Source organism: Nicotiana attenuata, chromosome 10 (assembly GCF_001879085.1).
Source record: "Nicotiana attenuata strain UT chromosome 10, NIATTr2, whole genome shotgun sequence".
Taxonomy (NCBI): domain Eukaryota; kingdom Viridiplantae; phylum Streptophyta; class Magnoliopsida; order Solanales; family Solanaceae; genus Nicotiana; species Nicotiana attenuata.
In genome coordinates, this window is record NC_031998.1 from 25,548,236 (window position 1) to 25,607,987 (window position 59,752).

Genomic DNA, 59,752 nt, shown 5'->3' on the forward strand with positions numbered 1-59,752 from the left:
TTAGCATTTTCTAAATTCAGTTCCATGATCAGACCTAATGGATGCAAGTTGATTTCCTAATTGTTTCTGAGTTTTTCTAACAAAGGCAGCAAACATGTCAAATGTTTCATCTTTAGATGTTAGAAATAGTACCCAGGTAAATCTAGAATAATCATCAACAAGTACCATTACATATTTCTTTCCACCTCTGCTCATGGTTCTCATTGAACCACAGAGATCCATATGGACCAGTTCCAACGACTTGGTTTTGCTTACCATTTTCCTGCTTTTGAAGGATGATCTTACCTGCTTCCCCCTTGCACAGGCCTCACAAACTTTGTCTTCTTTGAACTTGATGTTAGGTAACCCTATCACCAAGTCCTTAGAGACTAATTTATTTAGCTGATTCAAACTAGCATGACCAAGTCTTTTGTGCCACAGGAGGGGATCATTATCCATCACACTTAGGCAGGTTAGTTCATTTTCTGAGAGAATAGACAAATCTACAATGTAAATATTATTTACTCTTTTTACCTGCAAAACAATCTTGTCAGTGGTAAGGTTAATCACAATGCATTTTGTAGAGGTGAATGCTACAAGGTTACCTCTGTCACACGGATGTGACACACTGATCAGGCTGTATTTCAAGCCATCTATCAAGTAGACATTGTCAATGGAGTGAGAGTCTGTCTTACCTACCTTTCCAACCCCAATAATCTCACCTTTCTTCCCATTTCCAAAGGAGACATTACCTCCCTTTAGGTCCCTAAGTAAAAGGAACTGGTTCTTTCTTCCAGTCATATGTTTTGAACAGCCACTATCCATGTACCATATTTGGCTACTTCCCTTCACTTGGACCTGCAAAAAGAAATCAGGGGTTAGTCTTAGGAACCCAAACTAGTTTGGGTCCCTTTCTATAGGCAAAGGGATAAATCAGATTCCTTCTAGCCTACCCAGGCAGCCTATTTTTTTCTTAACAAAAGCTTTGCTCTTTTGACTGGCCTTTTCTTTTGCATTACATTCATTTTTGTAATGGCCAGTCTTGCCACAGTGTGTGCAGATGTGCAGATTTTGTTCTCAGGAAGAGTGAGGTACTTGCTTTTAGAATCCCACTTAGGTTCTTGAGTCCCATAGCCAAGTCCTATTTTGTTGCTACTGTGATGTTCTTGTAGCCAGGAGAGTGCATCAGAAGCCTTGTTCCATTTGCAAGTTCTGTCTAGTTCATATTTTACCTTCCCTAGATCTTCTTTTAATACTCTTATCTGCTCATCCTTCTTGTACAGCTCATCCTTCATTTTTCCTAAGTTTTCTTCTAGGGTGAGATGTGTGTGATCGGCTTTCTTCTTTCCTGTTCCTAATTTCAGTTTTAAGTTTTCAGACCTAAGTTCTAGGACACTAGTGTAAAATTCAAAAACCTGGTTCTTCAAATCAGCATTTTTACTTTCACTCTCATTAGCCCTAGACTCTAGATTTTTGCACTTGGCTTTTAGTATCACACATTCCCTAGACAGTTCTTCCTTCTCATTGTTAATTATCTCAAACTCATCAATGAAGTCTAGCAGTAGCTCAGACAACCTTTCTTTAGACAGGAATTTAATCTTGTCTTTGAGATGAAGAATGCTTACCTCTTGTTCATCATCTGATTCTTCGATGGCCATAAGTGCTTGTTCATCTCCAGCTTCATCTTCTGAGTCCTCATGTGATGTTTCTCCCCAAGCAGCAACCATAGCCTATGTTGATCCTTTGTTCCTTTTTGGTTGAACCTGTTCCTTCTTCCTGTTCCTTCATTCAGCCCTGTCCTTCTTCCACTCAATTTCCCATTGAGGATAATTCTTGATCATGTTATCAGTCTTACCACATTTGTAGCAACCCTCATTGGTCTGTTTCTCAGGAGCCCTTGGTTTGTTGAAGGTTGTACCTCTTGAAGATCCCTTTCCTCTCATCAGGTACTTTTTGAAATCTCTTGTGATCATAGCCATTTCATCATCCTCCAGATCTGAACCTTCAGCAATTCTGAGAGCCAGACTCCTTTCCTTCTTGGGTGCATCCATTTTCATGGTTTGCCTTCTCAGTTCATAGGCAGTAAGGTTTCCAATTAGTTCATCCAGCTTGAGAGTAGCAATATTCTTTGATTCCTGGATAGCAGTAATTTTGCTTTCCCAAGAGACAGGCAGAACCCTTGTTAAAATCTTCTCAACTTTGTCTTCTTCAAGGATAATCCTTCCAAGAGACTTAAGTTCATTTGTTAGTGTGGTGAACCTTCTATACATCTCTTGGATGGTTTCTCCTTCCTTCATGGTGAAATTCTCATATTGAGAATACAGCAGTGTTCCTCTAGAATCTCTTCACTTGAGGTGTTCCTTCATGAGCCACTTGCAAAGTATCCCAGATTTCCTTAGCAGTGGTACAACTTTGAATTCTACTGTACTCATCTGGACCTTGTCCACACACAAGCCATTTCTTAGCCTTGGCATTTTTTCCCACCTTTTCAGGTCTTCAGCAGTGCAATCAGCTCTTGTCTTTGGCACATCAACTCCTTCAGCATTCTTCTTCGTGGTTGCTAGGGGACCATCAGTGACTATGTCCCAGAGTTCATAGTCTTCCCCTATGATGTGATCCCTCATCCTGTTCTTCCACCAAGAATAGTACTGACCATTGAAGAGTGGAGGCCTAGCAGTGGATTGCCCTTCCCAGTTCCCAGGTGGTGCACTCATGTTGATTTTTTCCTAAGGTGTTAGCCTCTTCAAGGATAACCCGCTCTGATACCAATTGATGTTTTATACGTTAATACCACACAAGAGGGGGGTTGATTTGTGTGGTACCCAATTTTGCGCTCTAGAAGAACCTGGTTCTTTTAGGTATACTAACTCTACTGTTTGCGGAATAATAAGTACATAAAATAAAGAACATAAAGATTTTTACGTGGAAAACACCTGGCTCAAAAGGTGAAAAAACCACGACCTACTACTCAGTAGGATTTTTCCAAACTTCCACTAAAATCACTGAGCCAAAACAGCATTTACAAAACTCTTTGTAAACCTAAGGATTAACTCTAATCCCGTTGTAGCACACAGCCTCAACTGTTGCGACAACTTCAAGTTAGCATATAACTTGAACACTCTAAGTACCTAATACAATTGCTTCTATGAAAGCTGAAAGGTACAAGTTTAAATCACCTACTACAATTGAACTAGAAATAAAGAAAGATGCAATGTAATTGGTTCTTCTATCTCGTTCAAGTAGCTTAAAAAATGCACACTTAAATCTTCACATAAATTGCTTGCAAAATTTCCTTGCTCTTTTGCTCTCAATTTAGTGTTACTTCTGCGTTTGTGCAATGCCTGTAAAAGAGAACAAACACTGTTATTTAATGAGTTAGTAATTAGAGTTTGATTAAGACTCAATTGCTAATCTTTCATCGAGGTTGAGTCCTTAAACAACACAAACTCCAACACTATCTTTTATCCGGCTTGTGTTCTCTTCACATAAGGAGACTTTCTCCCCTTATCCAATATGCAACATTTTCGATCAGATTCAGGAGATATTGTTGCTTGATCAATGAGACTATCTCCTTCACGTGCATCTCACATGCGTAGATTGATCATCATTGTGCTTTACATGATGGACCTGGTCCATGACTGAGTTCCTTTGTCATTCTTCAAAACTTCACCTGTTCTTGGGCCAACAGCGGGTCTTGGGCCCGGACAAAGAATTTGTTTATCTGTTCCTCTTCTAAGGCAGGTCTGACCTTTGCAGCTTCCGACCTCCAGCGAGTAGCATACTCGCGAAATGTTTCTGTAGGCTTCTTCTTTAGATTCTGAATGTAGAATACATCCGGCGCATTTTCTGTGTTGAATCTGAACCTGTCTATGAAATCAGAGGCCATTCCTACCCAATTTGACCACTTCTTAGGATCCTGGCTGATGTATGATAACTAGAGATTTTGACGCATTTTATACTCCTTCTTGCTTATGCTTTGATCAAATATTCATACAAAATAGTCCCAAAAGGCTCACAAGTTGTGCCTGCTTGCAGGTTTGATCAACAAAGTGACAAAATGTCAAAGATCGGCTCAGAAAGGAGTGAAACTTGCAAAAGTGCCAAAGACAAGTCAAGTTCAGTCAAAACAGGCCCAGTGCGGCCGCACTACACTTTGTGCGGTCCGCACTGAGAGAGTCAGAGAGGTGGTATTTCAGGCATTAAGGCAGTGTAGCCGCACTAGGTTTTGTGCGGTCCGCACTAAAGGCAATGTGGCCGTACTACCATTCTGTGCGGTCCACAGAGCCAAGGTTCAGAGAAGCTGCAGAATGGAGCTTTGAAGCCTGCGCGGTCCGCAGCCTATTCTGTGCGGACCGCACTAAAAGCCTCCGTGGCCGCAGTCCATTCTGTGCGGTCCGCGGAGCCCAAGTTCAGAGAGTGAAATTTTTGAAGTCAAGAGCCCAGTGCGGACCGCGGTCCATTTTGTGCGGTCCGCACTAACCCCGCAGGGGCAATTTTGTCTAGATTTTTCAGTTTAATATAAATAGATTCTTTTTCCAATTTTAGGGATTAGATATTATATTACATCAGCTGCGCTCGTGGGTCGACTTTTCTTAGCCATATTGGGCATTTTTGCTTACTTTTCATCATTGAATCTTTGTATTTAGCTTAGCAATTAATTAATATATTTTTATCTTCTTCTATTTCTTGTTTTTCTTCTTTGAATATGAGTAGCTAGACCCCATATCTAGGGTTGTGGCTCAACCCTAGTGTGGGTAATTGATGGGTCTCGTATTTTAGGGCTAATTTTGACTATGGGTGTTTGTTATTTGGGCCAATTTCATGGTTAATTTCTGAATTAGTGGTTGCAAACACTAATTTGTGTTGAGTTGACTTGAGCTCTTCTTGAGAAAGAGAGCCTAAGTCTCCGAAGTTGGTCCAACAATGAAATGGGGCGTACTAAAGAGATTGATAGCCTCAATTAAAGGGTTAAACCTCGAGAGAGTAATACCCGAATTGAACCCTAATTGCTTGTGCAAATTTGCATACCCAATTGGTCTTGAGAAAGCCAATTCGGGCAAAATCACTCGAACCACCGAGAGGTGTAGAGTGGGTAAAGTCGTGCAACGATTATAACATACTCCCCAAACATGTCAAACGTGCCTTAGTTTCAAGAACCCGTCAATTGACCACCTAGGCGGTAGTCACTACCCTAGTGCCTTTTAAACCTATTTGAACAACTTGTAGCATTTTAACTCTCAGCTAAATTTACAATTTGTAGTTTGATACAAGTAGAATTATAAAGAAAATCCCAAAAAATGTTGAGAAGTGTAACTAAGAACACATACGCAATTCTACACTAGATAGATACTCGATTCCAACTTTTAGCTCTCTGAGGATTCGATCCCGATCCAAAATCGGGTAAAAGCTATTGCGACCCTCTCTTGCTACTTTTTAATAGTGCGAAGTTGGCAGCGATCAATGTACCAGGATAGTGTATCTCCCTTTAGACTCCTCATGAATAGTTTCATGCGGATCCTTTCTTCCTTTCCTACTCCGACCATCTTGTCGCAGTATGTTGTTAGATGGACCATTGGTAAACATCTCGAACTTGGGAGGTTTGTACCCTTCTGGCAATTCAACATCTGGTTGTATGCAGAGATCTTCATAGTTCAACCCTTCAATACCTTTACTTCCCTCGACACATTGGATTCGGCTAGTTAATTTCTTAAGCTCTTCAGGAAAATTCCTGATGAGTGAATCCTTTTCCTCAGACTCAGGGGTGCAAGATACAGGTTGGGTAGAGTGTGGCATAGTCTCCACGTAGATGGGAATATTATGGTGGGTGTGGAAGTGGTCATTTGGGGAGTTTAGGGGTTCTGGGATGAGCAGTGGGGTATTGTTTAAGGTATGGCAGGTGTTGCAGTGATGGTGAGGAGCGGGATGGTTCTGTTGCTTTGGGATATTTTGTGGGGGTGTAGGGTTTTGAGCATTTGGGAAATTGATATCTGGAGTAGTGAGGGAAAATGACAGACTTGCCAGATTCTGAACCTGGTCAAGTTCTTCTTGGAATTTCAACAGCTTTTGCTCGAGTTGGGATGCATTTTCCTTAGGAACCTGAGTACCATGACCATGAGTGACCTCTACCCGTTCAGTTGAATTCTCCTTTCTGGCGTTGTTCAAATCTTCCATCTTTCCTTTGTTCTTATTTTCGACAGGTATAAGAGGAGGAGTGGGTGGAGGGCCCTTGGATCTTGTGGAATAGGATGATGTTGTCAGAGTGCTCGAACTAACCTTTTGGGGAGGGGAATAACAAGACAAAAATAAAACAAAAAGGTAACCAAGTTAGCGCGGATCATAAGAAAAATGTTGCAATATTTAAACACATAGTGCGGATATTTAAAGCATGTCCTAATTTGGGAGCCTCGTTGTGCCCGAGGTAGGCCTAACGACATGTTGATTTGGAGAACTTAGGATGCTAAATGCCTCATTTTATTGATAAAAAATATACGAATCCCAAAACGACACTAAATAAAACTCACTAATGGCCATTGGCCTTATTACATTTTTATAAAGCGAAAAGGCAAACTCCTATCTATTTGGTCCTAGAAGGACTTTCCCCAGATTCGGCATCCCTGGCTCCATCGAACAGCTTTCCCAATTCGTGAAGTCCCAGTAATAGGTAGGCCCTGGCTAGGTGTCCGCCTTCAGTTCCTTCAGCATTTTGGCAATCTTCGACCCTCTTGAGAAACTTCTTCTCCAACTCCACTATGTCTCGCTCCAAGTATCCCAGTCGGTTGTTGGCACTGACAGCCATGTCCTTCCACTCCTCAATTAACTTCTAATTGGCTTCTTGTATCTCGCGGTGCTTGCTTTCGCACTCCCAGATCCTCTTGCGTAGTTGGTTGTATTTGACCTGTGCCTCGGCTTTTTCATCTATGATCCTGTGACCTCGAACAAACCCAGGCTGGCCCAGACCATCATGATTATCCTCCAACCAGCCTGAATAGTAGGGAGCACAACCAGCGTGGTATCTATCTGGCTCGATGGTATCCCTCCCCATGACAATCTTGCAGTGCCACATATGCTGAGCTTGGCACTTGTAAGGACTATCATCATCCTGGAAGTCAGCCCGGAAGTGACTCATCTTTTCGACTCTGGGTACAACCTGCTTCCTACCAGCTTGCCTCATAACCCGGAGAGGGACGTAAGGGTATGTTCCTCTCAAGCCGATCAATATCAGGAAAGTTGCATCTCTGGACCGGGCGACGAACTCCTCGGTCGGAAACCACTCGAACATCCATTGTACCTGGTCCTCAGTCAGATTTTCGAAAAGTTCGACCCATTCTCTAGCATTCTCTGGTTGGGCGAACATATTGGGCATGTAATTCATTCGCTTTGGATGATGGAAAGCGATATTATCATCCCAGTCCCTTCACTGAATCTCTTGTCGGTATTCACCTTTTTGGAGATGCTCTATGAGCCAAAGTTGAAGTAGCAAATTGCAGTCTTCGAAGTGTTTGGCTCCTTGTTGACACTTCTCTAGGGCTCGGCATATTTCCGCAATGATCATGGGCACAATGTTGAATGGTTGCCCGCCAATTCCTTCCATTAAGGTCTTAGTTACCATAGCCAGTCTGGTGTGTATTCTGGCCTTCTTCATCGGAAACACGATCAACCCCAGGAAACAAAACATGAATACAAAGACCCTTCGATGAATGTGCCCTAATGATGTGGTGGCGAACTCGTCAGGATAGGTACGGTAGGATTTGTTGTGACCGTACCTCTCATACAAATAGTCAAAGGGGATATAGGATTCTTTCAGACATGTCAGTTCTGGATTCTTCTTCAGGCCCATCATTTTGAGGAAGTCCCTGCCTTTGCGATTCTCAGGCATCAACAAACCCGGAGTTTCCCACACTATACTGGCCAACCCTCCTATCTCTTCTAGTAAGGGTGTCATTTCAATGTCTCCGAAGCGGAATACAACCCTCTCACAATCCCAGAACAAAGTAGCAGCTTCTATGATCTTGTCGTTGGGTTGGATTTCCAGGAGAGAAGGTAGGTTTCCCACATATTTCCGGACAAGATTTTGATCACTAGAGTGAAGATCTTTCCACCAGCTTAGCAGTTTTGGGTGGATGTTGGTGACCATGCCGAATCTAGGGATTTCGTGCCTCATATTTCTGCAAGACAAGTAAGGTTAGGCCCTTCCCCCACCGGACTCGGCTATTTAATACCAATAATTAGCATGAAACATCTAGTTCTCCAAATAAATGCACAGAACATGGTAGTGTCCGTTTGGGTTTAGGGAAACCCAGTGGACTTTTGGACAAGGCTATCTTGAAGGATCACTATGTGGACAACATAACTGATCCAACTAGGTTTGACCATGATGCATGCACAATTTAAACGGAGTAAGGTTTCTATGGGGTTTTAGACTGGTACCCTTGAGCGAACAACTCAAGGGGGAAAGACACGGAACCGTCGACTACACCGTTGATCGACTGGTTTTACCGCAAATATGCCCTTTCCATATTTAGGGGTAATAATATAGGAAGAGCGCAACCACTCATTATAAGCGTTGCTATGGGATTTGTTTAGCACGAGTGGAATATGATTTTGAGCATGATTATGCAACAATTAAAGCATGTTGTCACGTATTTGCACGTTAAGAAAGCAATAAATACAACAATTTCATAATTTAAAGCAGTAGTAAAGGAAAAAAAAACAAAAAGACAAATCAGTTTTGCAATTGAAAAGGGAATTGAATGCTTAAAGGAATCAAACAAGTAATTGTATGTAAAGAGATATAAATTCACAATAACAGTCTGAAATGGTAAAAGCCTAGATCATCCCCAGCAGAGTTGCCATGCTGTCGCGCCTCCTTTTTCTCGCGAAATCGGGTTTATGACATTTGGTATAAGACAACTCGTTCCTTTTGGGAACTGGGTTTAGCATTTGAAGAGTCGCCACCTAATGATATATGGTGCATTAGGACACCTTCAAGGTTCATTTCTAAGTTCATTTGATAACCAGAGATAGGGTAAGGACTTGAAATTATCCTAAAGGGAAGGTGTTAGGCACCCCTCAAGATCCACTAGTGTGGGATTTTAATAAACAATCGTTTGAAAGAGCAATTAAGACTGATTTTAAACAAAGAGTTGCAATGCTTTTAAAGGAAAAAGGAAATAAAAGAAGGGGGTCCTAGGTTTATAAAAATATGGATCACATCAATGCAATACCCGGTAATCACTCCTCAGAAGAGGGGCTACACGTGGTATTAGCGCACCGGTCATCATATCCATATCTACCCTTTCCCACCCCGTTTAAGGTACTAAAGCTCGGATTGGTCTCGACCAATATTGCATGCTATTACCCGCCCCATTCCTATCAGTCCCGGAGGCACTTAGGACTAATAATCCTAAAAGGGAAGGATATTAGGCTGACTTGAGGTTTCAAAGGAGAAAAATCTAGGGCGACATACAAAACATAGAGAAGACTGTGCATTTAAGGGGAAGCACATAAACACATAAGGCTCAAGTATACCTCCTCAAACAAAACAATCTAATAGCATGACTTAAACAAACGAGTAAGGCCTGATTCTAAAAATACTTGAGGGAAGAGGAGATTGTTGTTGCAGCAAGCTTGGCCTATTACATGACTCAGTTAGGAAACACGAATCAAGCCTGCCTGCTGGTTGTAACACTTAAACAAATAACATAGGCGAGTTCAGTTTTATTTATTATTGCCTAAGGTTTGCCTAAGTGTTTAAGTGAGACCTTAGAATACATGGTATCTATTTCTGATTTTGAGTGTAGTCACAGCTTAAAACGAATAGTTGAAGGCATGCTTGCTAAATCGTGTTAACACGGAGAAATTAAGTTACTTAAGCACTGGTTCAGAAAAGGATGATTTGAATTAGACTAGTTGCAGGTGACAGGATCCATTATCGCTGGTTTTAACTCTTATGAACATGATATCTAATGTACCCCTAAGGGGAAGGTGTTAGGCATCCCTCAGGATCCACTAGTGTGGTTCCTGGCCAGACAGTTCTTTGCGAATTTGGTTCAATTAACATATATACAGATAAGGCTCAAATAAGAGGGGATTTTAATAAACAATCGTTTGAAAGAGCAATTAAGGCTGATTTTAAACAAAGAGTTGCAATGCTTTTAAAGGAAAAGGGAAATAAAAGAAGGGGGTCCTAGGTTTATTAAAAATATGGATCACATCAATGCAATACCCGGTAATCACTCCTCAGAAGAGGGGCTACACGTGGTATTAGCGCACCGGTCATCATATCCATATTAACCCTTTCCCACCCCGTTTAAGGTACTAAAGCGCGGATTGGTCTCGGACAATATTGCATGCTATTACCCGCCCCATTCCTATCAGTCCCGGAGGCACTTAGGACTACTAATCCTAAAAGGGAAGGATATTAGGCTGACTAGAGGTTTTAAAGGAGAAAAATCTAGGGCGACATACAAAACATAGAGAAGACTGCGCATTTAAGGGGAAGCACATAAACACATAAGGCTCAAGTATACCTCATTAAACAAAATAATCCAATAGCATGGCTTAAACAAACGAGTAAGGCCTGATTCTAAAAATACTTGAGGGAAGAGGAGATTGTTGTTGCAGCAAGCTTGGCCTATTACATGACTCAGTTAGGAAACACAAATCAAGCCTGCCTGCTGGTTGTAACACTTAAACAAATAACATAGGCGAGTTCAGTTTTATTTATTATTGCCTAAGGTTTGCCTAAGTGTTTAAGTGAGACCTTAGAACACATGGTATCTATTGCTGATTTTGAGTGTAGTCACAGCTTAAAACGAATAGTTGAAATCCTATAGGCATGCTTGCTAAATCGTGTTAACACGGAGAAATTAAGTTACTTAAGCACTGGTTCAGAAAAGGATGATTTGAATTAGACTAGTTGCAGGTGACAGGATCCATTATTTCTGGTTTTAACTCTTATGAACATGATATCTAATGTACTGACTTTAATTCCGGGACATTGTACTAATTTATAGCCATTTAAATCCTAGAGCATGATGTCTAAGTGGTAACAAGCGTGCAGAACTTAAAGTGGAGTCCTATAGGCAGGTTATCTAGGCGTGAAGTTGAACATGCAGAATTTAAAATACCCTATAGGCATGGTTTCTAAATGCAGTTTGAATATGCAGGATTTAAAACAGTCCTAAAAGCATATTTTCTAAATGGAGTTTGGATATGCAGAATCAAACACCCTATAGGCATGGTTTCTAAATGCAGTTTGAATATGCAGGATTTAAAACAGTCCTATAGGCATATTTTCTAAGCGTAATCTGAATATGCAGAATTTAGAAGTAATCATATAGGCATATTTTCCACATGTAGTTTGAATATGCAGAATCAAGATATCCTATAGGCATATTTTCTACCCCTGACATGCATAATTACCCACCCCTTTTCACTAGCCATCCCCGCTGTTTATTACAAATTATTACAAGCAAGAAGTACTGAATTACATCAGAAAAATACATAAAAAATACAAGCAGAGGAAGCCTGATTCTTGGTTCCTCCCTGAGCTATGGAATAAACTGCCTTAAGATGCCATTGCTTCAAAGCTTTTCTCAGACTTGAGTGTGTTAAAGTTCCCTAAGGCTCTCAAAAGGACCCCGGGCAATGCTCACACCCAAGTTGCATTAATCAGAATAGAGATGAGTGCAGTGTGGAAAGGTCAGCCCTTATGTGTCCAAGTTCAGAGGGAAGTCATGGGTCCTAAGGCAAGGCTCACACAAGAGGGGCTGAACTTAAATCTAAGAGTAGAGTGGAAGTGCAGGAAGAGAGATTTAAAACTGAACGAAATATAGAGAGGGATAAGGGTGATTGGGAAATAATACTTATTAAAAAAATTCAGAGTTGATGACTTCATACAAGGGGGTCAGGGGGTTGGGGATTCATTGCAAAGAGCCTGTGTACTTGAGCAGAGGCCAGCTTTGGACATGCACAGCAATAGAAGATGCTGGCATGCCTATGAGCCAACCAGAATACATAACAAACAGAGGAAACATGGGGTTATGATCCCAGGAGGATCAACTTTGGGCCACAGACAACAATGATTAATGTTGCCATGCCCCATAGTTATCAAACATATTGGGGGTGGGGATTTAAGGTGCACAAGCTATGATAAGTAAGTAACAAACTATTAATTCAGAACAGAAAAGGCAGAATGCAGCATGCTTAATAATGGAAATTAGTTAAATATAAACAGGAGACGAACAAGAATGATAGAAACAGTAAAGAAACATGTTGTTGTTGATGCTGAAAACTTAGTTAGAACATACCAGTCAGAGAAGCAAAGTGCAGTAAAGAAAAGTAAGCAGGGCTTCGAAGTCTAGCCTTGGCTTTCAGCCGGCTAAACAGGCAGTAGCACAAGTATCAGTAAAGCAAGAGAGAGTTTTTTGAGTGTAAGTGTGTGTTCAGAACTAAAGTGTTCGTCTTGTTTGAAAGAAAAGAAGTACAAGGTATTTATAGCTTTTTGAAAACGAGTAAAAGAGAGGTAATAAGCCACAAACATGGAAACAATCACTATTCAGAATCAATTACACACATGATTGCCATTAGTTAAGGGATCACCTTCTTAACGGGCAGTGACAGACTCAAAAATAAGGAAAGAAATCAATTTATAGGCATACTGGTTATTGCCATAAAAGAAGTAGTAAAACCATCGAGTAAGTAATTAAGTCTAAGTATAAGAATGTACTAATTTTGGGAAGGGATCAGTAAGGCGAAACAAGGAAAAGAATCAATTACTTAACATACGAGTGCAATCAGAATTCCACAAAGAAAGGTTTGAAATCAGTCCAAAATTGAAGATCATTCAAGAGGGGAATTCAACATATAAATAGAGTGCATAAACATTAGGCATGCGAGGCCAAGCTATGGCAATGAGAAACAACATGCAATAACAATCACAAAGTCAGTAGACAGCGAACCATCGAAACATGGTAGTCACATAGGTCAATTTTATTGTCTTAGTAGTAGAGAAAAGAGAGAGTATCAGAAGCATTCAAAGGGTCAAGTAAAAGACCCTTCTGAAAAAGTATAGTCGAGTTTCAATGATAGCAAGAAACCAGAATCACATAAAGAAACAGATGCCGAAACAAAAGGATTTCAAATCAAGTCGAGCAACTTCAAACAGATGAATTGCACAAGCATTTTCAGAAACTCAAATAGTCCCCAAGGAAATTAGGGTTTTGAAACCAATCAAGTCCAGAGATGATGAACAAGTAAATCAAACAAATAAATAGTCCCAGGAACTCGAATAAACCCAAAAAATTAGGGTTTTCAACACCAATCGAGCCTAGAGACAATAAACAAGTAAATCAAACAAATAAATACAAATGGACTAGGAAAACTCAGGAGACATTAGGGTTTTTTATCATGCAAACTCAGAGAGGGGAACAATACGAGCAAACATAGCAGAACATGTCAAAAAAAAAATTAGAGAAAGTTTCGAAATAACTTAACAAGAAAAAAAAAACCTAAAAGATAAAGAGTTTTGGAAGCAGAGCAGTAAAAGAAACTTCGAGAAGAACATTTAGAAGTTCAAAACAAACATAGACCTGAAGTATATCTAAAGGAAATCGAAAGAACCTTAGAGCTTAGGGTTTCAGAAGAACCCAAAAACAACGGGAAGGTCTTGAAAGCTATCAATCTAACCAAGAGAGTCAAAAATCTGACTCGAACAGTCATAGCTGGCCGGAGAAACGCCACAGTTGACTGGAGAACAACCATGAACTAAAATCGACCAAAGGCTGGACCAGAGTTCTTCATGGTCTGGCCTTGAAATCATAAGAATAAACACAAAGGAGCCATGGAAGGCCGGTGTAAGTCTCCGATGTCCTTGGAAGGCCATAGGTTAGGGCGGAGTGGGGTGGCGGCGGCAAGGGTTTGAGGGTGGTGTAGAGAGGATTTGAGAGACGAGGGGAATTCAAGGGCGGCGGAATGTGGAGAATGAAAAGGGTTTGGGGGAGGGGGGGGGTCTTTGGGTTTAATTAGGAAAGGAGTAATGGTGGCCATTGATCATTTTGATCAACGGCCTGGATTGAACGGGTAAGTAGGGCGGGTTAATAGAATAGGGTTTGGGTCGATTCAAATTGCAATTGGGTCGGGATAATTGGGGTTCAATTTAGGCTATTATTGAAATGTAATTGGGCTAGATTTCAAATAGCCAATTTTCCCCTTTCATTTTATAAAAAATAGTAAATTAATTCCTGGAAGCAAATTAAGAGTACTAAAATAATTTATAACACATAATTATCAATTTAAAAATACTGGACTTAATCTTTATAGATATAAACGCAATTAAATCTAAAAGAGGCTAATATTGCAATTATATGCATTTAGCCTTAAAAAAATACTAAATAAATTTGTAAAAAATGTACAAAAATTATTTTAGCTATACTTTGATATAAATATGAGAATCCAATAAATGAATCGCCAAAATGATAATTTTGGGAATTATTATTGGGTTTTTTATGAATAAAATAGGGAGATAAATTGGTTAAAAATTCTTTAGAAAATTAAGGAGAAATAATATAGCTTGAGACATACTTGTATATGCATATGCATGCTATTTTGAAAGTATTTTGCGTATTAAAAATATATAGGGAAAAATTGGGTATCAACACTTGAGTACATAAATTTTTAGGCAAATCTATTTTCGACGTCATTTAGAACACTTGAATCAAGGTTCATTTCATAATCTTTCTCACATCGATTATTTCATTTCATAGGTATTGTTGGCCACAAGTATAACTTTCTTTCTTGGCACATTGGCCATACATTATATCCCCAATTCAATTATTTCACTTCCAAACATCTTTATATTTTATCAACAATAAGACATTTTCAATCAACACTTTTGGGTACACATATGAGCAATTAAGAGTGTAACGACCCGATCATTCGTTCTGAGAGTTATAGCCCTATTTCCCCCATCTATGCTTATTTATGTATTTTCCAGCTGTCTTGAGTTGTATCGAGTTGGTAGGTTTAGGTACGAAGTAGTTTTGGAGTGAAATAAATACTTAGTCTCTTAGTTAGAAAAGTCAACCGGAAGTTGACTTATGAGTAAACGAATTCGGATTTGGATTTTTATGGTTCGACTAGCTTCGTTGGGTGATTTTAGACTTAGGAATGTGTCCGGAATATAATTTGGATGTCCGTGGTAGAATTAGGCTTGAATTGGCGAAATTTGAAAGTTTAGAAGGTCTTAGGCTTGAATTCGAGGTTGATTTGGTGTTGCTTTGGGTGTTCCGAAGGTTCGACTAAGTTCGGGTAGTGATATATGACTTGTTGGAATTATTGGTTAAGGTCCCGAGGGCCTCGGGTGAGTTTTGAATAGGTTTTGGTTGTGTTGCGCTCGTTTTTCTTATGTTTCGACGTCGTTTCTTCAAGCATAAATGATATCATATTGAACAAATGAGCTCCGATTTTTTTTGATTGAAGCATTAGATTCGTATCATAATTACGGACCCGTAGCAAAAAGAATCGTCGAATTTGGACATCGTATGAAGATTTTATGGTCATTTTACTAAGAATTAGGTTGCCAGATTTTTCAGATTAATTAAGAAATTGCCATTGACCGCGTATTTAAAAATCTGCACTATTTGCAAATATTAAAACCTACATATCTCATTCATTATAAGGTCAAATTGAGTGATTCAAAAGCCTAACTTGACTAGAATTGCACAAAGAATCTATTGGAGGCATAAAATATGACTTTCGGGGGCCGTTTGTCACGAGAAACGAGGTAGAATAGCGGGCAGAAAAATATATAAAACTAGGGTTTTTTCATTCGGTCATATTTTGAGTTGGGGAGCTCGGATTTGGGAGATTTTGGAGGCTATTTTCACCATATGGATTGGGGTAAGTGTTCCCTACTCGATTTTAATTATATTTCATGAATCCATCTTCGTTTTTGGGATTTGATTGATGATTTCAAAGTGAAATTGAGGGAGTTAGGGTTTGAGTTTTGGAGAGTTTTAAGTGATGATTTGAGGGACCAAACGGAGTCCGATTTTGACGAATTTTATGTGGTTACACTCGGGAGAGGACGAGGTTTATTATTCTGCCATTTTTGACTGGTTTCGAGACGTGGGCTCGGGGTCGGGTTTTGGCCGATTTCGGATTTTTTGCATATTTTGTAGTTTTTATTGTGGAATTTGATTATTTAGCACATGGTGATGGTATTAATCTGATTATGGTTAGATTCGGAGCTTTTGGAGATCGAGTCCAGAGACGAGGGCATCCCGGAGTAGGATTTTACGTTGTTGAGGTAAGTAACAATTTTAACTCTGGCTTTGAGGGTATAAACCCGGAGAATTTGATATCGTGTGACTGTTTGGAGGTGATACCCATGCTAGGTGACGGGCGTGTGGGTGTATACCTCGAGGGAGGGAGACCTGGTCCGTCCCGTGAGGCCCCATGGGCATCATCTGTGTTTACGTAGTTACTTGTTGTTGAACTTGTCTGCCTTCATGTTAGAGATCATGCTTAGGCTTTATTCAGGCTCACATTATTTGTACTCAGTCATAGAATTTATTGTACACGTTTACCTCAGTCTCTATTATTTGCTAATATGTTGTGATACTTGATGTGGGTTGTGTCCCCTTATTTGTTGATGATGGTGAAGCTAGCGAGGTACATGATTGAGTAAGGCCGAGGGCCGGGTTGTGAGGATATTAATACCATAGCGCGTGAGTTGTCCGCGTAGCACGTGAGTTGACCGTGCGGGTCCAGGTATTGATACCATAGTGCGTGAGTTGTCCGCGTAGCACGTGAGTTGACCGTGCGGATCCAGGTATTGATATGGTAGCACGTGAGTTGTCCGTGCTTAGCGCTTGGGCTTTGGAAGCCCCTCCGGAGTCCGTACACACCCCCAGTGAGCGCAGAGTGTTGAGTGCGAGTGCTGAGGATGGAGTGACATTGCTGTGAGGTTGCATTTACTTTTGTTGTTGTTGCATTTTTCTGTTAAATTTGTTTGTGGCATTTGTTGGTTTTATGGAATTTACCTGTTTATTCATGGTTATTGTAAATTGTGAAAATAAATAATTGGACTGTTTTGCTTAGCTCGTCACTACTACTCATTTCCTTAGTTATTTCTGTTACTACTGAGGTGGTTGTACTCATACTACACTCTGCACTTTATGTGCAGATCTAGGTGAGTTAGAGCGCGGCGATCGTTGAGTTCAGGCCGGCTATCTGTGGAGATTTTAAGGTAGCTGCTAATTCCGCACGACCTTTTAACTCCTTTTGTCATTTCTTCTTTTGGACAGTTAGACAGTTTATATATCTTAGTTTATTGTTTTAGACGTTCATGACTTAGTAACACCCTGATGTTTGAGACTCGTTTCCGTATTTTATATTATTTATATTTAGAGTTGGTTTAGTTTATCAGGAATTAAATTATTGGAAATGTTTTATTAAATTCTTATAATAAAATTAGTAGTAATATTTGGGAATAGGCTTGCCTTGTAACACGATAGGCGCCATCACACCAAGGTTAGATTTTGGGTCATGACAAAGAGTCTTAAGCATATTGAGATTTTCTCACACAATTCTGCATCATAACCTTCATTTGAAACACGACTCAAAGACATAGCATTCTAATACACATATCATTCTTGAACACATTCCCATAAGATAACATAATGTGATAGGAACATTTGGAATACGTTTTGAATACATAATTCTTGACACTTTGCTTATTCGGGACAATCGAATTTATTGGGAACAACCCGGAACATAGGATAAGGAACTAGAGACAACCATACTTGAAACTTACGGGAACATCATGGAATTCAATTCTAAGAGAGTAGTTTAGCCAACATACCTCGCTTTGAGCTTTCCTTAAATTACGACAACGTTCCGAAAATTCTAGCAATCCCAATCTATTTTGAGACATAACAAAACTGAACACAAATTAGGAAGAAATTCATGGTTTCAACTCATTTGAGCATTTATCAAACACTAAGTGTGCATTAAGGTTTCAAGGCTCTTTTATGGAGGATTCTATCATCCCGCAATCCATTTTTTACCATTTTTTTAGCTCAACAATCTTCCTACACCCTTTGATAACCCCATGCATGCAAAATAAACAACTCTCATACCCAAGAATTGTCCTGCTAATTACCCATCTTTAGTTAAATTCGAAATTAAGGGCTAGGGTATGAAACCTTACCTCTTAGATGAAGACCTAGTGAGTTTTCTTTGTTAATCTTCCAAGATTTGGCCAAAGATTGATAACAATGGCTTAGAATCCTACTTCTCACACTAGAACACCTTTCTCTCTCTCTAAAATATAGTTTTATCTTTCTAGAATGACCCCTAATAGTGTTTTATTAAAGGGGTCGGGTTATAAAAATCCAAAAATGAACCTCTGAATCTTTAGTTAAAATTCGAAATTAAGGGCTAGGGTATGGAACCTTACCTCTTCTTGTGATTGGCTTCCTTGATTCTTGAAGATTGGTGCAAGATTGGATGATTAGAATGTTAGGTTTCCTCCTCGCTCTAAAATGTTCTTACCTCTCTCTAAATCATCAGATAACTGCCCCAAAATAACCCCTAAAGCCTATTTATCAAAATGGGATCGGGTTATGAAAATAGGAAAATTGACCCTCCGAACTCAGGTTTGTGGTCGGACAATGGACCGCACAATTGACCGCAAAATTGATGCCTAGAACTGGGCTGCACTGGTCAGGTCTGCGACCATTTTGCGGTTCGCAGACCACTTTTGCGGCTCGCACAATTATTCTGCGGTCGCACAATTGGCCGCAGAATCACATTCTGCTAGCTTTTGGTAATTTGGTCATAACTTCTTGAATGAGTGTCCAAATGACGAACGGTTTGAAGCGTTAAAAAATAGACTCGAAGATCTTTCATTGGATAGGTTTTGAATCACATATCACCTTTTATATATGTATATATTCTCGTCCAAAGTTTTGTCTTATGCGTACTCATTTGGAATTTTAGTCTATCATGTAAGTTTCCAACTCGACTAAGACTTAGGCCTCTCCTTAGACCCCACATCACTTATAATATTCCTCGTGCACTTATTATCATATCCAATTGATATCTATCATATTAATAGTTATCGTCTGCACACAAAACAATATAAGTAGCACACATCAACTTTCTTAATAGCGCTTACGAACTTTGAATTTTTTTCCGGGGTGCTACATACAACCAAAAAAGCTTGCACCGTGGCTCGTTTTCTATTATTTTCAAACACATGAGCGTACCTTGGCACCACGAAACCTTAAATTCTCGAGCAAAATTTTCCGGGGCCTTACAACTAGGATCTTCAAACGGCGAAATATCTCCTTTGAACAACTTAGCATTAGTGGCCATAGGAGTGCTAAAAGGCTTGCAATGGAGTATTCCAGCTTTAGTGAGAATATTATGAATATACTGATGCTGAGATAGCCAAATGCCACGACTTGATCTTGTCACTTGGATTCCAAGGTGTCACGACCCAAAATCCAACTACTCGTGATGGCACCTAACCCAGACCGCTGGGTAAGCCCAATAGCACCAATCCTATTCAATTGAGATTTAATTGAGAAAATAAATGATGAAATAACCGAGCTTTTATACAAAATCCCAAGTACTGGTAGTACAAATCATGAGCTTCTAGGATTTAGAGTTTACAAAGTTGGTATGAAATAAATACACCACATGTTTGAAATATACATGAACAAATTAATAATTCTAAAGCTACCAAGAATAAGAGGCAGCTATGACGGGAATGCAGGTACGTCTTCAATGCCAGCTCCCGCCATTCACAGCAACATCAACATCCAAAAACGGCACGCAAGGTACATAAGTGTAGTATGAGTACAACCGACCTCATGTACTCAATAAGTAACAGACCTAACCTTAGGTTGAAAGCAGTGATGAGCTTGGACAACGGCCAAAGTCCGACACCAATAGCCAACAATAACTCATAAAAATATAATAAAAGTAGTACAAGAAACAACTCAAAGATATGATGCTCAGCTCGTCCACAATTACGGGAAAATAGGCATGTTTTTCAATTATAATAGTACAACCCAAATCTTTCACCGAAATCCCCAAAATATAAGTATAGTAGAAAACTGTGATTTTTTTCCAAAGACTTTTAACAACAGATAAAATATTTCAATCTCATATAGCATGAGGAAAGTACATCTCTATGCCTACATGTTAATGTGCATGTGAAGTCATGAATGTCACAATACCGTGTAGCATGAGGAAATGCATTTTTATGCATGTATGTCAAATAGACATGTCAATATAATGCATCATAGTGATGAACTCATGTACTCAGACTCTCAGAGTACTCAATCTCACCGTCTCGCACTCCCACTCATCATGCTCAATCCCTCAGTGTTCTCGGTCACTCAGCATTGCACGGTACCTGCTGCGGCACGGAGCTCGATCCCATCATGAATCAATAAAACATGCGCTCACTGCTGGTATGTCAGACTCCAGAGGGGCGGATCCTGCCCAAGCGCTAAATAAACATGTTGCAGCGTGCATCCCGATCTATCATGAATCAATAATACCTATTTCGGTGTGCAACCCGTTACCAAGCTCTCGGGCTCACAAATCTCATGCCAATCAGCCCAAACAATGATAACATGATGTGACAACAAATGATAATAGAGACTGAGATATGATATGCAAATGAATGAATATGACTAAGCCTGTGATTGCAATTTAAGCAAGTGACTCAATAGCAGAAATGACGTCAGTGGGTCACAATAGGATAAGTACATGGCCTAAACATGATTTCTAATATGGATCCCAGCTCAATTACTCTAACACGTAGGAATTTCATGGATAAAAGAAGATTAGGGAACTACATAGTACCACATAAGTAATGGAGTCACAATTCACACGGTGCACGCCCACACGCCCGTCACCTAACATGTGCGCCACCTCAACCCAAACACATAACACGTATATTCAGGGGTTCATACCCTTAGCACCAAGTTTAGAAGTGTTACTTACCTCGAACAAGCCAAATCCAGTACCGAGCAAGCCAAACAATACTATAGAAATGCCATCCTGCGCGTATCGACCTCTGAACGGCTCAAAACTAGCCAAAAGGAACTCAAGAACATCAAAAAATGCCAAAGGAAACAAACTCAATCAATAAAGGTCAAATTTTTAATCAAAAGCCCAAAGTCAATCAAAAATTCAAACTCGAGCCCGCACCTCGAAACCCGACAAAACTCACTGTCGCGCCCCCTTTTTCCTCCTCGCGGAGAACGTCCGGTTTTGACATTTCATGGGGGAACAACTCTTTTCCTTTTGGGAATTGTGTATTTGAAGAGTCGCCACCTAACGGATTACGGTGCGTTAGGACACCTTGAGCAATTAACTCATGGACTAGTTTGCATCACTAGAGATTTAGGGTAAGGGCTCGAAATAACCTCGAGGGGAAGGTTTTAGGCACCCCTCGTGGTCCACAATGGTGGGTCCCGACCGAACTTATATGAATCAGTCATTTGAACAAGTATACAATTTCACCACGTATTTGCAAATAAGGGGAGGGGGGATATTTTCATAAACACAGGTACGATTCAGGCAAGAGATAAATTTGCATATGTATATATAAAGAGAAGAAAGTTTATTAAAACACATCAAGTGGGAAAAGGGGGGTCCTAGATTGGTTAGCCTACAGGATCATACCCACACAATGCCCGGTAATCACTCTTCAATGAGAGGCTACATGTGACATTAGCGCGTAGTCATCATATCCTTACTACCCAATTCCCTCCCCTTGGTCATAGCCTAAAGCGGTCTAACAACCTTGAAAGATATCCTATGCGTGCTCTACCCATCCCTTTCTTGTGGCCCTAGAGGTGTTTAGGACCTCTAATTTAGGTAGTTCTAGACCATCCTGAGGTGTTTAAAGGAGAAAAGTCTAAGCGTCAACCAAAACAATTAGGACTGCATTTAAAGGGGGGAGGGGAACAATTAAAGGCTCACATTTTACCTCCACAAGCACAACAAATAAGTGCACGTCTCAAACGACTGTTTCAGGTATTTAAGAGAGAAACCTTGGAACATGATATCTAGGTGAGCAGAGAGTATACATTATTGAATTAGGACCAACGTGTCAAAGACCTATTCATCTTGCCTACTGATTTTAGACCTGTTGAATATGAGCAATCACAGATAACAAAACATGGTTTTACAGTTGCAGAATTTTAATCGCCCTACAGGCTTGCCTAGGCGTATAATAATAATGTCCTATGAGCATGGTATCTATTATTGATCAGGAATTCAGTAAAACCGTAAACGATTTTAAACAGACAACTTGAGATCCTATAAGGATGCTTTCTAGCAATATTAATTAACACGAAAAGAGTAGGTTATTTACTTAAACTGATTCAAAACTTACCAGCATGAGCGTAGAGTTGAACTTAGGTCTAACTATATGCATGATTTCTATTTGAACATAAGGTGATGCAGACAGGATTTATTTGATCAAGGCAAAATCCCTATAGGCATGGTTTTTATTAAAACTGATTTTAGTCCTATAGACATGTTTATTAAGGAGACGGGTTTGAATACATGCTGTAATGGAAACTGAACTTCAATTACTTTACACCCTATAGGCATGATATCTAATCATAGAGCTGATTTAGATCCTATAGGCATGGCTTCTAATTGTGTGAAAGTAAAGGATGCGGAATTCATTTAAACCAAAGCAGATCATATAGGCATATTATCTAACAAACACACTTTGAATCGAAATAGACCCTATAGGCATGTTATCTACCCGATTTTACCCACAATATGCAACTACCCACCCCTTTTTCACTAATCACCCCAATGTTCATTTACAATAACTATTTCAGACCAAGAACTGAATATAAATTACATAAATAAAATAGAAGGCAAGCTATAGGGAGCCTGAAGCAGGCCCAAAATGGTCATGGTGTACCAAGCCTTTACTGATCTCAAATGCCCAAAGTTCCATGGCCCAATTCATGTCTAGGTGTGTCAGAGTTCCCTAAGGATCTCAAGGATACCGAAAAGTTCTCACACCCAGACTTTCCTCAAACAAAGACTGATTATGTGCAGTGTGGAAGTGCCAGCCCAGATATGCCAGAGTTCAAAGAGATCTCAAGGGTCTCAAGGCAGTACACATATCAGAGGGGCAAAACCTAGTAATCTAAGAGTAATGTGAGAGTGCATAATGATTTGAACGAGTTTGGTAAGCAGTAGCAAGAGGGCCTTAGGAATGAAAAAGGATTCTCTGAAACCAGTACACAAGTAAGGTGGAAAACAGTTTGAGAAAACATGAAGAACATTTTTTCAGAGAGCAAGTCACATAACACACAATTTCAGAACAGACTTCACACAAGGAGAAAGGGGTAGGGTACACTCAGAATGCACATTGGTGATGTTAAACAAATACACAGATTTTTTATGGAATTGACAAGTTAGTTACAAAGTCATGTTGAGAACACACAGGTCCAAGACACAAATAGGATCTCATTAGTGAAGTAGAGCGAGTTAGACTTAGATGAACAAACTAGACAAACACTTCATGAAGCAATCAAGGTTTTAGAAACATTAATCATATACAGAACAAGCAGAATTTAGTCATGCTGGGTGAGACAGTAAACACACAATGCAGCTCGGACATACTAGTGAGCAAATTATCTAAAGCAAGATTGGCATGCTAAACAGTATAATAGCTATAGCTTTTAACAGAATAAACTTAAACCTGCTGAGTGATACAGTAATCTAGGCATGCTGATTGCTCATTGAATAGAATAGCAAATAGAATTGGAGATCACACCTAATGAACCGCAGTTATCAAAGAATAAACACATAGTTTTGGAATGGGAATTGAATCAGGACATACTAGTTAAGGAGAGAATACAGAGTATAGAGCAGAGATGGTGCAAGTAGCCAGCCTTGGCTTACAGCCGGCTGGATTAGTGAGTATTACAAATAACAAAAGCGAGGAGAGCTTTTGAGAGTGTGAGATTGTAGATGAGCTAGCATTCGTGTCCAGAAGTGAGGAGTAAATGAGGGTATATATAGCAGTTAAGAGCAAGGAAAATAATGTAAAGGGAATTAACCCTTCTTCAATTAAGGAAACCACAGAATCAATTATACATCAATTAGTATAATTTTCCCTCAATTAAGGATAATTAACCAACGGTAAAGGCAGAACATATTTAAGGAAAAAAAATCAATCGAGCAATTAGGGGTAAAATAGACAGAGGTTTAATTAAGGAAATGATCAGTAAAGAATCAGTGAATATCACGGTTAAATTAAATAAGTTAAGAAAGCTAGTCAAGATTGTAAATAAAGGGAATAGTCAGGAATTAGCACATAGGTCTTTTAACAAATTGATAAATCAAGAATCCGAATTAATCACTGATTTAAGGAGAAAAGTGGAGGTTTACCATGAATAGGCAAAGAATGAACATGGACATATAGAACCAGTAGAAAAGTTGAACCAAGAACATCAATAAAGGCACATTAGGAGAAGAATCACAGAAACCAAAGCATAGGGCAAAGTTAGTACACAGGTAATCTAGACAAACTCAGAATCCAAACAATAATGTCGAAAAAATTAGGGCTTTCAGCATAAACGAGTTAGGGTTAAAGCAAACCTTAGAAATCGGTTAAAAGCGCACAAGAAACAGGAGATTAAACACTCAAAAATTATCGAACGTTTTGGAGAAAGAAAATTTCGAGAAAACCTAGTCATAGAAGTCAAAAACCTGAAGTATGGTAATGTTTTAAATCAGTCAGTGGTAGAGGAATAAGAGAAGCTTGAATAAAAATTACAGAAACTTGAAGAACATTTCAAACATGTAGAGATTCAAACAAAGAACCCAAAACATAGTGCTAAATCGGTTGACAGTAAAGAAACAAGAACTTTTCAAAGAAAAGTTGCTGACAAACTCGGAATCCTTCCAGATCTACAAAGATCGGGACGGATTCATGGCCAAAGATTAGGGTTTTGAGGAGAAAGGGGAGGAGTAAAGAGAACCTGATTTTGAACCAGAGATTTGAACCATGGAACTTCAATAGAGATTAATCGCAAACCATGGACGAACCCTTGAAAAGCTTTGAACTTCGAGGTTCTTCCACAAAAACCACATAATCGAACAACCAAGGGGATAAGAGACAAGTAGAGGCTTCGTACAGCCATATGACGCCATAGATTAGACAGGGATTTAGAGGTTTGGGGTCGATTTTGGGTGACGACGATTAGGGTTAGGGGTTGTTTCAGAGAGAACTCGAGAGGAAGGGATTCAAAGGCAACTGTTGGTGAAAAATGATTAGGGTTTAGGGGTCGTTTGATATTAAAAAGGAAAGGGTGGATTGTGGCTGTTGATCTCTGTGATCAACGGCCGAGATTGAAAGGGTTTGGGGCCGGATCGGGTATTAGGGTTTGGGCTAGGTAGGTTTAGGTTAAAATTGGGTCGGGTATTGGGTTAGATTAGGACCAAAAATTGAAATATAAATAGGGCCAGATTTTAAATAGCCACTTTTAATAACTAAATAATTTATAAAAAATAATAAATGAGTTCCAAAAATATCTTTGTGTACTGAAATGATTTAAAATAGTTATTTAACATTTTTTTAAAAATATAAAAGACCATTTTATACATAAATAATGTAATTATACATTAGTATGAGCTATTATTGCAAAGATATGCTATTTAGCCTAAAAAAATGTAAATGCAATTATAAAAACTGCACTAGAAATATTTAAACACTATGTGGGCATGAATAATGAATTTAGATGGCTAAATCACCACAAAAGTAATATGAAGGATAATTATTGGATATTTATATAATAAAAAGAGAAGAAATAAATTGATTGGAGCTTTTAAAACTGTAGAAAAATTATAAAAAATGCTTATGCATGCTTATAACTGCGTATGTGCTATTTTGAAAGTATATATATGTATTAAAAATATGTGAGGAAAAATTGGGTATCAACACTCACGAAATCCGACAATCCATTAAATTACTAGTCCAACCATAGTAGTTTCACTCAAATCCGACTCTAAATCGATGCTCAAAACTTGAAAATTCACTTTATGAAATTTTAGACAAAACCACTCAATTTCTCTTTAAAATTCATAATCCAAATGCCAATATCGAAGATAGATTCATGAAATATAATCAAAACCGAGTAGAGAACACTTACCCCAATCCATGTGGTGAAAATCGCCTAAAAATTGTCTAAATGCGAGCTCCCCAACTCAAAATACGTTAAAATGAGAATACCCCTCGATTTATAACTTCTGCCCAGCCATTTTCGCTTTTCCGAACAAAAGAGCAGCTTCTGCGATAATGTATCCAATTTTGCGAAAACAGCTGAAAACTCGACCCAAGCACACGCGGACAATATATCCGCTTCTCCAACATCGCAGGCGCGAACTATAAACCGCTTCTGCGCAAGACCTCGCTTCTGCGCTCCAGCCAACCACTCATGCGCTCAAAACTCTGCTTCTACAATCCTTCCTCGCACAGCCTTTTCCCACTTCTGTGACGAACAGCCCGCATCTGTGAAGTCACTTCTGCAACCAAGATTATGCAGATGCGGCTGCACCAGCACCAGAAATTCCTTTAGCAATACAACAAGATATAAATGATCCGAACCGCGTCCGTAACTCATCCGAGCCCCTCGGAAATTAATAATACCTATTGTGGTGTGCATCTCGATCCCATCATGAGTCAATAGCACCTGCTACAGTGTACATCCCGATCCCATCAATAACAACTCACAAACAGGCCCTTGGCCTCACTCAGTCATCAATCTCTCCAATCTCTCAGGCTCGCAAATATCGTGCCAATCAGCCCAAAAAACGATAACATGTTGTGACAACAAATGATAACAGAGACTGAGATATGATATGCAAATGAATGAATATGACTGAGCATGTGATTATAATTTAAGAAATGACTCAATAGCAGAAATGACCTCAGTGGGTCACAACAGGATAAGTACATGGCCTAAACATGATTTCTAATATGGATCCCAGCTCAATTACTCTAACACGTAGGAATTTCATGGATAAAACAAGATTAGGGAACTGCACAGTACCATAGAATTAACCGAGTCATAATTCACATGGTGCACGCCCATAGCCAGTCGCCTAGCATATGCGTCACCTCAACACCAAACATATAACACGTATATTTAGGGAGCACCAAGTTAGAAGTGTTACTTACCTCGAACAAGCCAAATTCAGTACCGAGCAAGCCAACCAATACTCTAGAAATGCCATCCCGCGCATACCGACTTACGAACGACTCGAAACTAGCCAAAAGCAACTTAATAACATCAAATAATGCCAAAGGAAACAAACTCAATCAATAAATGTTGAATCTTTAATCAAAAGCTCAAAGTCAACCAAAAAGTCAAACCAGGGCCCACATCTCGAAACCCAACAAAATTCATAAAATTCGAGTCATTCAATTACGAGTCCAACCATAATATTTTCACTCAAATCCGACTCCGAATCGATGCTCAAAACTCTGAAAATTCACTTTATGAAATTTTATAAAAACTCTCAATTTCTCTTTAAAATTCATAATCCAAATGACAAAATCGAAGATAGATTCATGAAATATAATCAAAACCGAGTAGATAACACTTACCCCAATCCATGTGGTGAAAATCGCCTCAAAAATCGTCCAAATCCGAGCTCTCTAACTCAAAATATGTTAAAATGAGCAAAACCCTCGATTTATAACTTCGGCCAGCCATCTTCACTTTTGCGAATAAAAGAGACGCTTTTGCGACAATACATTCGCTTCTGCAGAAACAACTAAAAACTCGACCCTCGCACCTGCGAACAACATATTTGCGACCTCGCAGGTGCGAGCCATAAACCGCTCTTGCCCAAGACCTCACTTCTGCACTTCTGCGATCCTTTCTCACCCAGCCCAGATGCTGCTGCACCTAGGGGTGGGCATAAAATTCAAAAAACTGAATTCCGAACAAAACCGAATTAATTCAGTATTTTGATTTCGGTTTTTTCGGTATTTTGGTATTAAATTTTCGGTTATTCGGTATAACGGTACGGTTCTCGGTATTAAGAATTCGATATTTTGGTACCGAAATACCAAATTATTTATGTATTTCTTATCCAGCTATCCTAGTCCTACCTACACTGCCCTAACCCAGCCCAAGTTTCTATTTCTAGCCCAAATAGACTAAGCCCAAGTCTTAGTCTCTCTTACTCTGCCCTTACTCTCTTAGTCACTTTCTAAGTTAGAATTAGGTTTCTCTTCTCAAACAAGTGAAGAACAGAGTACAGACCGGCTGCGGTAACTGCGAGTGCTGCGATTGAAGAACAGATCGTCACTTGGACTTCAAGACCTCGGCGCCGAGGTGCTTGGATGGACAACTTCTCTAGTCATCTGTGTGAATTCTTTAATGTACTTTAATTATGCTGCTTTCTGTGTTTATGTACTTTAATTAGCCTCGTTAGTTGGCTAGTTGCTTAGTTCGTTAATTTTGTTGGCTAGTTTCTGTACTTCATTGTTGCTGTCTTGGCTCTATATGCCTGGAACTTGTGGCTTTTCTTTTACAGTCCTTAGCTTAATAAAACACGGAGGAGGACAGTGGCTTTGATTGGAACATTGTTTGATTTTAGAATATAACATTGTTTGATTCTGGTTTTGATTGAAGGAAGTGTGTTACTAGGCAGTTGGCACTTTATTTTAAGGCCAACAGTGGCTTTTCCTACTTACCCTTTGGTGACATGGTCTGAGGTTTAAGGTCCTTCGCCCTAACTATTCCGTTAATGTATCAAACCAAAACCATACTGAACCCGTACCGAACCAAAGTAAGAAATACCGAACCGTACCGAACTACTTTGGTACGGTATTTGGTATACACAATTGATAAACCAAATACCGAATTGAAATTTTTAAATACCGAACCGAAGTACCGAATGCCCACCCCTAGCTGCACCAGCACCAAAAATTCCTTTAGCAATGCAAGAAGAGATAAATGATTCGAACCACGTCCGTAACTCACCCGAGCCCTCGGAACCCCGTCAAAATATAACAACAAGTCCCATAACATAACATGGACCTACTCGAGGCCTCAAATCACGTATAACGACATCGAAACAACGAATCGCACCTCAATTCAAACTTAATAAACTTTTGAACTTTCAACTTTCAGATCTCGTGCCGAAACATATCAAATCAACCCGGAATGAACCTAAATTTTGCACACAAGTCGCAAATGACATACGAAGCTATTCCGATTCCTGGAATCACAATCCGAATCCGATATCATCAAAGTCAACTCTCGGTCAAACTTATGAATATTCCAAACCTTCAAATTTTCAACTTTCGCGAATTAGTGCCGAAACCTTCTAGAAATATCCAAATGCAAATCTGGGCATACGCTCGAGTCCAAAATCACCATCTGGACCTAAAACAACCATCAAACTCCAATTTGAGGACAAGTACTAAAAAGTCAAACTTGGTCAACTGTTTCAACTTAAAGCTTTATAGTTGAGAATCATTATTCCAAATCAATTCCGAATAATGTGAAAATCAAAACCGACGATTCAAACAAGTCATAATACATCATACAATGCTGCTCAAGACTTCAAATAAATGATTGGAATACAAATGCTCAAAACGACAGATTAGGTCGTTACACAAGGAAGTAATTAAGGGGACCAAGATCTCTTATGGAAAAGGTTATGCCAAGGTGATTAATAATGGACTCCATAAATGATATGTTATTACATATTATAATAATATCATCCACATACACTAACAAGTATGCCACAGTATAGTTAGAGTTATAAATGAAACAGGGAAACATCCATTTTCGATGTGGAGAAGCCAATCGTGAGGAGAAAGTGATGTAGTTTGGTGTACCAGGCCCTTGGGGCTTGAACAAAACTTGGAGGTTGTGCCATATACACCTCCTCTTGAAGCTCGCCATGTAGGAACGCATTTTGAACATCTATTTGGCGTAATGGCCAACTATTAGTCACATCTAGAGACAATATAATCCTTATGGTAGTTGGTTTTACTACTAGACTAAAGGTCTCATTGTACTATTCCCCTCAACTTGATGATATCCCTTGGCAACTAAACGATCCTTATAGCATTCAATATCCCTAACATAATTTCTTTTAATGCGTAAAACCCATTTACACCCTAAAACATTCATGTAGGAATTAATAGGGACCAACGACCAAGTTTGTTTTTTGAACAAGTCTATCATTTCACTAGACATTGCATCTCGCCATTCCTTGAATTTGTTAGCCTCTATGAACAAGTTGGTTATGTGGAAGAAAGAGAGAGAGCTAGAAGCCAGATTAATAGAAGGTGGCATTTTACGCAAATGCATATGGTGAGTACGCTGGGGTGCCTTTGTGTTCTTTGTTTTACGTGTTTTGGGTTAGTTTTGTGTCTTACTGGATTAGAAGGGATCGTGTTTAGTTGGTTGACTAGTCATGTGGTATTTAGTTAAGTCAACAACCAAAGGGGCTGATTTAAGCGAATATGGGTCATTAGTTACAAGGGATGAGGGATTATGAGAAGTGGGAATTTGATTAAGAGATGGCAACGTGGCTTGTGAAAAGTCCATATGTGATTCTTGCTGGTAAGATTTGGTGTCTTTGGATTTTATATTCATTAAGGGATTCTATAAAGACTCCACATTGGAGTCAATACTCTAATTATTCAAAGAGGTGCCTAGGTTGGGTAGTGATTTTCTTCCAATGTGAGAGATAGGTAGGACAACTGGATAAGAAACCCAAAGAGATGAAGTGAACGAGCTTTAAGGGTGGTGGACCAAGTATAGACTCATTGGAGAAAGGAAATTGCTTCTCATCAAACCACACATGTCTAACTATGTATAGACGTCCAGAAAGTTTATCAAAGCACCTATAACCACGATGACTAGGACTATAGCCTAAGAAAACATAAGGTCGACTTCTAAAGTCCATTTTGTGACGATTGTAAGGGCGAAGATAAGGGAAACAGATACAACCAAATATTCTAAGAAAATGATAATAAGGCTGTACTTTGAACACTAGCTCAAATGGGGATTTTCCACGATTAGTAGGAGTAGGAAGTCTAGTAATAAGATAGACCGCAATGTCGAACGCGTAATGCCAAAACTTGGAGGGAGTAGAACTATGAGCCACGAGACTAGGTCTAGTTTCAATAATATGACGATGTTTGCGTTCAACTTTTCCTTATTATTCATGTGTGTGAGGACAAGAAACTCTATGAACAATGCCTAGTTGTGCACAAATAGGTAATAGAGAATGGAATTCACCACCCCAATTTATTTGAATTGATTTAATTCTAGTATTAAACTAACGTTCAATACTCTAAACTGATTAAAAATAGGTAGCACATATGATTTGCGAAACACAAAGTAACACTATGTATTACCAGAAATCATCAACTAACACCAATAGAAAACGATGTCCCTGAGAAGATAAAAAAGGGGAAGGACCCCAAACATCGGCAAAAATAACTTGTAGAATGGAAGTGTTTTTATCAATTTGAAGAGGAAGAGATAACTTGTGTGACTTGCCAAGTTGACAAGCAATACATAAATTACTTAATTGAAAACTAGAACTAGAGATCTTATAAGAATTCAACACTTGATGTAGAACTTTTTGATGAGGATGTCCTAGCCATAGATGCCAACAAGAAGGAGATACTTTGGTGGCCAAGTTAGCACATGGTGAAACTGGGTTGGATGGCTTGATAGACATAGTGTAAAGTCCATTGTTACTCTGTCCGAAAAGAAGTGAAGTCCTAGAATTCCGATCCTTAACAAGAAAGTGATCAGAATAAAATTCAAAAAATGCGTTATTGTCATGAGCAAATCTTTGAACTGATGAAAAGTGGTTTAGTAAGGTATGAAGTATTGATTTAAAAGAAATTTACGATTAATGAGAAGGCTATGAAGCTCCGAGTAGGAGACTGGCTCATGTTTAGCGGATAAAGTTGTGACGATTTCTTTAAAGTTGGGTCTTAATCCTTTGAAGAAATAAATATCGATATCCGACAAGGATAATAGCCTCCCCGCAATGACAAGTTCATCTGAGATAAGCTTCGCTTTTTGAAGAAATTGTGACACTGTAAGGTCATCTTGCTTAAGATTCTGAAGCTGCATGTAAAGGCTCACGACTCTAGTGTTTGAGGGGGAAGACAAGGCAGCTTCAAGGGCGTCCTATATTTCATTCGAGGTGTTCAAACCAATAATAATTGGAAGAGTTTCTTCCCAGAGAGAAGAGATTAACGAACTCATTATGAGTTGGTCTTGTTGTATCCAGTTTATGTAGCTAGGATTCAATATTCTTCAACAGAGATATGAGAGGGAGGACATGGGTTAGATCCATCAATGAAGCATGGAAGGTTTTGCCCACAGAGAAAGGACATCAATTGTGTTTTCCAAAAAAGATAAATTTTTGGAGGTTAGTTTGATGGATATAAAATGGTGAGCATGATTGAGGGGATTTGAAGATGCTAAAGGAACTTATTCGGACTGAGAAAAAGAAGTGGATGGGGTAGAGTAACAGGAAGACATTGGCTCTTGATACCATGTAAAATTTAGAAACACATTAGAATGGCACACTGGAAAACTACTCTTTATTGATATCTACTAACATGGTACAACATATATTTTATAGTACAAGCCAACAAGAAACCAAAATAAGAGCAAACTCAATATGATACATATAAGAGAGATTGCATAGATTTTTAGTTGGACAAGGCTTGTCATTTAAACTCCGCAAGGATAGACACGATCCAATATGTGAGTATGCTCTATCTCATTTCTTGTTTATACTGATTATAAAATGGTGTTGAATAGGATATTTATTGTGCATGGTTGTTGGTCGGTATCTCCTTTCAGCAACTTGTAAAAAAAAACTCCCTTATTTTATAACTACCAAAAATCACTATTTGATACCTCCGAGTTGGTTATGTAGAGCAGTCATTTACATAAAATAAGGCCAAGGTATCACGAAGAAAAAGAATATTTAGGCACTAATAGACCGTAATATGATGATTTATTATTAGCATTAAAATAAAATAGATGGTTTGTCAGTATTGCTCAAAATGGCGGTTATCTGGATTCCCTCTATATCAAGCTCGTTATGAATTGATAGGTGACTAATGATCGATTCAGTTGATGTGGCAAGACATTAGATTACATACATACCATCCAAATATGATTATCTTTTATAATGGGCGATCCTCGAGCTTCCCTACGTGAGTTGTCTATTTTTAATAGAATTCGTTCTTGCATGCCCCCCTCCCTCCCAAAAAAAAAAAAAATCCCTACTAAGAAAGATATGGGAAAAGAGATTTAAAATTTTTCATATGAAATTGAATAATTTTGCAATCCGTTAATTTTTTGGTCTAATATTGCGTCGTACAAAAGTCTCTTTTTACATTAAATCTAAAAGTAACTTTAAACATAATCAAAAGTGGGGAAGGTAAATTTAAATATTTTTTCAAATAATAACGCTAGAGGTAAGGACAAATACGAGACATTTTGCTACATCAAAAATATGAATGGATCAAAAGTGACACAAAATAAGCAATTTCAGATACTACAAAAATAAATTTTGGAGCTTTTCCTCGGAGAAAAGGTCAAATTAAAAAAACATAAATAATATATCCATCATTAAACGATTGTCATGTTTCCTTATACCAAGCAATTTAAATGCCTTTTATTTTTGTTGTAACTCTAATATAGCAAAATTTATAAAAGTGGTATCACTTTAAATAAATTAACTTAAGTTTTCCAACAAATAAACTTAATTAGGGGGTAATTTGAGAATATAAGGTTACAACTTGCATATCATAACCAATTGGAACTATTTATCGAAACTCTCAAAACCCCTCTGAGAAGTAGAACCAAAGTCACTGTGTGTGTGTGTGAGAGAGAGAGATGGCAAAAGATAGTTGTCTAGCGAGAATAACTGCTGGGGTTGCTGTAGGCGGTGCAGTTGGTGGCGCTGTTGGTAATAAACCCTAAACCCCTTTTCAATATTCTTCTTTTTTTGAAAATCCTATTACCCTCTTTTTTTTTTTTTTTTAACACTTGTTGAATCTGTTTATTCTTCGAATTGTACTTATTATATGAGAATTGTTGGATGGGTTATTTCTTCTGTTTATCAGTGGTTAGATATATCTGTTTCTTTTATTTTATTTGAGCAAAGAATTAATGAAAAAGTTGTAGTTAATAAACACCTTTAAGTGTAAAGATCATATCTTTTCAGTTTTCGGTGAACAGTAAGTGTTAATTTTTAATTGAATTTACTTGATGATTCTATTTATTTCTAAAGTTTTGTTCTTTATTATATGACAAATGTTTGATGGGTTTAAAAAACAACAAACCCAGTTTAATCCCACAAAGTAGGTCGGGGGAGGGTGGAGTGTACGAAGACCTTATCCGTGCCTTACGAAGGTAGAGCGACTGTTTCCGATAGATATGTTTGATGGGTTATTTCTTCGATTTGTTATGTGTTGGATATATCTATTTCTTGCTTTTCTTTTGAGCAAAGAATGAATGAAAATACCGTAGTTAGGCATCTTTATGTGTAAAGATCATATCTTTTTCACTTTTTGGTGAACTGGGCAAGTGTTATAATAGAGATTCAGACCCTTTAATAAATAACTTCCATTTCTTTTTTTCTTTTTAAATTTACTTGTTGATTCTATTTATACCTCAAATTTTGTTCTTGTCATATGAGAAATGCTTGATGGGTTATTTAATCTATTTATTATCTGCTGGACATAGCTCTTTCTTTTTTGTATGGGCAAAGAATGAATGAAAATGCTGTAGCTAGGCACCTTTAAGTGTATTCGGTTGTTAGTGCACTGGGTAAATGTTATAGTTGAGACCCTTTAACAAGTAACTTCCAGTTGCTCAGATTTAGCTATAATTCACCTTATCAAAAAGAAAGTTACTCAGATTTAGCTGAAAAAGGCGAAAGATCAGCTCTAATTCTAGATTAACTGGGTTCTTGGTGAACTGAGGTCTGGGTTTATGCTATATAGAGGCATTTTAACAAGTAATTTCAATTTTTTGACACATCCAATGGATCATATGCAATGGTTATAGCCAAGTCTACTAGAGTATTTTGAAGCCCCTCTAAATACTGTGTATCCAAATTCCGAGCTCCTAGGCAGCTCTGTCTTTCTTGGCTGAGTTGTAGACAGTATACAGTTGCTAATAAGTGATAGTGCTGATTTGGTTCTCTATAATTTTCCAAAATCTCTTTAATTTGGCTGATTGGTAATCCTGTGATAGGAAGGTTTGAGGTTTTAGAACTTGGAATCTGTTCCGACCTCTTTGGGGCATATCTGAAGAACCATTTTGACTTTGTGATGCCATCTGTGACAGATTCTTTGTTAACTACTTTGTCATATCTTCACTCTCAGCACATTTGTCTCTGTTAGAAATGATATCAGTAGTATTTGACTCTGATGATTTCTATCCGAAAAATAATGAGATCGACATCAGTGTCTAGCTTGAATGTTAGCAATGTATTTAATATATTGACATTGCATCTGATGCATGTATCATTTTGTAGGTGCTGTTTATGGGACTTATGAGGCTATTAGATACAGGGTAAAATTCTCTCTCTTTGATCTGATGATAACAAATTACTATTAATGCCTTTGTTGTTTAGCAAACACATTACAAAGTGTAACTGATCTATAGTGTAAAGGTCTCAACTCTCTGAACGGTTCTCAGATTTCCAGATCAAGTCTTAAATGTATTTTTGGATGACTGATTACCATAGATATTTTTGAGAAATTTAACTACTTTTTTATGCACAAACTTGCATCGCTGCATTTTTGGGGGGTGGGGGTGGGTGGGTGGGGTTGGGATGGGTTTAAAGCTGGACTAAGAAATGTGACTTAAAGGGCCTAGTTGTTGGGTGCTTCCCAGTTGGAAAAGAATGGAGTTCTACCTTGGAGAGAGTTGTGGCATGCTGTACTCGGTGTAAGAGTCTAATGTTAGAATTATCAAAGAATTGTATATTGCTTTCCTAGTTTCAGTGCAGTGCATGATGTTGATGGACTATGATATAACTGGAAGTGTTGTTTCTCTAATGCAAGTCTTTTTTCTTTATGACAATCGAGCCTTCTGTTTTGCTTTTCCAGCAAAACTGTCAAGTTTTATGTAAAGTTCTCGCTGTCTTCCCCTTTTCTGTCCAAAGTTCATCTTCATTGACCAATGTATTAGTCAGTTTGAATTACAAGTTTAACTTTCTATTTGGACATAAGCCTCATTCTGGTAAATGAGAGAGAGGTCTGTATGAAGCGAGCATAAAGTTACTGTCACAGTATAGAGAAAAAACAATGATTTCTTTCCATCCGCGTAAGCTTTGGAGGGAGAATTATTTGGTGTGTATGCTGGTGGGAAGTAACAGGTACTCGGTAGAACTGTCGAGGTGCACATGATTTGGCCCGTATTGCCATTTTGGGAAAAAGTTATAGACTTGTTATTGCGGAGAATCTGATTCAAAAGTGTTGATGTTAAATGCAATTTGCTTCGACGTATTAGCCTAATGATATCAGTTAACTTTAATGGAAATTGCAGGTGCCTGGCCTTATGAAAATCAGATACATTGGACAAACAACTTTGGGCAGTGCAGCCATTTTTGGTCTCTTCTTGGGTGCTGGGAGCTTGATACATTGTGGAAAGTCTTACTAAGCATATTTTTGCTAGCTGCAGTTAAACTTTTTGATTATCCGAGTCGTTATCAGACTAGTGTGCCTGTGCAATTCCAATATTATTTTTTTGTGTATTTCAGTTAAGTTATGATGCTTAAATTGGTGATTCAAAATTGAGCTTTTCTTTAACATTTCAGCTGCAGTTTATGGCTCAGTTGGTAGGCTATGGTGTTACTGTTACCTCGTTCCCCTTTTTCCATCATGTAACAATAAACATCAAAAAGATAACAAGGAAAGAGAAGGGAAAAAGTTTTATAGCGCGTTCGAATGGTAACTCCAGATTTGCAGTTTGATACATTTTCATTGTGTGCACAGATATAGGTAAAACCTTGTATGCAATGGTGCACAGATATAGATTCATACTTCGTACTTGTTCCAGCTTCACAACCCTTTGTGGGTTGGTAAGAAGTTAAGTCTATGACGAGTAGTGAGGTCCTGAGCTAAGCCGTGGCTAAACCTTGAAAAAGTAATGCCATAATGTTTTGTTTCCTTTTAAATGATTATTGACATATGTTAAGAGAGCAGCTTAAACGTTACACATTTTAACTATGCTCATATTTGCGTTATTCATCTACTCAAGTCAAGCGCCAACGTTACTTCTAAACATAATTTATACTGATAGCAATCTCTCATGATAATTCGAATCCGTGATACTGTGATCTAGTGGTGGCAAAATAGATTAAAAAATATTTATCCATTCATATTATCCACTAAAAAAAAGGGTTGATTAATGAATTTTTTAAAAAAAAGGATCAATATGGATAAAATTCATATTATCCACTTAAAAATGGATAACCAATGGATTTAACTTTTACACTTTCAAAGACTCAAATTGGGAATTGCTTAAGTTTGGGAGAGTAAGAATTATCTGAAAACTAATCATATTCAAGAAACCATGAATAATATGAATATCCATATTGTCCGCCGGTTAGCCCATTTTTATCTATATTAAATATGGGTCGAGTTAAATATTTTATCATTCTTTGCATTACCCGTTTTTGACCCGCGCATATCCGACCCGATCTGCCCGTTTGCCACCCCTACAGTGTTATCCGAATTGCGAGTTGTGTCTTGAATTGCAACTTCTTTATAGTGAAAATGTCTCCGCATGGAGTGGTAAGTTTCTCTCTTTATGTGAAACATAATTTGCAGGCATGTTATCTTTCTCCCAAATTGTATCTTCATTCATGGAGGTCTTGGTCTGAATCTCCTCAAGATTGCCCTTTGTTTGCTTAATAAAATAGTCACCTCTAGGTTTTATTAATAGGAAAAGATCATTACTTTTGGAAGAACAATATCATTGCCATAAAACCAGTATTATTAAAAGCCATCGTATCGTTGCTTCATCAGCGCGGAGAAGCTAGGGGTTATCGCTTCATGGGTGAAGCCATGCACTTAACAGAAGTGTGCTGCAAACGAGAAGAGGTTGGTTCTTTTGCATTTAAAAATACTGAACAAATTGGTATCTCGTAGAATTAGTCGAGGTGTGCGCGCAAGTTAGCACAGACACCGAGGTTAATAAAAATAAATACAAAAAACTAAGCATGCTTCAACTAGTTGAGAGATAGAGAGACAAACAAGTACTAAGTAGGGGTCGTTTGGTTGCTAGTTTGATTTATACAGGACTAGTAATGTAGGATTAATTATCAAGCTTTAGTTATGTAGGGATTAGTAATGCATAAATTTTTAATTTATGGATTGTAATGTATAGATTATTTCTTGTTAAATGTTAACTTAATTTTAACTATACATGCGTAATTTAATATAAATATGAGGGTTTTTTCGACATTTGATTGTTTAATCCATGTATGAGTTATTCCACATTTCACCTTGCATAAATAATATACATATATTTATTGTATAACTTATCCATGTATGTATTACTTATATCCCCGATGGAAAAAACAACCAAACATAACATTAGTTATGCTGACTTTTGTACAAAGTAACTAAGGGTTACAAAACATAGTATTAGTTATGTTTCTCCTAATACATGAATAACTTACCTGTAACCAACAACCAAAGGACCCCTAATTGTATAAGGGGAGTCACTTGCAGCAAAAATGGAATGTAGAAAGAGGGTTGGGATTTGAAATCAGAAGATACATTTACTTGAGAAATTTACAAGGAAGCTACTCTCAATAAGAGCAAGCAGTTAAAACTTTACATCTCTCACCCTCAATTCCCCACAAACACCATTATGGAGGGGAAAAATAACAGGTCAAGCCATAAGAAGATAAAGAAAAATCTAATGAAAACTTAGAAGCAAACCTCTACTCCTAGTTCTTTTTTATGACAACCCCTGATACCAGCCCACAAATTTGAGAAGCCAAACTAAGCGATGAATATGATCTTCCCCGTAAAGCAGAGATTTTCCGACAGGGAAGAAGAAAAAGAAGAGGTCAAGAAAAGAAAAAATCACTTACAAATTTATTAGCATGTTTCAATGTGGTAAGTCCTCGCTTACACTGCCAACACTTGACTTGTCCCCCATGCAGACGTTATACTGCTCATAAACTCTTGCGCGGTTCTCTGCCCACCACTGTTCAGCTTGTTTCTCGCTAAATCGTTTTCGGCTGCATTTTAGGACATATTAGTCTTTTGATTCCAATGGAAAAGTGGCTATATGGAAGTTAAAGCATCACACACAGAATGTCACTGTAATCAACCCACCAATTGTTTTAAGCAAACAAACAAAACATTTTTCTTTGTGTAGGATTCTGAAATGAATTCTCAATCAATCAAACTATGCCTCAATCCTAAACTATGGTCGGCTATATGAATCGTATGCATTCTACTTTAGTTAGACTACTATCACTCTGATGCTAAATAACTTCTATTTTAAGGAAAATTAGGGATCATCTAGAACTAGAACTTCTCTAAGATCTCAAGCTTATTCCTACATGGGTAACAAATCTATACTGGAGATGAATCCAATGTACAACAACTACGCCTCTGTACCAAGGAAGTTGGGTTCGATATGAATCCTTAGCGACCATGCCGTTCCGTTTATGATGTCTAAATGGTAAAACGAAGTTTAGACAACCAACATAGAAGCATGTAGTCAACAACCACATGCAAAAGAACTAAATGCATGAAGGATCTTTTGCGTCAAACTAAAATATCCTTTTTTTTTTTGAAAAATTAGGAATCAGTCCCATGGACAGGAGCCATTCCTAATGAGGATATTTTTCTCATTTCTACTAAAGAGAGATGGATCACTTTAACAGAGAGATAGCATAGCCAGGCTCAAACCATATTCCTTGAAATGTGCTCAGAGAAATTGAAAAGTAATTACCCGCAGAAATAACATAATGAATAATTACAGGAGATCATTTATTTTGACAAGAATAATGCAGAGGATTAATTCCATCAAATTTGGTGACCTAAAGCCATAGTTAACGTACCTGAAGCGAACACGTTTAAGATCTTTGACACCTCCTGGTAGGGAGGTAAGTGTAATATATACACCTGGTTCATCTTGTTCGACCCATTCATTCTCATTACGAGAATCGCCTTCTTTTGTTCTGGCCCCATTTCTTGGGGTTGGTTCTGGAAACCCTTGCCTGTTTTGAACAGCATTGCGATTACTGGCATTGCTTGATCCGTTAGAAAGTAGTTGGCTGTTAGATACATTTGACTCCACATCTTGGAAAGTTAGTTGACTATGAACTCGGTCAATACAGCCATTTGGTATATCACCGGCGGTAAGATTGGAAGCCAAGGAAAAAGATGTAGGAGATTTGATGTTCCGGGAAGCACCTACTGGTAACCTCTCAGCCATCTCCTTCAGCTATGAAAGATAAAGACGACAAAACAGATTATCAGCAAAAGAAGCTAATGAAAGGCAGGTCAACAGAAAATTATGTTTTCAATAACTTTACAAATCATCTCTATCTTCAATAGAAGGGCAACAAAAATACTACACTAAAAGGATACTGATGAACAATCACACATAACCTGACCACTAGGGAAAACAAGCTAAATTATGATAAGCTTGAACTGTTAAAACAAATCCAAAAAAATGAACGGCAAATTATATAGAAACTTTCTTTTTTCCTTCTGTTGTTTTAAAGGCTGAGTGCCTTCATCCTTTTACACGCAAGCTATATTCCATGTGAACTTCAAAGGTTAGCTGCCAATAGAAAAAGTAGAATTGCAATTTTATCACGTATAAAATTTGGGTCCACTTAACTTTTGCAGGTATACAAAAAATGTTGGAACTCGGATTTCATGAAGCTAGACATTGGTACGAAAGAAATCCCAATAGTTTTGGGAGAGAAATAAATGACATTCTATTTGAAATGGATGAAGTAGATTGTTGATCGAATACGATTGTTGAACCAAAATCACATGCAATTACCTTGACATAACAAAAAGACAATTCCAAGATGCATATTCGAGAAATGCCATAAGATTATAGTGATTCAAGATGTACAAAAACTTATGACCTAAAGACACAAAAGAAAAAGTATGCATTATTAAGTGTTTTAGCACAACTGATAACACAATGACAAAAGAAAATGCACACTCGCATCTAGACCAAACACAGAGAAATACTCTGAGTAATGACAACCACATACTTTGTTGGACAGAAATTAATTTGTGTCTATATCAAACGACTGCATAAAAATCATACACCTATATGTATATTTATCTAAATGTTGTTAGACCATCTTACTTGAAAGACTTCAATAAAATTAAGCAGTAATAATTTATTACAGTAGATGAAAGCTTTATTTTCCTATTCCAGCTTTAAATTTTTAAGTGGAACACATTCTTATTTATAAGAGTTGCCGCATTTCATTAACTCAAAACAGAAACAATTTGCGCTGAGAAACTTATTCCGAAGACGGGCATGTATTTCATCATAAGCGCGCGCAACTTTTTGACATAAAAACTAAAGCAGCTTACCTGAGCAGTCAGTGACTTGATAACTTCTTTTGCTGCTTTGCATTTGGCAGTCTCTTCTCCAGCAATGGCTATTGCCTCCTTTAGCTGCTTACCAGATCTTTCCAGTTCTATCTCTTGAAGTTGAGCCTTGCGCGTGAGATTTTCCACCTATGATGAAGATCGTTCAATACAGTGCTTTTTTTAATGAATAATACATTCATTTGATTTGGATGATTCAATTTTAAAAAAATCGTGATGCTTAAATACATACAGACAATGTAGATCCTAGTCTCACTCTTACATGAGAATGACATTATAGATAAGATGTACCACAGCATTTAAAAAAGGACGCCTGAAATGGAAAGTGCGATAATGCCATGGACAGAAAGATAACTAAAAGGTGAACAGTAAGTTTTATAGGATGGTTGAGACATGCATATTATCTAGGAGTAAATATTGAGGCTTAAAGCCCAACATATCCATGGATGAATGCCATAAGTATGCAAGATATTAAGATGAATACGGACAAGAATATGCAAGATATTAGGCTGAATACGGACAAGAATACAAAAATTCATCTTTATTTAAAAAAAAGAGAAGATTAGAAATGATCATATCCAACCGAAGGGGTAAGTAGCACAATTGAAGGACCAAATGGAAAAAAAGGTCCCCACACCGCTGATTTGCCTAAAAAGACAAATTCTCCGGTATTGGAATGTAATAAATCAGAATAGAACAAAATGGATATAGAAGATTCACTAGCCGACTCCACTTGGATTTGGATTGACGTGTAGATGATTGGTTGATATTTATCCGAACCTAAAATCTCAACATATGAGATGTACTTAAGCAAAACTGGAGGACATCATAAAGTACATGGTTCTATACAAAAGGGCATTTGATCGGGAGATTAAACTCGGTCAAAACAGGAGGAGATCATTGATGGACTATAATTCACTACTTTCCAGGAGGCTTACATTTTTAGTGTAACCAATTGCATTTTATATGGGGATAAGCCTTGATCTGGTAGATGACTCAATTATTCCCTTCTTGCCCCCTCTGCCTCTTCCTCCCAGAACACACAAAAAGACAAAGAGGAAAGCAGAAAGGCAAAAAAGAAACAAAGGTCTAGTGTCTATCTATACTACTCTAACACATGTCGATAGACCTTTTTAAATCTTTCATAAGTGCATTCCATTTTGGATAGACTTGTAAATAGAATTCATTTAAGAACTTCAATATCTCCTTATATTCATTATTTGACCTTTTTAATTAATACGAAAACTTCATTATTTAGACATCATGCACCTATTATCATTCTTAAAGCCAAATTATTACATTCTTACATGGTGTTGGCCTAGAGACCCTAACTTTTCTTTTTCTGGAGTTCTCCTATTCTTGTTATTTTTTCCAAGATAAAAGGTTAAATAAATAACTCAGTTTCGTAGTTACATGATGTTGTCCCAAAGACCCCAAATTAGCTTCCCGTGGAGATCCCTTTTCGTTCTTTCTTTGAAAAAGTAAAAATAAGGTAAAATATTAAGTCAAAATTAACGTGAGTATCTTCCTTCCAAAGCAAAGCCAAACATCCATTGATAAACCCATCCTTCCACAACTTAAAAAGGCAAAAAAAAAAAACTTCACCATTTCACTTTACAGTGACATAATAAAAATAGTAAAAACTAATTTTGATTGTTATACAACTAATAAATTTACTTTCAAAGCTTTTAAGTTTTTTTCCCAGTTTCCACAAGAAACATTTCAAAATATACACTTCCTCGCTTTTCTAAATCTTTGAATTAATTTTGTACGAATTATCATGGGATATACATGTAGCGCACGTAAATAAAGACTAGTAGAATAAAATGCATATCTATTACATTGTAAATGATGTGCTTGAGAAATCATATTAAGATCTTGATGCAAGATATTGCACCTTTTTCCGTTTCGGAATAGGAAAGAGACAGGCTTTCTTTACTTAACTTTTTTGTATTCTAATACATACAGGAATGAGAGACACTTTCTTTTATGTCTTTTTTAGTTTACTATTTTTGTTTTTTGGATAGCGAGTTTCTTTTTTAGTTTAATTACTCTTGGGATGAGATATATTTCTTTAAAATAAGCAAATGAATGAGAGACATGTTTCCGCACAAGCTAACGAATTGGCTTTACCTACTTTTTTTGGGTAGGTAAGATCTTTTATTGAACTCGTACCAAGATGGTACAGAAACAGGTACATATTGGGTTTACTTACTGTATTCGACCATTCTTCACCACAATTGGCATTTACCAAATAAAGCTACTTGCCCAAATACAAGGATCTGAAGTACGTTTTTCTAACTCCTTTTTTTTGTCCTCTCACTACTACAATCGTAAGTCCTAAAAAGTAGTTTCTATGATAGCGTTACTCTTTAAGGTCAAGTTGATCTGCACAATACACGTTGCATTGATGTAAAAGAACCATGGATCCGCTGTTGGGCAAGGATGCCACAGAGATGCACTTATAGGCATCTTTGGGAAATGATAGGATGCCAGATGCCGATGGATAATCTTAGTTGTTCAATGATTTTACAGAGAAGACAAGCCTTGACAGCAACTTAAGTTTCAGGTTCAAATGTAGATACTACTTCTATGCAGGTGTGAACTTCTAAAAGGTAATCCTCCACAATCTACAATGAAGCAGGCTAGTAGAGTCATTATTAAGAGTGAAGGGATTCCCACATTCAGCCATGCACTCTTGCAAATAAAGATCTATTTTAATCTCTAGACGGATTACAATTTTGATCAGTTGATTGTCCTTTAGGTTAGGTTTTTAGCCTGTCAGATACATTGAACAGGGAAAAGCAGCAACCAGGGGATCATTCCACAAGATAGTGCCTAAAAGAAGATACATCAGTGACCTGGAGGCTCAAAAGATTGTTAAAATTCAGTACAAGATGACATATTACTAATAACTCTCTGATTTTACCTCTCAAATAAATTCTCTGATTCACTGTCCATTTAGATACACTATCACGTCTTATGACACCTCTAATGAACCGATCAATAAAGTAATACTTCTTATAAACTTGGAAGAAGTTTCTCCGCATTGTACGATAGATATGCATAACCATTCATCTTTGACCACAAGTACTAAAACAGTATCTGAAAAGTTATCTCAAGCCCAGCAGACAGCCGGATGCTATGAATATGGTGTTCTCTAGAAACTCTAGAGGATTTCTTGCCCCACATCTCATGTTTGACACTTCACATTACAAAAAGTGTCCAAAAATTCTTAGATTCATAGAGAAGCTTAAATCTTTGTTTTTGAACTCACATCAGCAACACGGATAATATGTGGAGCAAACTGAGGAAAATGCGTCACAAGTAGATGACTGCTCCTTACACAAATACAAATGACATACCTGTGCTCTTAATTTGATAACCTCTTGGCTAAGGCCATCGTTTGTCCTTTTAGCGTCGTCCAAAACAATCTTTGGAGATGTGAGTCCACCCAATGTTGGAGTTGGCGTAGTAGAACGAGGTGGACTGGGCCGTCTAGATATTGGTGATGTTGCTCGAGAAACAATTCTTGATCCAGGAACTGAAGCTGAAAAGAATTTCTTGGACGAGCCAAATACTGGATTTAGAGACTTGGAAATGTTGAGAGCTCCCCACTGAGAGGTACCATTTGGAATAGGTGACACACGGCTGCTGTTAAATTCAAGTTTTTTCTTCTGTTTGGAAGAACGGTTTTCTACTTGTTTGAAGGATTCCATTGAAGAAAATCTAGCTAGTTGAGGTCGAGACCTTGTTTCCGACTTAGTGTCCTTGTCTGTTATATCAGTTGATGCCTGATGCATGCTTCCTCGTCGACTCATAGAAGACTGAGAAGAAGCATCGGTTTCAATAGCTTTTTTCAATTTACTGAAGCAATTGTCACAGACACGATAGGGTTTATTGGGATTCGGTGCCATTGATGCCCTCAGTGATTTCTTGCTGCTACATGAATGACAAAAGACAAGCCCACAGTTATAACAGTTGTGGCGTTTCCTTTTAAAGTTAAAAGGAAGACGACAGCCAGAACACATGGATTGGTCGACCCCTGATACCCATTTATGAAGGCAAATAGCAGCAGTAAAATTAGTACCACAAGCAATACTTTTGACTTGCTTGTCTTTTAAAGCTTCCACTAAAGTTGGAGAATTTCTGTCATCAGTATCCCCATGACCCAATCTTCCGTTTGCCCCCTTTCCCCATGTGTAAACTTCAGTTCGAGAAGTCAACACAGCAACATGATAAGCACCACAAGCAATCTCCTCCACAAAACTCTTTGCCAGCTTGCCTTCAACACGACGGGGTAGCTTCCCATCAGCTTGGTGATGACCTAATTGCCCATATACAGGACTCCCCATTGTATATACATGACCAGAAGTCGTCAATGCAACTGTCAAGCTGTGTCCACAAGCAACCTGGCAAAAGTTTGGTTCAACAAGAGCTGCAACACATGTAGGTACAAGTTTTGACTCCTTATCACCATGCCCAAGCCTACCTTTATCACCATCTCCCCAAGTAAAAAGTTTTCCTGATGAACAATTACTTGAACTTGAGCTTCCGACCATGACTTCAACAACCGCTGCAGTATGCCAAACCCCACAAGCTGCTCGTACAGTTCGAAGCCCCTTTAAAGACTCCACTTCCCTAGGTTTAGAAACACTTTTTCTGTCTCCATGACCAAGAACACCAAAAGTACCATCGCCGAAAGTAAATAATTGACCGGCAGAGGTCACCACAGCAGTATGCCAGGGCCCACACGAGATATAGGAAACGTGTATGCCCTCTAAGGGTCCATTTACTCTTTTGGGGACCCAATGACTAACTTCATTTCCATGCCCAAGAAGACCAAAATCACCATCACCCCATGTGTACAAATCTCCGGAGAGTGTTACGGCACAAGTATGATTCTCACCACATGCAACAAGCTCAATGTTCGAATGGCTGAGTGAATCTATAAGCTTCGGATGCAGAACATCAGAATCAATACCATGACCAAGCCTACCTCCTGATTCCTCACCCCAGGAGAAAATCTCGCCCTGCTTTGTCACAAGTGCTGCATGTCGGCCACCACAAGCTATATTTTGAACATCCAATACCACTGCAGACTCTAAAGCTTTGGGAAACAAAGAATCTAATTTTGCACCAAAAGAACTGCCAACTCTATGAGGTCCACCACCTAGGACACCATCCCCAGTGCCTTCTCCCCATATAAAAACATCCCCCAAAGCATCACCATCATCATGACCAGAACCTTGACTTGATGAGCTAACTGCACTTGAAAGGCTTACTCTAAAATTATCCATCCCTATTCCCTTCATCTGACCATGCATGCTATCTGAACCTCCAGAAGACAAGGAATGAACAGAAGCACTAGCAGAATCTGAAGGGAAAAACCCTTTGGGTGGTACAGCATACAGAATTACATCAGAAAACGCCTTATCTAGACCGTTTTTAGGAGGGCTTTCATATGGACTATGAAGCCGAAGCTGATCAGCACCATCCTGGAGGACATATAGGATCTCATTCAAAATCTCAGAGAGAGAAATCAAAACAAAATATAAACATGAAAAATTTACGGATACATTTCATCTGCATATGCATAAGTAGACATGTGGATGCTATAGTACCTTCTGCAAGCTGTCACCGCTACTAAATGGAGAATGCAGAGGAGAGCTCCTTCGTGTATATGTTCGAGGACTAGTAGCACCAGAAGAAATTCCATCGCTCCTTGATTCTGTTCTCCATTTTCTCTGGTGCCCACGAGAAATTAAGGCCTTCAAACCACTAAACCAAACCTCCGCTTCATCTTTATCTTTACATATCTAAAAAGAGAAAGTGACAAGCAAAGGTGTGATGAATTTGGTGCAAGAACCAATATCTGACAAAAAGGGGATAATACAAAGCAACAAAAATCACAATAAATTTTTTTCTCTAAATGAAAGACACAGCTGTTACTAATGAAAGTCTTACCAAATCCAGTGATCTATCATTGTATATAAGTGAAAATGACTGATACTCCTTCTCGGGTCGTGGGTACCTTTGAAAAATTGGCTGGAATAGAGCAATAATTCAGATCAGTGAATACTAACGAGAATGTTTGCCTTGTTATGGTTGACAGTTATAGTAAGAGGTGTGTGTGTGTGTGTGTGGGGGGGGGGGGGGGGGGGGAGAAGGCAAGAAAGACAAAAACTGACAGATTCATACAGCACAATTAATCAAATCAACTATGGATTGAGCAACCTTCTTTTAGCAGTGTTTGGACCTTGGTCCTATTCATTCTTCACCCATCTACTTTTTCCTCATCTTTCATCTACTCTCAAGTGTTTTTAATAACAAAATTAAATTATCACATCGAACAGAAGACATAAAATATTTTGCCAAGAGAAACGTGCCGAGAGCCAAAATTTCTAGCAAGTTCATAAATATTCACAAACAGTGTTAAGGTTCTCTGTGACTTCATCAGATATCACTTAAGTTCCCCTTCTAGTGTATAGACTCTTCAATCATGAGTACTGATACCACACAAAAAGATACAGAGACGGATTCGTTCATATTATGGAGATACCAATCAAAAAAGTTTCAGGACAGAAACAGGCTTTTCACCATGGGGAGAACTTACAGTGCGCTGCCCAGATATTATTCTTGACACATGACTTAGCTTCAGGTGTTTCTCCTCTTTACCTGAAAACCATATTAAAGCAGACTCATCCTGCATCCACAATCAGAATTATTTTTTAGATACTAAAGCATTAATTCTCAATTAGAGCTAGATTTTAAAGGACACAAAGTAGCCCAGACTTCAGAGTATTTTTTTTTATAGAACTTCTTTTGATAGGTAAAGTCCAAACTTCAACTTAATAAAGGGAAGAAATTCCGTTTAACTGAGATACAACAGCAAATCCAATTTCTAGTAAAGGTATAGACAAACAATCTGTGCACCATGAAAGAACTCTTCTTATGAAAACACAGGTTTTGTTACAACCAAAGTCATCAGCAAAAACAGACACAGAAATGGCCAGCATCAAGCGTTAAACCTCAACAAGAGACTGAAGCTCAACTACTGGGACAGCTCGGAAGAAGGAAACAGAGAATAAATGGATTCGATGACATTGAACTACATACTGCACCCTTAAACAGTAAAAAGTACCATTCTAAAAAATGGTTGATTCTCTTTCAGGTATGAGAAAAACAGCATACCTGAATAAAGAACCACTCTAGGTGTATGTGTTTGTGGAAATTATCCATTTTGTTTCAGCATAAATGAATGGTTTCAAAGTTTTGGTTGTTGGATAACATGACAGGATAGGACTTCGGAAGACAATATGATTACCAACTTTTGCTGCATTTCGCTTGTAAATCAACTTCAAATATTATTCTGCATAGATAAAATGCTACTTTTGCTTGTCTTTGGTATGAGGCAGTTCAGATATCACGTATTGCTTTCATAGTAGCAGAAAGATTAAGGAGCCTGGACTAACTTATGCTTACTTTTCATGCTTGATAATGCACATTTTCCTTATGTCATGTAGTATTTCTATCGTTTGAATGATGACCCTCCTATCTGAAACACAAAACTCATATGGACACACCACACACGCACTTACATCAATTCTGAACAAATAGAAAGGAAAAGGAACTGATACAGTAAGCATTTGTGAAGTGAACATTAGGTAATTCGGATCAGAACCTAAAAGGGTTTCTCAAGTAGATAGGCTGCAACACACATTTTGGGTAACCGATGTACAGTAAGACACAAAACTGAAGATTCCACAAACTTCAGAGCAGCTGCAAAATCAACCGGAGAATGTAGAGGGAAATTACAATAGGAAATGCATAGTTTGCTAACCCCTTTTATAGTAATATTCTCTCTATTACTGCTTATACTATTACACGATACTAAACCCTTCTCTTGCCCTTCCTTGATCCAATTTTACACTGGGGCATTATACAAACAAGGGTCACGTCAAGCACCTTAAGTCAAAAATTAGGCAAATATCAAACATCTCCGGCAGAACCTGACAGATTAATTTATTTGATATTTTAAGGCAATCAAAAAATGAACCCGATAGACTACTAGCTGCTGCTTGATAGACTCTAGAAGTTCTTATTCTTGCCCAAAAATTATAGAATAAAGGAGTTACACGTCAAGTGTCGAATATCACGGTTTTGTAGCATAATTGACAAAAGCAAAGACCAGCGTAGATATTAAACTACATGATTGGGAAAAGAAGAGTAAATTGCATCTCAACCTCACGCTACACTCAACAATAAAGAGAGAAATATTTTTTCTTTTTATTTTGACTAGTACAAATGATATCTTACGAGAATATTCATAGATGACAAAGAAAAAATTGGGGTAAGAATACAAAGTAATTTACACAGGATAAAGAAACATGAACTGATACTTACGTTTGACAACCGAAAGGGACAAAACTTTGGCTTCCCCCTTCTTCCATACTTGAGCAAGTATGCACCCTTCTTTAGAGCAGTTATTGCCTGATGTAAATCATAAGAAGAAATAGAAGCTGAAAAGAAGTTTAAAAGGTCGAGAGATTTTGAACCTAACAAATAAACAATGAACAAGCAACACTAATATCCCAATTTTCAGAAGTAGTTATATTTAGGTGGTAACTGAAATTACTTAAATTGACTTCATTGCTCTTGCTACCAAAATCAACGCTTTATATGACTTGGCACGTCAACAGCAACAACAATGTTCACACAATCTTATGACATGCCAATTGCTAATTCTTTGTAAAACATGCTATCCTAGTATTATTACCTTACTTTCCATTCCTATTCTATGTATAAAATGATTACAGAATTATTGTGCCTCAATTAAACATGCTTTCTTTTATGATTCATCTGCATAACACCATAAAGAGGAAGTTGACTACGAATTCTCACCACAGAATGCCAACAAATATTTTTGACATTAAAATACGAAACCACGAAAAAAGAAAATGAGAAATGGAGAAAGTATTGCCACATTCTCATAAGTAAAAAAAGAAGTAGTCACATATGTTAAAAATAATGGGGCATTCGACAAGTTTCCCGAGATTACCGATAATGAAATACAATAAAATCAAACTATGCTTCTATCCCGAACCCGAACTAATAAGGATTCTTATCAATAACCAAAGACAATTCAATGAACTGCACTTCCATTCCAAACTAGTTGGAGCCGACTTATCAATAACTAAATACATTTCAATCAACTACTCCTCAATTCTAAACCAGCTGGTCAGCTAATCAATAATAAAATATAATTCAATCAGCTATGCCTCAATCCCAAACTAGCTGGCCTTAGCTTATAGTAACAAAATACAATTGAATTGACTACGCCAAACGCCTCTATCTCAAACTAGTTAGGGTCAGCTTATCTAAAAAAAAATAGAATCGGCAAAAGCAACAATACTCAACAAACTTCAGTCGCTATACAATTCAATCAACTACGCCTCAATCCCAAACTAGTTGGACCCAGCTTATCAGTAATTAAATACACAATTAACAAAAACAATAATACTCAATAAAACTTCAATTGTTTAAACAATGGTAAAAAGTGCAAGTTTACTACAGTAATAACCACACAAAAAAATACAGTATATCAAATTTATACCTGCTCAATATCCCTTTCAACTTGTCCACTAGCTCTGTTGGCATCTGAATTCATTCTATCAATTGACACCAAAATCTGACACTCCCAAAACTAGCCCTAAAATCTCTAAACCCCTCCCATTCATTTATAAAAAAATTCAATTCCAATCACATTGAATACAAACTCTATTCAAAATTCACAAAACGCCCTAGAAAAAAAAAAACTGAAAACTACTGATTACAATGATCCTATATAGCCCCCAAAAAAATTGCAATTTGCAACTACTCAAAAAAAAAAAGGTGAAACCTTTTTTTGGTTGTGAATTGAAAATTCAAGAACTGAAGTGGGTATTAAAAAATAGCTAAAATTAGCAAGACCCAGATAGCTGAAACTGTGAAAACGATTGAAAATGAAAGTTTTATAGTAAAAAAAAAACGTCACTGCTTGTGAATTAGAGATAGAGAGAGAGAAAGAGAGAGATCAGCTGATAAAAATGAAGCAATAGAATCTAAGGTTTGATCTGATTTTGTGTTTTTGTTTTGGGCAATGGGTGCAGAGAAGCAGCAAAAACACGCACACACAAAAGTGCTACAGAAGATGACTGATGAGAGAGAGAGAGAGAGAGAGGAGAGAGAGAGAGAGAAGAAAGGTGGACTAAGGAGAATGGAATATAATATTAATATTAATTTTACTTTCTTTAAATTGAGGAAATAGCAGTTACTCCTATTAATTAAAAGTTTTTAAAAATATATATATATTGAAGGTCGCTGGAACCATAGGCTATCTGTTTATCTAAATTTATTGCGCGAAATTAAAAAATAGCCAGATTTATAAGTATTAACTGAAAAATAGTCATAATTTTAAAAGTAATTGAAATTTAGTCACTTTTCATGTAAAAATAAATTTGAAAGAAAATACTGTCCAAAATCCGCATAATATTCCAGCATAATATACTGAAGTTCGAATTTTTTACATGTGAACTTCCAACATAATATACTAGAGTTCCAGTATAATATACTGGAGTTCCAACATAATATATTGGTCCAGCATAATATGTTGGAAGCTCATACACAGGTGCTCCAATCTCCAGTATATTATGCTGGAACTTTCCGTCTGCTGGAGTTCCAGCATAATATGCTGGAAGTTCATACACAGGTGCACCAATCTCCAGTATATATGCTGGAACTTTCCATGTTGCAGTAAAATAGTGGCTATTTTTGATTGACCTTGCAAATACTGTCTATTTTTTAATTATCAGTCCTAAAACTGGCTAGCGCGTATTATCTATTCTATGTATTACATGACTAATCATAGTTGTGTAAGGCCATTGTACCTTTGACATTTGGATTTTTGTGGGCCCTGCCTCATAGTCCTTCCACTTCTCTTACTTTGTCCAAGTTATTTATTTTTGTGTATTATATGTGTATAATTATATATAATCAATGTATAATATATGTATATGGCTAGAAAAAATAAACGGTGAATATGGTCGGCTATTTGCGTAAAGATCCCTTTATTTTTACAACAACAATAATAATATATCCAGTGCAATCCCACAAATGGGGTCTGGAAAGGTAGCATGTATGCAAATATTCCTACCTTGTAAAGGTAGAGAAGCTGTTTCCGAAAGATACTAGGCTCAAAGAAAGCATGATCACAACATGACAAAAAAATTCAAGTTATTTATTTTTGAGAAAGCACCATAACTGTATGGGTCAAAATCTGACCATACGTAGATTAGCGCTAAAAGGAATGGCAAGGAGTCGACTAAGCTGTGGTCGTATCCACAAGGCGTAATAACGACGAGTATCTCGGATGCTGCCGAGATCGAACCGTCAGAAAGCTTGTACGGCAAAGTATATGTCGCGATACTTAAGGGGAGCGACGTAAAGTACAATCAAGGGATTAGGGTATTATGGCTAAGGACCGTTGGACAAAAGGGAATACTTATAATATATATAGGAGGTAAGAGGAAGAAAAGGGGGCTCCCTCCTTCAAGAAAAAGAGACAGAGGAATCGGAGAAGATCTCTGAGGAAAAACAAGCGAAGGTCTAGATCTTGGTTACAGATATTTGTAATCATCATTGTTAAATAAATAAAGATGGATCCCGTAGCTGCCCATGGTGTTCTTTCTATTTCTTCTTTGTTCTTACGTTACAGAATAGTACCTCAAGAATGTAAGCCTATCATTTTATGTTTGATATCTTTTATAACCTTAAAAAGGTTATAAGCTTGATTACATTTCTGTTTTCGTATATAACGTGCTTTGAGCTAGAGTCAATTATCCTTGGCTAGGATTCACCCTCTATTTTTTCATTAATTAGTTTAACAAAGAGCTTAACACTTTTTGGTCAAACAATTTGGTGCCGTCTGTGGGGACTTCTTAGCCAAAGTTTTAGTTCCCTCTAGATCTAAAGCCAGCCAGAGTTTCGCTTCCTGGTGGCCATAGCCCTACCCTCTGTGTAAATACCAACTTGAGAAAATTATAGGCAAGCCTTTGAAATAACCGGTGTATCCTGCCTTATTTGTGTACCCCGTATGCACTATGTAGTTTATGTACAGAATAGTATGACATGTTTCCCTTCTTCTTTGCGCACATGGACGGGATCGGATCGGGATTCGAGCTCGACATCCCAACGGGCAAGGTAAGTTCAGCCCACAAGATGCCTAGACGCGACTAACGGCGAAGGCAAACACAAGGCTGCCATATCTAAAACCGCCATTCGAATACGGGACGAAGCAAGTAGTCCTACAACGCCTTTCCCCCTCTCACCGACTTACCAGGCCAAGGTAACAGACAATTTCGTTTGGGTTTAACTTGTCATACTTTCTTTCTTTTTGGTTCGGGACAGGAACACGAGCATTCTCACAGGTGCGCGAACAAGGAACAAACGCCACCGAACATGCCAGGAAAACGTTCCGTACCGTATCATCTCGCAGGCAATGACCGAGCAAAAACCTCCGCGCCGTACCATATCACAAATGACAAACGACTCAGAACGGGCCAACATTATTAAAAAACAATCTCCATAACCTGGGACTGAGCAATAAGTCCATGGAACATATAATCTCTCCAACATAGGCAGAACATGAACTCGAAAAGCTTGCACGTATGTTCGCAATGACAATCATACGCCAATTCAGCCAGCTAAATATTACGAATCACGAGTGAACATCGTTTGAATTGATGAAGTCCCAAGGTGCCCAATAGCCCAAGCAATAAGTTCATCGCTCGTCCCAATAGCCCAAGACTAGATAAACTGGGACTCCACCGATGCATACGTACTATGCAACGATGCACAACACTCTCCAATGAAAGCAAAATTAAACAAATCGGGACTCACCCCGACGCACGCATAAACAATGCAGCAACGAGTAATGTTCTCCAATATAATTAATGCAACAGACAGATCTCTCCGTCCCTCCAAACACGCTTATCGCCAAGTGAAAAGCGAATTTCGACTTCGCTCGAACTCACAACGGGTTACGATTTTGACCTCGATCGAATTCACACCCTTACGAACCCCGGCCATCGCCAAGTAAAAGTGAAATTCGACCTCGCTCGGACTCACAACGGGTTACGATTTCGACCTCGCTCGAATTCACACCCTTACGGCCCCCGGCCATCACCAAGTAAAAGTGAAATTCGACCTCGCCCGGACTCACAACGGGTTATGATGTCGAACTCGCTCGAATTCACACCTTCACGGCCCCCGAGCATCGCCAAGTAAAAGTGAAATTCGACCTCGCTCGGACTCACAACGGGTTACGGTTTCGCCCCCGCTCGAATTCACACCCTTACGGCCCCCGACCATTGCCAAGTAAAAGTAAAATTCGACCTTGCTCGGACTCACAACGGGTTACGATGTCGACCTCGCTCAAATTCACACCCTTACGGCCCCCGACCATCGCCAAGTAAAAGTGAAATTCGACCTCGCTCGGACTCACAACGGGTTACGATGTCGACTCGCTCGAATTCACACCCTTACGGCCCCCGGCCATCGCCAAGTGAAAGTGAAATTTGACCTCGCTCGGACCCACAACGGGTTACGATTTTGACCTTGCTCAAATTCACACCCTCACGGGCCCCCGCCATCGCCAAGTAAAAGTGAAATTCGACCTCGCTCGAACTCACACGGGTTACGATTTGGATCTCGCTCGAATTCACACCCTTACGGCCCCTGGCCATCGCCAAACGGAAGTAATATACGAATTTACACGTTAAAACAAACTTCGAATTTACAAGTCAAAACTGACTTCACCCAAATGGGCAAGTCTGACTCCTACCTCGCTCAAATCAGGCGAAATAGAACCGCTTTCTAGTTCCCAATTGAAAATCAGGGACTCATCGGGGGAATCCGAAAAGCTTTTTCAAAAAAAAGAGGGGTCAAAAGATATGTAACCAAAGGCAAAGCGACTATTTTATTCAAAAGATGTACATGCGCAACAGTTGCGCCTTACAAAAAGCCAAAGGCAGGCCCCCCAAGAAAGAGATGAAAACAAAAAAAAAGAAAAAAAAATACTAAGTACAAGAACTGCAAAAATCTTTTCACTCGGCATCGTCTCCACCGCCGTTTTCCCCAGCATCGTCGTCATCAGAAAGAAACCCATCTCCAATCTCAGCACCCTCACCGGCCTCCGATGTCGCAGGGTCATAACCACAGGCAAGACGAGCCTCGTGTGCCTTCACCCGAGCATCTTCAAAAGCGGCCTCAGTAATGCTCCCCGCCTCCAACAAACCCTTGTATATATCTCGTTAGGCCTCAACATGGAGCCATAGCTCATACAGACTGCGGGGAACAGTAGCAGAGATAGATTCTTGAGGGGGAGCCTGAGCCAATAACTGCGCCTTCTCGGCCTCAAGAGCCGCAACTCGGTCTCCCAGGCTCGAAGCATCCCGATCAAGTTCACCAATCCGCTCCTCGAGTCGCGCATCCCTTAGTGTGGTCGTCGCCCTCTCAGATTCCTACTTAGACTTGAGGACGCGGACAGTGCCTTCTAGCGTCGTTGCCCTCGCCAAAGCCGACACTCGATCCCCCTCGGCTCTCTCTAACTCGGTAACCTTCTTTTCTAGCTCGGCCACCTTCTCCCTCCATTCTGCACTCAAATCGGCGACTCTAGTAGCATTTTGCTCAAGCTCATCTCTTAAAGACAGCACCTTCGCTTGAAGGTCCTCGCACTCCGCGGCAACCCCTTTGCCTACCTCGAGCTCCTCGTCTTTGGCGTGAAGTAGCTCCTCAAGCTCGCTACATCTGCAGATAGACCACATCAGTTCCTCATCTCTTTTCTCCAACTCCTCCCTGACGGATTGGGTACCAGCGCCCGCCCTAAGCTACTCGTGCATCTCACGGCACCTGTTGCGATACCGCCGATACTTCTCGGCCATTTTTAGAAAAATCTCGGCCTGCGTCGCAGCCCTACGAGCACTCTCGATCCCCAACATGTAAGTCTGAAAAAAGAGAGGAGAGAAAGAGTCAGTAAAGGCAAAGGGCACAAAACAAAGAAAACAACAAAAGGGAACTCACCCTTAGGGCCATCGCGGCCACACCGCGTGACAACCCAGAATCATTGATCTCCTGAAGAGATCTGCTTTCAGCGGCGGAGCATAGAAGGTCGAACTGTGGCACCAAATCCACCGTGTCCTGCAACAGGTTAAAATCCGACGGAATTTTGAGTATGCGGGAAGGGCCTTCCGCCCTTATATCAATCTTGGTAAAGCCCTCCTCGAACATCCTCATGTCCTCAGGATCAATGTCGGAGTCGGATTCATAATCCTCCACCATGATGCCCTTCAATCTCTCACGGGCCGAAGATGGGGTATGACCCGGCCGAGACGTCGATGGGCCACCTGAAACAGTAGCGGCAGCCTCGGAATTCCGTCCCTCTGCCACAATAGCCTATTGAACGCCCGCAACGGGTATCGCCTCCGCACCCAGGCTGGCACCCAGGCTGGTTTCGGGTACCGTCGAAACAAGGTTGCCCCTCGAGGGCGTTCCAGCTAAAGAAGCCCCTTCCAACACTACCCTTCGCCTTTTCGATGGGGCCTCTCCGCTACCAACGCGACAAGGTTCGCCTATTGCACGGACGGCGGGGACCGGAGTCTCCGACTGAGGAGCAACCTCCAAGAGCACGGTCTCTGCCGCAGGTGCGTTTCCCCGAGCAACCAAATTCTGTACACCCTCCTCTGTAGTGGAGCCCTCGCCCTTCTCACTCCTCTCCGACCTGCTAATGAGAAGGGATTCGGTCAAACAAAGATAAGGTTAAAAAAACTACGGAGCAAAGAACAAAGCAAGATCACAGCGAGCCAACTCACAAAAAAGAGGCTTGCACCCAAACTTCTCATGAAAAGGTGCCCATTCACGAATCCCCATCATGTGGGGGAGAATTGCGCTCACCCACTCGTGGACATCAGCAACTAGCGGGGGAGGTACTCTCTCGGCTACAAAAGCAAAAGCAAACCCTCAATGAGGTCATTAAAGGGAGACGACCAACGACCATCTTAAGAAAAATTGCATAAAGTAAATATAAAGGAAGACTTACGAGCGAAATTCCACGTCTCGGGAAACACCGCCGGGTTCGACACGACGTGCTCTGTTCGGACGTAGAAGAAGCTCTCCCTAAAGCGGAGATTTGCCTTATCGTCCATCTTCACCACCAAGCTCATGGCTCCTCGGTGGCGCATGGGAATCATCGTACCCCTAAGAAAATGGGGGACGAAGAGGTGAAGCAGGTGTCGTAGAGAAATCCCTCCGGCGGCCAGCTCCGCGTACTTGATAAGCATAAGAAAAAGCTTGTACGCATACGGAGAGAGTTGAGCCAGACACACCTCATAGAAGCGGCAGAAATCCACCACCAAGGAGGGTAGGGGAAGCGTGTACCCGATGACAAAGGGATACGCGTAAAAAGCGCAGTAGCCCTGGCGGTGTATATTCACTATGTCCCGACCCGCCGGAACCAGTTCAATGTGATCAGGGATTCCTCATTTGGCTTTGAACACTATGAGCGCCACAACATCCATCGTAGAAAAAACGGGTTCCCGCTCATCTCCGGTAGGGCTGTTAAAGTCGGTTCTCGCCTTCTCAGGACGGGGAACCACCTCATCTACCATCGAAAAACCCTCGTCTTCCGCCATCTCCATTCCCCCCTCGAGCAGGGGTAGATCACTTTCCGGCACCGGAGCACCAACAACTCTATCAGAGTGGGAAGAGGCACTAGCCATCTTTTCTTTGATCAAAAGAAACAAAAATGGTTAAGGAAAAAGACAATGGTCACAGCGAATCCTAACAGAAGCAGAAATACGAGAAACTAAAGGAGAAGAAGAAGATTTGTAAAGTTCTTTCTTAAGAGATTGAAAAGCGTAACATTCAAATGAGAGACTCCTCCATATTTAGGGATATAAATGCCCTAAACGGGAAAACCAAGGGCCGCCGGTTAAAAAATGAAAAGAGCACGGAAAACGATGCAATGCATAGTAAACGTGCGCTATAATGACGCACGAGGAATATTAATGACATTCTGAACTGACGTGACGGTCTGACGCAACTCTCGAAACGTCACTTCGCTAAATCATCCCTTGCATAAAGCGTTCATATTTCTCCCAATTTTTGGATCGACAGAGTCCGCCCATCGAGCTCGCCAAGAGGCGACCCCAACGGACGGAGGGACTAACTGTATGGCTCAAAAGCTGACCATACGTAGATTAGCGCTAAAAGGAATGGCAAGGATTCGACTAAGTCGTGGTCGTATCCACAAGGCGTAATAACGACGAGTATCTCGGCTGCTGCCAAGATCGAACTATCAGAAAGCTTGTACGGCAAAGTATATGTCGTGATACTTAAGGGGAGCGATGTAAAGTACAATCAAGGGATTAGGGTATTCTAGCTAAGGACCGTTGGACAAAAGAGAATACTTATAATATATATAGGAGGTAAGAGGACAGAAAAGGGGGGCTCCCTCCTTCAAGAAAAAGAGACAGAAGAACCGGAGAAGATCTCTGAGGAAAAACAAGCGAAGGTCTAGATATTGGTTGCAGATCTTTGTAATCATCATTGTTAAATAAATAAAGATGGATCCCGTAGCTGCCCATGGTGTTCTTTCTATTTCTTCTTTGTTCTTACATTACGGAACAGTACCTCAAGAATGTAAGCCTATCATTTACGTTTGATATCTTCTATAACCTTAAAAAGGTTAGAAGCTTGATTACATTTCTGTTTTCGTATATAACGTGCTTTGATCTAGAGTCAATTATCCTTGGCTAGGATTCACCCTCTATTTTCTTATTAATTAGTTTAACAAAGAGCTTAACACTTTTTGGTCAAACAATAACCTCACACAATTAATAGTGTTCATTTGACACATCCGACATATGGTTTGTAAGAACTATAAATTTGGGTTTTTCTTATGCTTTTTTCTTAAGTCGCATTTTATCTATACGTTTTGCATATCTTTAGGATTTCTGTTCAATAGAATTTATT

At 38.9% G+C, this 59,752-nt stretch overlaps 2 protein-coding genes across 2 annotated transcripts; one reads left to right on the forward strand and one right to left on the reverse strand.

Annotated features, from left to right (window-relative positions):
- Positions 33,847 to 37,015, forward strand: LOC109233178 (reactive oxygen species modulator 1). The gene is made up of 3 exons (XM_019398957.1): positions 33,847 to 34,026; positions 35,602 to 35,639; positions 36,618 to 37,015. The coding sequence occupies exons 1-3, from the start codon at positions 33,954 to 33,956 to the stop codon at positions 36,729 to 36,731; spliced, it is 225 nt and encodes a 74-aa protein (XP_019254502.1). The 5' UTR covers positions 33,847 to 33,953; the 3' UTR covers positions 36,732 to 37,015.
- LOC109233179 lies at positions 38,821 to 51,926 on the reverse strand. The gene is made up of 9 exons (XM_019398959.1): positions 51,300 to 51,926; positions 50,090 to 50,176; positions 48,300 to 48,389; positions 47,651 to 47,731; positions 47,308 to 47,502; positions 45,049 to 47,181; positions 41,666 to 41,812; positions 40,159 to 40,544; positions 38,821 to 39,327 (listed from the first exon to the last, which is right to left on the reverse strand). Exons 1-9 carry the CDS (start codon positions 51,351 to 51,353, stop codon positions 39,195 to 39,197), a joined length of 3,306 nt encoding a protein of 1,101 aa, XP_019254504.1. The 5' UTR covers positions 51,354 to 51,926; the 3' UTR covers positions 38,821 to 39,194.

Coding starts and splice junctions, on each gene's coding strand:
- LOC109233178 (XM_019398957.1), top strand. CDS start 33,954: ATGGCAAAAGATAGTTGTCTAGCGAGAATAACTGCTGGGGTTGCTGTA. Junction 34,027..35,601: donor TGCAGTTGGTGGCGCTGTTG/GTAATAAACCCT, acceptor ATCATTTTGTAG/GTGCTGTTTATGGGACTTAT. Junction 35,640..36,617: donor ATGAGGCTATTAGATACAGG/GTAAAATTCTCT, acceptor TGGAAATTGCAG/GTGCCTGGCCTTATGAAAAT.
- LOC109233179 (XM_019398959.1), bottom strand. CDS start 51,353: ATGAATTCAGATGCCAACAGAGCTAGTGGACAAGTTGAAAGGGATATT. Junction 41,813..45,048: donor TTATCAAATTAAGAGCACAG/GTATGTCATTTG, acceptor TCTTCATCATAG/GTGGAAAATCTCACGCGCAA. Junction 39,328..40,158: donor CTTAAACGTGTTCGCTTCAG/GTACGTTAACTA, acceptor CCTAAAATGCAG/CCGAAAACGATTTAGCGAGA.